General features: G+C 42.3%; 1 protein-coding gene across 1 annotated transcript; it reads right to left on the reverse strand.

The window, feature by feature from the left end:
• Positions 1 to 4,446: 4,446 nt before the first annotated feature.
• Positions 4,447 to 23,585, reverse strand: LOC116597097 (translation initiation factor IF-2-like). The gene is made up of 4 exons (XM_032354343.1): positions 23,542 to 23,585; positions 22,383 to 22,536; positions 22,017 to 22,300; positions 4,447 to 5,008 (listed from the first exon to the last, which is right to left on the reverse strand). The coding sequence occupies exons 1-4, from the start codon at positions 23,583 to 23,585 to the stop codon at positions 4,972 to 4,974; spliced, it is 519 nt and encodes a 172-aa protein (XP_032210234.1). The 3' UTR covers positions 4,447 to 4,971.
• Between the last annotated feature and the right edge of the window lie 48,504 nt (positions 23,586 to 72,089).

Below are 72,089 nucleotides of genomic sequence, written 5' to 3' on the forward strand. Positions count from 1 at the left end.
CTCTAGAAAGTTGAGAGAGCTCTGCTCTTCTGTACTGTTTGAATTTTCTACCATGAGCATGAAACTTAATTTCTCATTTGAAAAAATGAGAAAGGAAAGCAAGAGGGAAGTAGAATGGGTTATCTGAACATACAGACCAATGGTTCTCAAGCTCAGCTGCACACTGGTTCACCTGTAATTACTAAGGTCCCACCCCCAGAAGTTCAAATTTAATTGGTCTGGGCTATGGCCTGGGCACAGGGAATCTGCAGGCTATTCTAACAGGCAGGCAGGGCTGAGAGCCACGCCCTCAGTGCTAGTCTGTTAGGATAAAATTTAAAGCCCAGGAGGAAGATCTTCGCTTTTTCTATGCCATGGACCACACTGGCAAACGTGTGCAGCCCCTGGACATCTTCAAATAATTTTCAAATGCATACAATAAAACTCAAAGAATTCCAAAGTAAACAAAGTATACTTAGATTTATGGGGTGCCTGGGTGACTCAGTGGGTTAAGCCTCTGCCTTCGGCTCAGGTACTGATCTCAGGGTCCTGGGATCAAGCCCAGCATAGGGCTCTCTGCTCAGCAGGGAGCCTGCTTCCCCTTCTCTCCCTGTCTGCCTCTCTGTCTACTTATGATCTGTCAAATAAATAAATAAAATCTTTAAAAAAAATTATACTTAGATTTATGTATCACAATATTTTTTTAACAATTTATTTATTTGGTGGGGGGAGGGGTGGAGGGAGAGAATCTTTCATGCAGACTCCCTGCCACCACCTCCTTAAGAGAGCCTGGAGCCTGACTGTGGGGCTCCATCCCACAACCCTAGCCAAAACCAGGTCAGGTGCTCAACAGACAGAGTCACCCAGGCGCCCCCACAGGATTTTTTAATTGTGATTCAAGAATGGGTGCTCTTTATCAAGACACCAAGTGACAAGATCTAAAAGTAGCTCTTTGATCTACCATCATTTTTAAGTAGTGATGAGTGTAAATACTATTGGGGGATATGTGCAACCACGTGGACTTACTGGAGACAAAGTCGGGCTACTTCTAATACTACTTTGGTCTGTTGCCTATGTGCACCATGGAAGGAAATGCTGAATCCCAGTTAGCCTCATTGTGCATAAAGATGGAATGCTTTTCCCACTCAAGCTCACAGATTTCTGGAAAAAGAGGGAGGAGGGGACATGTTATTAGCACACAGAGTTCCAGGAGCCGTTCGTCTCAACAGCAGCTCTATTACCAGGTGAAAAATCTCAAACAGGAGAGAAGGAGAAAAAAAACAAATGGTTATTTCTGGTAGAGGCTCTTCCTTTTGGGGGTGGGGAGTAACTCTGTCAGGCTCCTTCAGCCATGAAAATTGTACATTTCCTAAAAGCTAACTACACTATATATTTTAATTATAGCAATTTTTTTCAAGTACCACTTCCTGTGAAAGGATCTCTGTTTTTTCCACTAAAAAGATTCAACTGTTTTTTCTTCCTCAAGACATCCATCATATGAATGCCAATATCTTGGGATTTAAAAAGGAGGTTTCTTCAAACTTTCTAAGTGTTTAATCAATTGTTTCCTTTTCATACAGTGCGACACGGCCTGCATAGAACCAGAATGCTTTTTTTCTTTAACCTGAATTTAAAATACTATTTAAAATACCACGTACTGAGTGACCATTATACTTCAGGTACAGTGCTAAGCTCTCTTCAGGTACAGAGTTAGTTCTCATGCTGACAACCATGCTGTACTCCTACCTCATCTCACTAATACAGAAATGTGATTAGGTGCCTGGGTGGTTCAGTGGGTTAAAGCCTCTGCCTTTGGCTCAGGTCATGATCCCAGGGTTCTGGGATTGAGCCCCGCATCAGGCTCTCTGCTCAGCAGGGAGCCTGCCTCCCTTCCTCTCTCTCTGCCTGCTGTGCTCTCTGTCAAATAAATAAATAAAACCTTTAAATAAAAAAGAAAGAAAGAAAGAAAGAAAGAAAGAAAGAAAGAAAGAAAGAAAGAAAGAAAGAAAGAAAGAAAGAAAAGAAAGAAAAAAAAAAAGAAAGAAAGAAATGTGATTAGGAATTCCAAAACAGAGCCTGATGTTATCACTCTCTGGGGGGGGCTGGGGAACAGGGGGTAAACAAAGCCCCAAAGACATTAACATCTGTGTTGAAATTCCAGTTATACATGAAAAGGTAGTTATTTTTAACTAAACAATATACTATTTTCCTGGTGTGGGGAGGGACCGTCACACCCACTTATCCTAGCAAGGGTAGTTCACAGGCCTATTTTTCTTCACATGTTTCTAAGGACTCCAGAATGATTTTTAGATTGTTTCCACTCTTCTTCCATTCATGAAGTATTAACAATACTCTGAATAAATGCAGGAGAGAAGCACAATGGGAACCAGTAAGCGGGCACGTGGCTGGCCAGCACCCAGAGGCGAGAGAGAGCCAGCTGTGGGGGCAGGCACCCAGCACTCCCAGAGCCTGGCTACACAGTGTTGCTAACAGGCTGGGGAGGGTCTACGGGACACCAACAAGGTCACTGTCTTCAAAGAGGAAGGTTTCTATTCCAAAATGACAAGAGGGCTTTTGAAATGACCCTATGCAAATGTTTTGATTCAAAATGTTCTCAAAACTCATTTCCTTTAACATCTGAAATGGGGTTGGGGGTAGGGGGTTAGCATTATTTTGTTTTCTGCCCTCCTATGAAATCAGTTCCTCACGAAGGCATTTAATGAGGTGGGGGCAGGTTCATAATTAATGAGTCGTTTAGACATTAACCAAGCACCCTAATAGAAATTAGGATGCTGCCCTAAGCTCTCCTTAAAAGAGAATAAAGAGTTTGGGGCAAGGAACATAGCAGAGATCACAAAGAAAACTAGGGCTGACCAACATCATGGACACCTTTAAACCAGCCCAAGAGGAAGTCTCAGCCATGTGCCCGCTTTGTTCTTTCTTATCTTTCTCTTCCATCAGGCTGGAAATCCATAAGAGGCTTGTCCAGGAGGAAACTGGAGGTGGGGGAGGGGGGTCAGGGAGGAGAAAAAAACTGGCATTTATTGAATCCTAGCAAGTTTAAGGGACTTTCACATGTATCATTAACTCCTTTCATTTTCCCCAAAACCTATCAGCTAAATAATCACCTCTCCAATTTCAAAACAGAGGTCAGAGAGGTTAAGCAACGTGCTAGGAAGTGCACAGCTCAGAACAGCATAGTCAGAATTGGAAGCCACATCACCTTGATAAAAGACCAAACTTTTACCCTGGCCCCCTCACTCCTCTGAACTTGTTGAGTTAACTGCAGCTCAAACTTCAAGGTTAAGTAAAATGGTATCCCAGGTTCCTAAAAACAAACAAACAAACAAAAAACTTCCCTAAGTCATAATCTCATGGGGAAAGGGGAGAACCTTAGTGAATATCCAGGAAGTCAGAAGAGAAGGGGAAAAAAAGTCCAATTTTCAAAAACAAAAAAACAAAATACAGGGTTCAGGGGTGGAAATGAATTCTAGAAACTAATCAAGTTAGCGGGTATTCAAGTTCTACGAGGAATATTCAGCGGCCCCTGCCTTGCCCTCTGTGTTCCGGGAACAGCTGACCACTGAGGCAACGCTCGGTTTGCCCCACATAACCTCTCTCCTTGGCACACCTTCCCCCCGATTCTCCCGAATTCTGTACATCTTCCCAGGCCCGGTTTAGGTATCACCTGCCAGGAGTTTTCCCTGATGCCCCAGGTTAGTCTAGGCACCCTTCCTGCCTGACAGGGACTGCCATTAGGTGTTTATGGATCTGCCTTCCTCTTTAGACTATAAGCTCCCTGAAGACCCTATTTATCTCATCCACCCGTATACCCATCTATCCACCTATACATTCCACAAAAATGCCCCAGAGCCTACACTGGGCCAGGCAAGAGGAAGACAAGTGAACAGGGCAAACATGGTTGCCGCCTTCAAGCAGCTGACAGTCGGCAATGGAGGTAACAAGAAGGTGTGACAGCCGCCCTATACACACACACACACACACACACACACACACCCCTCACAAGCATGGCACGGTGTGGGCTCTAGAGCCAGGCTCCCTGGGTTCCAATTCTAGTTACACTACTTGTTAGCTGTACAACCTGGGGCAAATGACTTCACTTCTCTGTTCCTCAGTCTCTTCATCTCCAAAACTCGGACAATCTCGTACCTACGTCACAGGGTCGTTGGGAGGATTAAAAGAGCTACAGATATAAATCAATGGGAAGTATCCATAATTTCCTGGCACACAATAAAAACACTTGTAGTAAGAGGTAGCCTTTCCTAGGGTGCCTGGGGGGCTTAGTTGTTAAGGGTCTACCTTCGGCTCCGGTCATGATCCTGGGGGCCTGTGATACAGTCCCACATCTGGCTCCCTGCTCAGCAGGGAGACTGCTTCTCCCTCTCCCTTTGCCTGCCACTCCCCCTGCTTGTGCTCTCTCTCTGTGGAAGAAATAAATAAAATTGAAAAAAAAAAAAAAGAGAGAGACTTAGCTGTTTCTACTAATACTGGAACAACAGAGTATTTATGACAGGTCCCTGCCCTAGATGAATGGTCAGGTGTTGTGTTCACCTCTGGACACCTACGCCTGACATATAATTCCTCAGGAGACTTGCCCACTTTGGCAGAAGAGGCAGGGGCTCATGAAGCTAGTTAGTGGCAGGGAAAGCATAAGTCCCCAGACCTCTGACTTCCCAGCTGATATTTCCTGCCCCCTTCCAAGAAGACCCTTGTTACCCAGGCCAGCCCAGCTGCTCCGCATCTGCCACGGTCTGTCCTTTTCGGCAGCAGAAAGGCTGCCGCTTGCTACCTAGGCCCCTGCAATTATCCCCCTGCTTCCCCTTCTCATGTTTCTCTTCAAATCCTGTTTTCTTTTTCTGTCTTATAGCCTACGGTACCTACAGTCTGGACGCTTGGAAGACAACCAGAGATCGCTGCATTCTTCAGGGAGCAGCTTAACCAAATCACAGGAGCGGGTGCAAATCCCTGAGCTCACCCCCAGTCCCCCTCTTGGTCCCAGTAGTCACTCCTGATGGGGGAAAGCTTCGTCACCAGAAAATGTCATTTTGCTCCCTCAGAGACTGTTTACTTGGGGTGCTCCAAGGTTCAGAAGGCAGGGCCCCAGGCACCAAGGTGTAGAAGGAAGGCCACGTAACAGCTCTTAACTGAAAGCCCGATCCCAAATTTCCAACCAAACAACGTAACTCTCACCCATCCACCTGCTTAGTCTGGGTTGCCAGCAGTGCCTCTGAATGGTATGTCATTCTTTGGCGCTGCTGACTTGATAATGAATGGCAATTCAGCAGGACTTCTGAGAGGCTGCGGTGTGGACGGGACTGCTGTTAGGAAACTTTGGCTTTTACACCTCCATGGGCCTCGAAGGCAGCAAAGAACATGGCACAGGGAACAAATAAATCCTGGAGAGCTGTGTGATGTTCTTTATTACTTTCCATGGTTGGGCCGTAATACCGGTTATAAGTACCTTGGGCTTCATTTATCTTCATGTCTGCACTTCTGCTGAGTGTGTTCACACGTGTGTGTCTGAGGCCCTCGGAGGCATGGAGGCTCCTTGTCACAAGCCAGAGTGTCCAACACTGGTCGGGCTGTCTATTCGGGTGTTGGGATTTCATTTTAACGTCTCATGGTAATGATTATACTGCACAAATGGGCCTCGATAATAATAGTCGTGGACAGAGTGCTAACAACAGGAGTAGTAAATTTCATCTACACACCTTACTATTGAGAATCTACTCGATCACCCTGTATCATAACAGCTACTGGCTAGGAAGACGTTTGCCCTGGATATGAGATTTTATGAGTCTCACTTTATCTTTCTTGTAAATGCTAAAGCAGACCCATTCTTTTCAACGAAAAATGGAAAACCACATCTTAGGAAGAGAAAAACCATCTGCCTTCCCCGAAAAAAAACCCTTTCTATATTTTTATATAAAAGAACATCCCTACTAGACATTTCTCTTGCCAAAGGGAACGTTTACCTAGCCTCAGAGGCATTTCTCTTTGGCTCTATATGTAGTGCAGAACGCATCTTCACAAGGTTATTCACTGGGTGCCTTTACCAATTCATCTGGAGATGAGACAGCCTGATCTAACACATCTAACAAAGAACAGATAGGCTTTGGAAACAGAGACCCAAATTAAAGCCCCAATGTGCACCTTATTAGCAAGGGGACATTACGTACCATCGGAGCCTCTTCTCCCAGCATAATCATTACTAACATTCCCTTTTACTCTCAAAAGTGTTCAGGTTTGGGTGGTAAAATTATATGGGCTCCTTATGATTCTGTGAGTCGCTGCACACATGACATTTAACTTCTCCAGACCTCAGTTTCACATGTGTTCAGTGAAGACAAGTGAGTCTAATTTACAGGGTTGTCATCAGCATGAAATCAGACAATGTGCTCCAGGCCTGGTTCCCAAAAGTGCCCTGTACTCCCCTGAACACGAGCTACGTGCTCAAGAGGTCCACTTCCAGGAAAAAGTGTTACTCTGTACGTGAGGTCCTCAGCTTTGGATTGTCAGTTTGAGGACCTGTATTTTCCACTTTTCATGGTGATGGGGTCTCTGGAATGGTAACGGGATCTCTCTGTGTCTAGCAGCTGCACCATTAACTTCGTTGTCCACCTGACTGGGAGATGAATCACTCACAGATATTTAAACTTTTATCCTTCAGATCTTCTGCACGCTGTTTGCTCTTTCCACAGATCAACATTCATTCCACACCAAACCTCTATGAAAAACAGACCCAGTAAATGCAGCTCAGAATGGGGAAGAGAGGTAAGGGAGCCTTCAAACTGAGCAAAACCACCACCCCTCAGCCAATGAAGTCGGTGAATTTCCTGCTTTCTCAAGTCTTTCCCTAAAAAACACCTGGTCTTATGGATCCAATGACAGGACAGTTTCCTTGGTAAAAGGATCTGAGGTATCTCACTTCAAAAATCAGGCCAAATGATGGATCAAGAGGATATAATACAAAGTGAACTCAGTCAGAGAAAGACAAATACCACGTGACTTCATTGAATTTAAGAAACAAACGAAGAAAAAAAAGAGACAAACCAAAGATCAGACTCTATAGAGAGCAAACTGAGGGTCACCAGAGGGGAGGTGGGTGGGGAAGGGGTAAAATATGTGATGGGGATTAAGAGTACGCTTAATAGTGGTGAGCACTGTGCAATGTACACAATTGTTGATTCACTTTATTGTATACCTGACACTAATAGTAAACACTGCATGTTAATTATATTGTAATTAAAATAAAAAATAACAATAAACAGGCTATGTATTTTTTTTTTAAGATTTTATTTATTTATTTGACAGAAAGAGAGAGAGAGATCACAAGCAGGCAGAGAGAAGGGGAAGCAGGCTCACTGCTGAGCAGAGAGCCCAATGCGGGGCTTGATCCCAGGACCCTGAGATCATGACCTGAGCTGAAGGCAGAGGCTTAACCCACTGAGCCACCCAGGCGCCCCTAAACAGGCTATGTATTAAAAACTTACTCAAAACTTAAAAAAAATTAGGGCAAGTGGCGCCCACAATCTTGCACATAAATCTGTACGGACAATCGGTAGCACAGGATCAACAGAATTTTGCAAGAGAGATGCTGTCACTTCATTAATTAGCTTGTTAAGTACACATATGTTCTCTTTACTCTGACATGAGCAGTAACAATATCATGTAATGGGGTTGCTCCTAATTCCCTAAGGGAGTAGCTTTTACTCCATGAAAAATTTGATCAGTAACTAAGCCCACAGAGAAACGAAGGTTAAAAATTTCAAACTACTCAATTCCAATCTTTAGCATATTTTTTGAAACAAAGAAAAAATACGATTCCCATGATTATTTAATATGGTTGTCCAAGATATTAGTGTTGAATGCATGAAGAACTCTCCCTATGCTCAACTTCTAAAAAATTAGAAAGGAAATGTTCAGCATTTTCATGCTCTAAATATAGATTTAGAAGCTGTGAGAGGGAAAAGATGCACATGGCAGCACAATGACTCCGTGTCTGGAGGACAGCAAGGGCATTGGGCTCGTCTGTGGCAAAGTCATTTCCTATTAAGAGAAGTTTCCAGAAACAGAGAAATGTTGAGGTTCTTCCCAGAAATCCAGTGATAGCTGCAGCACGGCACCCTCTAGGCTGGACTCCCTGGTGGCAAGGTGGCAAGTGGACACTGATGGTGCTGTCCACGTCCACCCAAACCCTATCTTCTAGGAAATGGCCCTCCCCCATATGTGAGATGGTAATGAAGAACACCCTGGCAGCCATTTATGCAATATTTTTTAAGCAATGCGGTCTTTATTAGAGTTGGTTGTGATTATGTAACTCTGAAGCATACAAAGAGGAAAAGAGAAGTTGGGATGTATATAGGGAATTGTCTTGCAAAATGTCCGTAGTTTTCTCCACTTGAAAAACTGAACTAGAAATCACACTTCTGCTTAGGATTCAGATAATCAGTATGTTTTGGCTTTAAATGCATCATGTACCTTGTACTGATCAATACAGCCTTGCCGGAGGAATGTTCTGACAAACTTGCCTCCTCATGTCTGATAAAAGAATGAGCCAAAGCTTGAATCAAGCTGAAACCCTTGACCAGCTCTTGTCTAAGAAGAAAATAAGCCAAATGGGGATAAACCCACACCCCTCCCACATTCATACCTGGCAGTCTTGGGGAAAGGCCATGTTAGGGGAAGGTCAACTCCCAACAAACCGAAGAGACAGGGCAGGGTGGGTGGGCACCTCGCCATTCTACACTGTGATTTCTGTACCACCACCCCCTGCCCCCGGCAGTCTGGGGACATCCATAGATCCCTTCTCAGGATTTTTTTGAAGACATAAAATCAAATACACAGGATTACAGAGGAAATTGATGATATTTAAATACGGTTACCAAAATATTTTTTAAAATTGTGATATAATAACACATATGCTTATTTATTAACACATTAAAAAACACTATCTAGCTGTAGGTGTAATAACCACCATAATTTTAAAGTACTGACATTTCAAGATATTGGTCAGACATCTATAACACAAGATGAAAATATTGGATATCTACTGGTGACAAAGTCACAGACAATAATAATCATACTGTGATTTATGGCCAATATTCAAAAGCTAAGGATTGCTCAAATTTGGGTTAGAGGTTAGTGAAAACCAAGGTGTAGTAGTATTTTCCCGAACAAGCTCACAGCCTGAGCTAAAAGCCTGACAGATGGGTCTGAAGTAGTTCATGTGAAACTCAGGTGATAAGCTGATTTGATTCCCTACACCTATGGTTCTTCCATAGGAGAGAATGACGAGGAGACCCATAACCCAGCCCTGGTCCAGCAGGAGCCAGAAACCACAAACACTGGAGGGTGGGTGGTGAGCACCATGGAGAGTCTACCATCCACACAGACCGAGCAGTATGGGGCCAACACATCTCTTCCTTGTTTCATAGTCGGCCACAGAAAATGTATGAGGTACAGTTTTTTTATTTCCTAAATGATCAGTGTTAAGAATATTTAATTTAGCTGAATCATTAGACTGGAAGAAAAAAATGACTTTACAAATCACTTCTCCCAGTGCAGTGTTCTAACTTCTACCAGCCCTGAAGCTCCCAGCTTAAAGCAAACTTCTAATACCCCTTCACTATCTCAAATCAACTTCTTAGATAACCCTCCTAAACATAATTTCAAACATATATACTTGTTGCCTTAAGAGTAAATGAAAAGGAAATAACTGAAAACAAACCTAATAGGTATTTCGATATGCAATTAGTTGGGTGAGATGGATCTAGAAGGCATAAAGGGGGTATTAGTTGCTTGTGTTTTAATGTAAAATCAAAAAATTGGTCAGCTACAAATGAGGACTGAAATGGGTGACATGGTGATGCCAGGGTTGGTGTGATTTTTCAAAATGGCAAACATTTCTTGGTGCATTTCCCAATGAAACAAAGCACAGTCTTCCTTTGTCAGCTGAGAAAGACAATGCTTACCTAAAATATGCAAAATGTTCTTTGTTTATGTGTAAGATACGGCCTCTAGGTTCAGGTAGTAAACAGGTTTTGTTGTCCATGATTGTCTCATAGTGCAATATGGAATACATTTCGGAGTGTAAGACTGTTGCAGGGGCTCCTGGGTGGCTCATTTGGTTAAGTATCTGCCTTCAGCTTGGATCATGATCCCAGGGTCCTGGGATCGAGTCCCATATCGAGCTCCGTGCTAAGCCGTGAGTCTGCTTTTCCCTCTCCCTCTGCCCCTCCCCCCATTTATGCATGCGCACACTCTCTCTAGCTCTCTCTCAAGTACATAAATAAAATCTTAAAAAAAAAAAGACTGCTCTACCCATCACAGTTAGCAACCCTGGTCCCCACTAATAAATGCTAGTAGCACTCCCCAACCAACAACCAAAACTTCCCCCACAAATTTCTACAAAGCCCTTATACAAAGCCCTGGAGCTAGCCCAAATCCCATTGCAATGCCTAGCTCTGCCCACCCCTGGGTGATGTCAAGCTGGGCCACTGAGGAGATACTCCCCAGGAAACTGCAATTTGTGTTACAAGAAATATTATTCATGCTGGATGATTTCCCCAGTAGCTAGTGTCACCCACATTCTGCCTTTGGGACAGAAAGAAGCCGAAGGCAGGGGAGAATTAACCAACCAGGCAGATGGACTCAAAGAGGAAGCAAAGGAGATTCCTGGGGTGCCTGCGGCCTCCTGCCCTAACATGAATTCTGCACTTTGTTGAAGCAAGCTCTATCAGGTCCCTGTTGCTAGCACTCAGAAGAGTCCAACCACCTGCCTGAACTAAGGGAGGCAGTTAAGATAAAAAATACTCAGGGGGCAGCTGGGTGGCCCAGTCAAGTGAGCATCTAACTTGGGCTCAGGTCATGGTCTCAAGGTCCTGTATCAGGCCAAAATAGGGCTCTACACTCAATGGGGAGTCTGCTTCTCCCTCTTCCTCTGCCCCTCCTACTGCTTAAATGCTCTCTCTGCAGCTCTCTCGCTCTCTCGCTCTCTGATAAATAAAAACAAATACTCAGAAGAATCTATTTTAATGTCAAAGAAGCCACCTTATTTAGGGGACATTTCTCAATCCTACCTAAACTCTTCATGCTGTAGCTGAAGCTCATTTATTTTGATTTCTTTCTCATTGCTGATAAATAAATGAGCCAGCGACCATTCTTCACCTGGTATTTCTGACTCTAGAAAGATACATCCAGATCCTTCTAAAGGCTTTTCTGCCTCGGCTTCTTTTCATCAATCTCATTAGCCATATGACATAAATAACATTGTTGTCCCTCCTTGACAGGCTTGGAAAATTTAGGTGTCAGAAAAATTTGGTCTTTAAGGGACCAAACTGGGTCTCAATGAAAAAAGATTTTTTTCCAAAGTCTTTCCAACCCCCAGAGTCCATGATTTAATGTATTTAAATTTTATTATGCTCAGGAATAATATCACCCTAATTCAGAAATGTGGCAATAAGGACCAACTGTCAGAAAGGTGTGGTAAAAAGAAGCTACCTCTGTTTCTCTCCCACTTTCACTAATGGACTCCATTATATCACAAAAAAAGGCACTTCTGCAATCTAATGAATAAATAACTAGCACTTGAATGGAATCTGTGTCCATTTTAATTCCAGTTAGTTTCCACAAGAAAGCCTCATTTAAATTTGAAAGGGGGGCGGATAATATTACTTCAAAATGATATATTTTAGGAATGCTCCCAAAGTGTCTTATATAAGTCAGTCAGGTATAATGTTAAATCACAAAAACATTAATTGTTGAATCTAAGTAAATAGACGAGAGAGTCCAAGTATGACACAGGTAAAGGGGTAGTTCACATGTGACAGATCTGTTTAGTGTAATTTCCAGAAGAATATCAGGAGAGCTAAAGGTCACTTGAACAGTGTCTTCTAAAACGGAGGGTCGCAGCTAACTGATAGGTTATGAAATCAGTTCAGTGCAAGGGTCAGAAAACTTTTCTTCAAGAGCCAGGTGGTAAATACTCTAGGCTTTACAGGCCAGATGATCTCTGCCACAACTACTCAACTCTGCCATCTGAGCTTGAAAGCACCCACAAACAATACATGATCAACAGGAGTAGCCAGGTTCTAATAAACTTCATAAAATCAGCAGCAGGCCATGGTGCTGACCCCTGACCAGCATTTTTTAAGGCTATGAAACAGAACAGGAAGCATCTGAGGGCTTCAGAGGCAGAGGGGTAGATAATGTGTCTTGAAACTCTTCTTGCTGTTATATACATGTAAATATGACTTAGGAGTTAATATGAATTTCTAACTGTACACTGGGAGTCAAAGCCAGCATGCTAGAAATAACAAATAGTTTGAGGAGGAAAAGCAAGTCTGCTTTGGACTTCAACTGATAAGAATTTAAAAGACAACTATGTTAAAAAAAGGGGGGGGATAGAAAAAAGGGTAGATACAATGAGCAAGTTCTTGAGCCCAAACTATAGCCTTAAAAGAATATTTTAAAATGTATTAAATTTGTACAAAGAATATTAACTAGTTACAAGCAGTCCAAAATGATCTTCGAAAGGAAATACTTCTCACTAAAAATACTAAAAATACTTCTCACGTTATTCAAACACCTGATGTGAGGTGTGTATCAGTAAGCAGTTGCCATATAACAAACTTCTCCGGAATTCAGTGGCTTAAAACAACCGCCATCGATTGTTTCTACAACTCTACAGGTTAGTTGGCTGGTTCTGGTGACCTAGGACAGTCTTAACTAATCTTGGCAAGACATGCTGTGGAGACTTTGAGCACCCAACAGTTCAGTTGTGGGCTGGCTGGTCTAGGGAGCCTCGGCTGATACCACTGGGCCCATCCCCATGTGTCTCTCAGAACTCTCCATTAGGCTAGCCTGGGCATGTTCTCACAGCGGTGGCAAGCCCAGCTATGTAAAAGGCACTCAGAAGCACATAGGCTCTTTTAAACTCTGTCTACAGGACGTTTGCTAACGTCCCACTAGCCAAAGCATCACGTGACCAATCCCAGTGGTGGGGAAGGGATGGAAGGGGGACTACAAAGCTAGAAGGTAAGAAGTGTAGATACAGGGAGGCCATTAATTGGGGCCATTAGTGCAATCAATCTACCACAGGCAGTATTTACTGTCATCACCTTGGCAGAAGCAGAGATTCAACATTATTTTACATTTCCCCATTACCATTTCTCATTTTGTTTTTTCATTATCACATCAGAGGCAGAAAGGTAGAGTGAAAGGAACCCAGGCTTCGGAATCAGTGAGATCCACTTTCGCATCCTGGCTCCCACACTTCTGGCTTCGTGACCCTGAGCAAGTTCCCTCTGCCCCTCGGCTTCCTCACTGCAGAAGGACTGCTGATACCACACAAGCCTCAACATGTAGATGTGCACAGCTCCATGTATGACCACAGCAGAACTCAAATCCTAAATACTGGGTTTTGCAAACAGTCCATTTTAATACAGTCAAAAAAGATGAGGGAAATAAGCAAATTTCTATGGCACTAAAGTTCCTTCCCAGAAAGGAGGAGTTCTACATAGAGTAAAAAAACATTTCTTGACAGAGTTTTGAGCACTGTGGGAGGCAGAAAAACGGCTCCAGCAATGTTCATGTCCTAATCCCTGGAACCCGTGAATGTTACCTTACAGGACACATAGGATTACATTAAGGATCTCGAGATGAGGAGATTATCCTGGATTATCCAGGCGGGCCCAATCTGATCACATAGATCCTAACATTAGAGAACCTTTCCTAGCTGTGGTCAAGGAACCAGGCTGACAGCAAAGGGGCAAGAACTCAGCTGAGCATTACTGGTTTGGACAGTGGAGGAAGGGGGCAAAAGCCTATGAATGTGAGCTGCCTCTAGAAGCTGAAAGAGGCCAGGAAGTAGATTCTTCCCTAGAGCTTCCAGAAGGAGCAGACACTTGATCTTACCCAAAGAGGCCTGTGGTAGATCTCTGATCCACGGAATTATAAAACAATAAATTTGTATTTCCTTAAGCCACTAAATTTGCAGATATTTGTTACAGCAGTAACAGAAGGACTGCATAATCTTGTAATCTTTATACCAAAGGCTGACAATAACAGAACCGAAGTCTCTCTTGAAGCCACTGGAGTAGGAGGAAGAAACTGGAACTTGGAGAGCACTAACTAGGCATAGCATCAAATATGGAAAACTGCATCTGATTCTGGTTATAGGGGCAATTACAGAAAAGGCATTATGATAGAATGAGCAACTTAATGTCACCGAAAATACTTTATAGTATTTTCTTTATAGCAGTCTCTAGGAAAGTGCAATAAAATCACTACCCATATAGTCTTCAAAGGCATCCTAACTATAGCTCTGACCAGCATGTGCTAGGGAAAAGCCATATCAACAAAATCTTTCCACATAAACTTTTTAGAGACTTCTTTTAACTGATGGCTGCTCCAGATCTGCAGTTCCAATCTGATCACTCCTGCTTTCTTTTGTAGATGATATGACAATAAGGTAATACGCCCTAGCAATGTGGAGACATGGACACACATAAACACCCTATTTCACACACAATCCCAATTAGTTGGGCCCATATGCCCACGAAGTATGCTTACAGTAAGGAAGAAAAAAAAATGTCAGAAAGTCCACTGATTGATTTAAACAACGGAACGTAAACAAGCACGACCAAACAGGCCCTCCAAACTAGGAAAACACCTAAGCATATGAAGGACAGATTAAAGAAAGAGTTAGGTAAGGAGGCTAAGCACAGCCAAGAAGGCACACTAGAAGAATCCCACTGATGTAGAAGAAGCTAAGAGATGCCTCATTTGACACATGAGGAACCGAACTCATGGAACACCAAACTGACCCGCATGAAGACAACCAGCTAGCTGCAGAAGCTGGTCTGCCATGGCGCCAGTTTACCCATGATGCCCGCTGCCTCGCTGGTCATGTGACTCGTCATGCGCACATGCTCTGTGCCAGGCAATGGAGCTTCCAGTCGCGCTTTCTAGAGCTCTGTACTCCTTTCTGAGAGGGATCAGATGTACTGTTTTTTTTTTAACCAACCTAGGGAAAAAATAAACAACTTTCCCTTTTTGAGACTTATTGGACAGGGAAAAAAAAAAGCAAATAAAGAATAGTGAATCTATAGAAAATGGTAACATTCACCCAAGAAAATTAAATCTGTACATCCCAAATGATGGATGTTGAAAAATCATCCCATAATGTCACATAATGAGGCCCTTCCCCTCCCCATCCCTTCTTAGTGCTCTACTAACCCTGGTGGCTCTGAAAAATGAGAAGAGTGGGGAAGAAGGAAGTCCTATGGAAGGACAGAAGTACAAAGAAATGCACCGAAGGGACACAGAAACATCATTCTTTGCATGAGGCAGAGATAGTGCTCTCCTAAACACCATGCATGAGAGAAAGAGTCGGTCATTTAGAAAACTCATTGGCATGAGCACTAGTAAATAAAAAAATCGGAACTGAAAATAACAGATGGTTAAGGAAAAAAAAAAAAACAGCAGCTGCAAGGAGATTGATATCAAACTCCCTGTTCTTTGAACGTAGTTGTTTCTCAGGGAAGCCCTAATGAAGGTATGTGCACAGAATTTGGCCCAGCTTGCGGCTGGGTAAATCGTTAGCCACTTTCCCCCACAGCACTATGCCACACAGAACCACAGAACTCCGGGAGCCCAGTCATTTTCTGCTCTTTGATTCTCAATTCCCCAAAGGAAAAAACAGCTTCACTAGGCAAAAGGGGTTATTTCTAGGTTGAGAAGTAGGGACCAAGGCCTCTTATTTCTAAATATACAAAAATAAACATCCCTAAAGAATAGTGATAATAAAGGGTTGGTGCTTCTTTGGTAAGCACTCAATGGTGTACTGAAGGGAGTCGACCAGCAAAGGCAAAAACAACTTGAGTTTTCCCTCAATCTTTTTTTATCCAGTAAGGGAATTTTCTTTCTTTATTCCACACCTCCTTTGCCATATGTAGAGGATTATACGTCAGGACTGAACAGAACTTTGGCGCTCATTCAATCTCCTCTTGCTTTTCAACATAAGAACTGAGACCCAAAGTGGTCACGTGGGCTGAATTAATGTGTTCTTCATTTGCATACTGCTTCCCAACTGAGCTGAACTCTTCCTGGTGGGCCCTGACCAGGACTAGACTTCTAACTCCATGAGCAGCTATGGACTATTTGTTAACTAGAAGTGTTCAGAATCAGGAACAGGCAGGAGCCCTGGTAGACCCCATGTAATGGTCATATGGAAGGAGTAAAATGAAAGGAGATGGTGTTTGCTGTCACACCCAACTGGAAGACTCCATGAAGTATGGTGATCCCACTGGACAGAGGAGTATTTTCCAGGATTCCACAGACACTGTGGGAGTGTCCTCACTGACCCTTTATTGGAACTGTTAAGAAACAGCTCTGAGGCCACTGCCAGGTCACTTCTTCCCTACCCCATGCTCCTGTAGAGTGGAAATCAATGCTGAGTGGGGTCAGGAGCCCTAAGAGACACACACACACACACAGGTAGAAAACTTAAGAGTGAAATGTAAAATCCATCCCAGACTATATTCTTAAGATGTCAAACTTACTAACATGAAGAAGAAGACACCTCACTTAAAGACATCATTTAAGTTGCTCAGATTGTCCCATGTGTGGATGGTGAAAAGATGCAGACACACCATCTGCTCCCCACCAGATCTAAGGTGAAGTTGGTTGTGAGCTCAGAGGCACAGGGGGTTCTTGGAGGGGGAGGGACAGATGCCAAATGACTAGCACATTTGCTTCCTGAATCATTTCCACAAACAAAGGGGGCACACAACTGTTATCAGTTGTTATCAATTGTTCGTGTGAGACCAAGGGTCAGAACTGAAACCCAGCTTTGTCACTGCTGTCCACTGGCTGATGAGACTTCAAGTAAGCCCTTCTTGCTCTCTGCAAGAAGGAATCCAGAAGGATCTCCCTGAACTGCTTTCCAACTCCTGAGTGTCTAAGGCTCCTCTTGGCTTTGGTTGGAAAGAAAGTGCTGGCTGCTTCAGGATGAGCTTGCTAGCCTTAATTAAGCACAGCTCAGCTAATATGGACTCTGGACCTAGACTACCTGCATTCAAATCCTCACCTGGTCACTTGCTAGCTGTGTGTGATCACAGTCAGGTTTCACAACCTCACAGACATCCCATATATAAACTGGGAATGACAAGAGTCTCCCTTACCACTGTAGGGAGTAGTAACAGAAATAGGAAAGAAGCATATGCAATCAGATCAATTACAGAGGGTAAATTTTTCATCCCATCTCTATTGTTCTGCCCACCTTCTGACATTTCTCCTTAAGGACACATAATATCTGTGATGATCATCAACACAACACACTCTCACGAGTGGACTGACACACAAGAGATCCAACACTATTACAGTGGAAGACTGTTCCATGGAGGATACTTACAAAAAGCATCTTACCAGCGTGACGGGACTTAGAAGCCGTCTGTGCTCAGAGCTACAACACTAAGGAGTACAGCTGAGACAGGAGTGGGTGGGCGGCACACATTCCCTCCAGGGCCAGCCGCAAAAATCTGGGTGGGATGCAGAAGTGAGGCTGATGGAGAGAAGTGAGTTGGGGTAAATGGGAAGGGGACACAAACCATGAGAGACTGTGGACTCTGAGAAACAAACTGAGGGTTTTAGAGGGGAGGGGTGTGGGGGGATGGGTGAGCCTGGTGGTGGGTATTAAGGAGGGCTCCTATTGTGTGGAGCACTGGGTGTGGTGCATGAACAATAAATGTTGGAACACTGGGAAAAAAATTAAATTAAATTGAATTAAAAAAGAAAAAGAAAAAGAAAAAAAAGCAAGGCTGTTAATCTATTTTAGGGGTAACCTTGAAGGGCCAACTTTTTTTTTTTTTTTTTAAGTAAATCAAATGCAAACACCAGTATTTAACTCTTACAAGTAATAAAGTACTTGGATACACCTCACTCCTAGGGGCATGGGCAACAGGGTGGCGAAATACTCCTTAGCCATCTTTGATAACCATCCCAGGTGGGGCCAAGGTCCAGCAGCCCTCAACACAAGCACTGCAGGAGAGGAGGTAGCAGGGACAGTTTACAAGGAAAACTCCTCCAAACCCGGCCATGGCAGCTTATCCCCCCCTTGCCTGTCCAGATTTTTCAGGCTGGACAAAGGGCCTTGATGGAAAGGCTCCTGTTCGCTTTCCAGAAGGTTATGTATTTGGATAAGAGAGCTCTGGGATTTTGAAAAAATAAAGTGATCCTTCCAACCCCTCTCACGAACACATACAGCTTTCCAGATGTGACAAAGTTGGGAAAACATGAATTTAATTGTAGCAGTGAAAAAACAAATAAATAAAACAGCCCAAGGAAGCAAACAGAGCACAAGTCCCCTTGCTTCCAGCTGAGAGAACATAGTTAAAGTACTAAGGCTCCTGGGACCCACCTTGGCGACCTTCCAAGAACTGGTAGTTTGCATTAACACATAGAAAGAGAAGGTCAGATAAATTAAAAGTTCAAAAGGTAATTTTGAAGAAGGACATCTTTATCCTCAGCCCCAGCACAGGGCATGGCCCATGGCAGCTGTGGGACAAACTTACTCCATGAACCCACCTGAGGCTGGCAGAGAGGTCACACGGGGCTCCGATTTGTGATGTTGAAAGCAGATGCCATATAGGATAGGGACCGAGGCCAAGACTAGAAACTTCGAGAAGGGCTGGGGGGATCTCTACTCAATTTCCAGCATATTAAAAAGTACAACCATCTTCTGGTTATTAAGAGTGACTCTACACTTCAAAGTACTTATGAACTTTAAAGGCAGCCTAGTAAAACTTGCACTGACAAGCATACTTATTTGTGACACAAACCTCTCAACTGTCACCCACACAGCATCCACCCCAAATATAAAATTATTTTCTCTCTCTCTCTCTCTCTGTCTTTTTTTAAGTACCTGGATTCTGGAACACATACACCTTCTGCCAGCCAAAACTCTGTTAACTCTTCACCCAACACAAGGACCCTTTCTCAGATTTTGCCATACACAACAACAAACCCCCAGAGACAAAGCTCCTAACAGTGTATGCTTTCCTGAGATTTCCTACAATAAGATCAACACAGGAAGCCCTTCACCTCACCAGCAGCCCACCCTTCTAAAGCCAGGAGGCCAAGACATGCAAAGAGCTTTACCTCTCTTGGGAAGGAGCAGGGCAACCACCTGCCTGAATGACCACGGAGTGAGAAAGGACATGAACTTCCCAACACAAGTCTTATGATGACTGCTCCGTGCAGTTTTCTGGACTTCTTTGCAGGGCACCCTGGCCACTGTCTGTCCCCTGCCAAATCAGTCTGAGGGTGACACTGCAGTGACTTGATCTGGAAAGGTGGTGTTAAATGACTGACATCTACAAGGGATCCTGAGGAGTCACACTTCTCATGGGAGGAGCCAAAGCCCCCCCCCCCCCACAACCCCACTAGAATCACAGGGGGACTCTGGCATTTCAATGCGTTTGAAGGCCAGCTGGGCAGAAGGCTGCTTTAGTTATTTTTAAACTGAGAAAACTGAATGGAAAGGGAGAAAATCTGAATTCCTATGATCTCCTGAGAGGTCCCTTCTAGCTCCAAGATGCTACTAAAGAACACTGCATATGCACATACTTCTTTATAAAAACGTATATATACATACATATGTGTGAATATATATATGTACTGTATTCACACTTCAAACACAAAGCACTTGAAATGTGCGCTGCTGAGATCAAAAGCCCATGCGCTGCTTGGCAGAGGGGCTGGGGTGCACAGATGCCATTGGCAGATTTGGGCAGGGCCCCCAGCCCTCCTGCCATCCCCCTCCACCTAAACACCAACCCAACCAGCAGCTGCATGTGTGGAGGCAAGCCCCACAAGGCTCTAAACCAGGACAGCAGACTCCTTTCTCCTAGTGACTCCAGGCCTAGATGTCCCAAACCCAGGCAAGCTGAACAAAGGTGGAGACCAAAGGAAAAGTCTAACCCTTAAGTCCTGGCACCCAGCTCTGCCAGAGTCAGGTATCAGGCACAGGAGGTCCTTTCTCCTTTTGTCCCAGCTCCTAAAGGGGGCAAAACAGTCACATTCTCCCTCCTCCCCGATCACTCTGTTTTTCAGGGCCTCTCCACTTCTCTCTGACTACCCAGATGGCAAGCTGGTAACTGGAGAAAACTAAACGGCCTCCAGAAAATGGAGCTGCGCTCCAATCCTAGCAGTGCCAAACTTAAGGGTGCTTATCTCAGCCTTGAACAATAACAACAAAAAGAATTTGTAGGAAAGAAGGAAGTGGGTGGTGATGGTGAAAATCCATTTATCAAGACAGATCCGTGATGGGTTTGGCTATCATGAAAAACTGTTTTTTTTATTTCTTGTATTAAAAACAAGGCAGTTCTGACCCTTCATCAAGGCTCAAGATAGCCATGATAGAGTTGATAACATGGTGGTGGTTGCGGGCAGGGCGGGGGGTACTCTCCGAGTAAAATCCAACCAAGTTCCTCGGGTCCTGACAATGAACACAGACGGGACACCAGCTTCCCACTTCTGTGTCTTTACAATGAGATCCCGCAGCTAATACTCAAATCTGAGTGTTTCCAGGTGCCCTGTGGCCATCCCACCCGAACCCCACACACACCGCGGCTTTCTCCTCCCCAACTTCACAGCTCTGTAAGTGCCCAACCTTCTCTAACTGGGCCGCCAGAGCCGGGAGCGAACAACAGTGTCTGCCCCGCGCCGGGCTTGGCAATCGGAACCGGGAGCACTGGGCCCTAGACCTCGAGCCCGGTATCTCCGAAAACCTTAAGCATCGCCTACTTCCCCAGAGCACCCCGCTGGCGCTCCGAACGAGGCTGGACAATGCAAGCGCCACCTCTTCCCTCTTCCGCGCGGTAGCTACGAAACCACGGCTTTGTGTGTGACAGCAAGTGTGCGCGAACGTCCCCAGCTCACACACCCCCTTTCACCCAGTCTGCTCCCGGCACGGGGTCGGTGCGCTCTGAGAGTGCATAGGGAGTGAGTCCACCATGCAAGCGGCCGCACCGCCAGGCCTCTGGCCTCCCGGCCTCGGACCTGGCCTCGGGGAGCGGGGGATGACATCCACACCCCCGTTCCCAGCCGCGGGGGCGGTCGGCGCCAGCAGCGCTGGGATCTGAGCAAAAGCGAGGCAGGGGCCAGGGGCACGAAACGGCGACAGGCGGGCGCCGCGCCCCCCACCCGCGCGCTCGGTCGCCCCCAACTTAGCACGCGGTGGACCGGGAGGGGGGCCCAGAGGGGGCCGGGAGGGGGCCGGGCGGCTCGCGACTCGGCAGGAAGTTCCCAGGGCTGCACTGAGCATGCTCTCGGGGAGTGTGTGCGCGCGGGTGTGGGCTATGCGCTCCCCGCAGCCTCTTCGGCCGGGCTGACTCGCGGAGCGCCCTGACCGGGTCGCGGGCCGGCGACCGGCCCCAAAGGGTGGGGGGTTCCCCCGAGCTTCCCGGTTTCCCAGCCCGAGCGTCGCTCCGCCGCATCCCTCCTCTTCTGGGCCCCGGGCCAGCCTCCCTTCTTCTTCCTCCCCACTGGCCGTTGGCTGAGCCCGCCCTGCGCGCCCCGGTTCCCGGGACCCCAGCCCGGCCCACACCCGCAGCGTGACCCCACCAGGCTCCTCCGCGGTCCGAGCGCCCATCTGCCATCCCCGGCAGCTCGCCTACAGTCCGCGCCACCAAAGCCTCCTCTGGACAGTCCCTTGAAAAGCCCACAAGCCTCTTCCCCAAGGGCGCGGGGGGCCTGCTGTCTCCCCTGGAGAGGGCTGCCCCAGGCAGGTGGGCGCCTCAAGGCGCGTCCTCCGCTGCACTCCCGGGTCCCGCAGAGCGGTCGCAGCCAGGGCACCTACGCAGGCGGCAGGCAGAACCCCCGGCCGCGCCGCCCTCGGTGCAGGCTCTCCCCGCCCGCGCCCAGCTCCCCGCGCCCTCCGCGGTCCCCTCTGCGTGCATCTCCCCGCGGGGATGGCGAGCCCGACGCGATCGCCCCGACCCAGTGGCTCTCACCTCCGTGTTGAACAGCAGCAATAGCAGCAGGGAGCGCCCACCAGCCGCTGTCCCCGCGGGGCCCACGACGCGGCGGGGCACGGGGTCGCGGCGCCCGGAGCCTGTGGCGCGGCTACCTGGGCTGGATCGCGCCCGGGGCCGCCGCGGCTGCCGCGGGAGCCGCAGGGCCGCCGCCGAGCGGGCCGCGGCAGGGACGGTCTGCAAACTCCCAGCCCTGGCGGGGCCGCGCGCGGCGCGTCCACACACAGCCCGGACGCGGTAGCGACGCTCTTCGCGGGCTCAGCCTAGCGGGGCGGGGGTCTGTCCGCAATTTCCCCTAACACCCCCAGCCCAGCGTCTCTAACTTCTCGCCGCTTCTGGGCTCGCGGCTCTTGAAGGCAGGGATTCTGGCCAGGAACGTTCGGCAAACTCCCCGCCCTCCCAGGCCGAGCGCTCAGCCAATTCGGAACGCCCCAGCTTCTCAGGGGCCGTCTGCAAACTCTCAACTCTGTCGGAGAGGACTTCTAGCAACCTTTCAATTCTGCAGCCCAAAGGGAGAAAGGAGCAAGGGAGACAGGTTAATCGCAGCCATAAATAATATTCTAGTAAGGTCGGGGATAGTGTGCCAATGCTCATATGACAAAGCATCCTCCAGAGTGGTGCAGTCCAAGGGCCTCGAAGCACCAGGGGACTTCTAGCAGCGAAGCCCAGGCAGGGAAGACTGGGGGCTCACCCATTTACAGGAGCATACAACTTTAATAAGTGCCCTGAGTTTCAGTTTCCTTCTTCATGAAATGTGTTCTAGGTAGCCAAGTCTACTACTTGGTTTTTGTGACCTTGGACAAGTCACTTAACCATTTGAATTCAGCCACTTTATCTGTGAGCATAATACTGCTTCAAGGAGCCTATTTTGAATATGAAAGAAAGCAAATGTAAAGTACTTAGGTATAATTGGCATATGGTAGGCGCTCAATAAATAAATTCCATTTCTCTTTCTTTTTCTTCTTCCCACCCTTGGATTCATGCACACGCTGGATGAGCTAGCTGAACACTGTACTATTGTAAATTTACAACAAAATAAATCATATCTCATGCCCTGAAGATACCACAAACATTGGTTGACAGGACGTATTAAATCCAATCGAGCCCCCGGAGATATGGTCGCACATCTACATCGGAACATTATATGTCATTGTAAAGCAGGATCTAGAATGGAGGGAGAATGACCTGGTGGATCACCTCAGAAATCAAGATGACAAGGTTCATAATCCCAGCATGTTTCAGGCCATGTAACAAATCACTACATCAGATTACTGTATGAGAATTATGCCCCTATTTCACTCCTCCCTGGGGTCTTCTGTCTGGAATTTAGATCACCCCACTCTGTTGCGCACACTCCTCAACAGAGGCATTTAAAAACTGAAGATCATGGAATTTTTAGACCCTGGAAATGATTTAGCCCAAATTTCTCATTTTGTAAATAAGTACTCAGGGCTACCCAAGGGTTAGGAAGGTCTGCTGACTCCAGGATCTGGGTAGAACACACCTCAGGGCCTGTCCTGCACTGGGCTTCTCTGGCTCAAGGCCCATTAGGCTAGTCCTGCCTTTAACTTCAAGCTCAGGGAAATGGCTCTAACATTTTTTGACCTAAGGAGTCCCAGGTTTTCAGCCGCTTGGATCCTCGCTGTCAGAAATTATCCAGGTGCTATTTAAGAATGCGGAGGAAATCTGCAAGCGCAGGACTATTCCTCTTAATAAGACCTTTTAGTGAAATCCCAGGAATGTGGGGAGGCGCGCATTTTCCTCAGTCCCTTGTTAGAAAATAAGGTCTCACAGCTCTACGTGTATGGGGAGGGAAATAGAAGAATAGTGACATCTGGTGGCCAAGACTTTCTGTGCTTTGGATAGAGATGGTACAGATTCTAATCCTAATAGATTTGCTTTAAAGCCAAGTTTCAGCAGGTGGTTAATAACTGTGCCACCTGGTTACCTAGAGAGTTCTAAAAGACATCAATCATTTAAACATCATGGACCCACTGCTATAGAGCATTATTACATATGGTTATTATTTCAAGATCTTGTTAAAAAATTTATGTGTATAGAGAAAGGGTGAAGGTGTAATATTCATAGGTACACACATTATATGTATTTATATGATAAAAATACATTTACATTATATATTTTATTTACTTGTATAGGTAATATGCTTAAAATGGCTTTGAAGGAAATTAATATTATCTCCATCGTTTTTCTTACGAAGTTAAGATTATAATTTACATTAATAATTACTAAAGGACATTGCTTTTAGACATAAAGATGTTTACTAGGATGGGGCTGTATATTTCATCTTGTCCTCTCAAGAGAGAATTCATTAAAAACTTAGAGAGGAAGAAAATAACACAGTGGGATTTTAATAGTGAAAGTCCTGGTTGCTGATGGTCAAGATCATGTTTACCTGATGAATAATGATTGATTTTTAGCACTTCTACCACTTGTGAACAAAGGATATTAGGTTAAAAAAAAGGAAGATATTTAGGATTACTTCACAATAATGCAATAGTGTCTGTTGGTATTGCTAAGTCTGCTCTACTTCTTTCCGTATATTTGTCCCGTGTAACATACTTTTGATGATTGCCCAATTATAAATGTAGAAAACACAACTCTGTCCACACAAACAAGTCCATTGCTTCTCAGCATCTCTTACTAAGCTCTATGTGAATTTTACTGATCCTCATAACAACTCATAGAACAGATTTACTATACTCATTTTATAGAAGCAACATCTAAGACTTGGGAAAGTTGTGTAATATGCCCACCTACAGGCACTGTAGATTAGGGTCAGAGTCAGGAACGAATCCAGTTTTCCCAACTTCAGAGCCCACAAATCTTTCCATTATACTCTTTTGCCTTCCCCAGGAAACCAGGAAGAAATGAAGATCAGGGCAGAAATCACTCTGAAGAGTACTCTAAAAATTAAAAGGGATATTTAAGGTACTAAAGACACACCACATTTCTTAACCTATTCAAGTTGTATGAAAATTATAAGTAACAAAGTAACAATTGTGTGTAAACCTAACTAAGCTGGGGGCCATGTGATTCAGTCTTGAAGCAGGTCTCTATGAAATAAAAAATTATATATATATATATATATATATATATATATATATATTTCCCCCCCCTGCTCAGGACCTGAACTATCTTTAACAGCTTGGGAATTATGTCTTATGTAATCCCATAGAAGGTAAAGCCTCCAATGGTAAAGGTAATTGATCAAGTTTTTAGGATGGTACCGCTAGCAGTGGTATGAGTTACTGATGCCAAGACTAGAAGTTGGCATGCCTAGGGGCACCTGGGGATCTCAGTCAGTTGCGGTTGAGCGTCTGCCTTCAGCTTAGGTCATGATCTCAGGGTCCTGAGCTCCCAAGAAGAGCTCCCTGCTGAGCAGAGAGTCTTATTCTCCCTCTGCCTTTCCCCCTCCCCCCACATTCCCTCCACCCTTCCCCCACCCTTCCCCATGCATACCCAACTCATGCAGACATGCATACTTCTCTCTCAAGCTAATAAAAAAATAAAATCTTTAGAAGCTGACATGTCTGGTATATGGTGATAGAGGTAACAGTGTCTTCACCTAACCAGTTTTATGAGTTAATTGAGGATTTGTTTCTAAATGCAGGTACCCCTGAGCCTGACTCTAAGCTTTCCTTGAGATAAATTCCTTTTCTCCTTAAATCAAGTAGAGTAACTTTCTGTTGCTTATAGTTAAGTAGCCTGATTGACACAGACATTAGAACCAAGAACCCACAGACACCAACCCTCAGGAAAACAGAAGGATGAGTTGTCTAGTTTGAGTGGGCCTGAGGGCTGAAAATCCAACTGGTTTAAAGGGTTTTCATGCAGGCAGCTTATAGCATAGAGTAGTGAGATGGTTTAATTCAATTATCACTGTGCTCACCTAGGATGAAGTACCCATTGAAATCAATGTTGGGGAAATTAAGTAGCAGCTGAGGAATATAAGGAATATAAGTAAGGTGGTTGTTTCTGTTGTTTTATGGAGTTGGACAGCTTAAAGAAAGAGAACAATGGGCTCTAACTCCTAATTACTCAGCTCAAGTTCCTAAATTCTCAGCTCAAAGGACATATATACTAAGGATTTTTCTGTGATTTTTAAGACAGTCAAGAATACCAGCAGGAAGAATACCAACAAAATTTCTTTTTTCTAACAGTCAAGATAGGTGAAAACAAAAAACAAAATTTGATTTTGTAGGTCACTGAATTATAAAATCACTTAGATGCACAGCCTAAGCATCCTTATTTGAAAGCAAGGACATTGATTAGAACAGAGTAGGACCCTGAGGACTAGATGGAGAGACAGGAGAAAATCCAGATGACTGAATATACCCCACGGTCCTCGAGCTCTGTTCTGGTTTCCCTTACCAAATGGAGGCCATGATGAGGTTCCTAGCACATCTCAAGAGACCAACTGAAAGGATAAACCCCCCAAAAGGCTGAACCATCACACAAAGTTTTGACATTTGACTGTTTTGGAAAAGCAAAAATCTGGGGAATACGTGTGGTGAGATATTCTGAGAATTCTAGAGTAAAGAAAGAAGAACACAGCTTTAGACTGAGCTGAATGTACTGAGAGGGAAGCAGTGCTCAGTGGGTTCACATTAGGGGTTGTGGGTAGTTTTAAATATACACTCAGTTGATACTAAAGTCCAGACTCAAGGGGCCCAGCATAAATAATACTGCTAGCGGGCACTCATGTAGCTCTTACCAGGGGCCAAGTACTGTTTCACATACTATCATATATCAAGTTACTTAATTCTAAGACTAAGCCTGAGGTAAGTGTTATCAACTCCACCTATAAAAGCAGAAACTGAGGCATTTGGAGGTGCGACAATTTCCCATGTGCAGCTTGTAAGTGGTAAAGCTGAGATTCAAAGCAGTTAGCCTGCTTCTAGAGTCTGGGCTTTTCAGATCTATGCTGAAGTTCTTCTTAAGAAGGGAAGATGCCAGAAATACCTTGATATTACATAGAGACAGCACTCCAAGAACTTAGGGAATGATAGAAAAGATTTATCAGGTATGACCTACTTATCCATTCTAATAAGTTCTCCAAGACAGCCCAGAAGACACATACTTACCTCAGCACTGAGAAGCCCACTGGTGAGGGGAATGCCCGGATTTTTGAAAAGCAGTGCTGTGGCTTTTCTCTGGAGGTCAGTCCTCATGACAGAGAGCTGTAGCCGTCACTTAGTTCTCAAATCTGCTGACCATCAACCAGGAGCCCCTTGAATGAGAGAGAGACTAGACAGTTGCAGCAAAACCCAATGGTCGGCCATCCAAAAGCCATCCCCCATCCCATTTTCTTTGCTACACACCACATCAGTCTTGCATTCTCCTGTTTACAAGGCTGGGTGTTCGGGCAATCAGTGACCCAGTTCTGGCCAATGAGATATAAGGAAAAGTGTGCTGAAGGATGCTGAAAAAGATGACTTGTTTCCTTGTAATAGAGATGTAGGAAGAGATGGGTCTTCACCTTGGCCACCCTTGCACTTTTTGGCTTTGAATGAGGTCATAATGGCTGGAGCTGCAGCAGCCATCGTTTAAACATAGAGTATAAACCTAAGTGTAAAAGCCACTCAGATGATCAGTACATAAATATGAAAAGAGCCTAGGTCCTTGAAGGACCATGCCCACAACCATGTGCTTCCAGGCTTCCTGTTACATGATGGAAACAAATCCCTACTTGTTAAGATATTGTTGGTCCCCTTTCCTAACACTTACAATCTAACGTATTCCTCAATGATAAAGGAACTCTTCAAAGAAGGGTCCAAAATAACATTTCAGATATGTACTATGTATCTTCCTTCCAACAGCCGGAAGAAATCCGAAAATTGTATATATCGGTATTCTGTCTTTTCTGAAAACTTCAAAAGGGATCCATTTATATCATTTACAGAAATACATTAAGAAAAAAATCCCCTATCTCATTCTATCTACTTTGATCACAGCATAGAGTTCTCTGGGACATCTTGCCCCATAGGCCTCCAATTCTTTTCCTCTCTCTTTTCTTCTTGCTCCTTTCCCACTGTTTCTATCTTTATAATGTAGACTTCCTGGCTTCTAATCAGCAACAGTGAAGAGCGAGGAGGGGGCACTTGTAATTGCAAAATTCCCTTTGGTGACTCCCAAAGCTCCTCCCTGAATAATTTTTGTTCCATCACATATATATTTTTACTTTAATTTTTTAATTGTGTTTACAGTTGCTTATATGTTTCTGTGTTTCAGATTCCTGTTACTCATTGACATTCATTTTTAATGGAAAGATGGCTTCTCTTGGAAGGTAAGTTGGTTTCAATATAAGGCCAAGTCCCATTTGAGAATGTCAAATGTTCACAAAGTGAATATCTTTAAAATAATAGTATACATTTAAAAAATAATTCTAATGCTTAAGATGGCATTGTATGTAAAAGCAGGGAAACTAGGTTTACTCCTACATAAGATTGTATTAATGGTCCTATGTTGATCCTATATATTCCAATTACAGCTGCAACAAATTACCACATAGTGGCTTAAAATAATACAAATGTATTATCTTATAGTTCAGGAGATCAGAAGTCCACAATGAGTATTAAGAGGCTCCTTCTGGATGGTCTGAGGGAGAATCTGTGCCTTGCTTCTTCTAGGTTCTAGAGGCTCTGGCAATGCTTGGACCCTCATTACATCACTCCAATTATTGCTTCTGTTATCCTATCATCTTTCCCTGGCTTTGACCTTCTTGCATCTTTCTTATAGGGACCCTTGCAATTATATTTAGGGGCCATCTAGAAAATACAGGATAATATCTTCATCTAAAGATCCTAACAATGACAGGTACAAATTCCCTTTTCCCTTATAGAGGGTCATTCACAGGTTCCAGAAATTAAGAGAGGAACATCTTTGGAGGATCCTTATTCAGCTTAGTGCTGTCTACCTTCTGGGCCCCAAAGATTCACATCCATCCTGCATCAAAATACATTCACCACATTCCAATGTCCTCCAAATTCTTAACCTATCACAGCATCAAATCAAAGTTCAAAATTTTTTGAATATTATCAGATCAAAAATCCCAAATCACTTCATCTAAATAAAGCACGAGTGAGGCTCTGGTTATGATCTATTCTGGGGTAAAGTTCCTCTCCATCTATAGGTCAGTGAAGCCAGTGAACAACTTATTGGCTCCTCAAGTACAATCTAAAACAGGCTCAGGACAACACTTACAGACATCCCATTCAAAAAGGAACAAAATAGAAGAAGGGAAGAAGTCACCTCTGCCAAGCAATTTTGAAATCTGCCTGTGAAAACCATTTTCAAGGTCTGTGATTAAACTTCTGTGGCTTTTGGCTCCAATCCCTGAAGCCAAGAGTTTATCCTGAGTCACTCTTTTTTTTCATGAAGAGTAGAATGTTTTTACCCAAGTAGATTTATCCTCCTGTTTCCTGCCTTTGGAATCTGGGGAGTCCAGCAGTCTCTTTTTACTTTGTCCCCCCACTGTGTCCCTTTTGGTGCAAGATAGCAACATTTCTTATATCACATCATCAAGAACCTTGTCAGTCTCCTATGTATGTTACAGAGATCCTCTCCATTAGATGAAAGACTCCTCTATAGATTCTTCCTGGAGAGGCCCATGAGATGGCTAGGGAAATCCATGAGTCACAAGATTAATCTCTTCAAAGAACCCTCTGTGTGATAGAATACAGTGACATTTTATTTCTTCCCAGGCACTAGCAAAAGATTGTCCAGCCACACACTCAGCTACCTTCTCAGGCTTTCTTTCCTGATGGTAAATCTCCTAATTTTGGTCTTTTATGAAGCTTGAAAATAGGCTGAGAATTTCCAAAATCACTAATTCCTGGTTTCATTTTCTTAATATTTCTTTTCTCAATGTATCTCTTTCTTCTTGTATTTTACTACAAACAATAAGATTCAGTCAGATTACATCTTCAACATTTTACTTAGAAATACCCTAGTTAAATGTCCAAGTTCATTACTAACAAATTCTTTCCACATAAATATAGGACACAATTTAGCTAACCGTTTGGCCACTATCTGACAAGAATCTCCTTATTTCTCATTTGCCACAATATATTGCTCATTTCCTCCTAAGCCCTCCCTATCAGAGTCTTTAATATCCATATTTCTACTAAAAGTCTGTTCAAGGGTTTTTCAAACTTCCAAAGTTCAGACCGTGCTCCCAAGGCCAAAAGCACATCCACATTTTTAGGTATTTGCCATAGCAGCACCTCCCAGTCAGATACCAAAATCCCTATTGGTTTTCATTTGCCACTATAAAAAATTATCACAAACTTAGTGGCTTAAAATAACATAAATTTATTCTCTTACAGTTTGGAGGTCACAAGTCTAAAATTGAGGTGCTGGCAGGGCAGCATTCCTTCTGGAGCCTTTGGAGGACATTCTGTTTCCTTACTTTTCCCAGCTTCTGGAGGCTGTCTTCAGTCCTTGGCTCATGGCCCCCTATCATATCAACTTTTCTCCTTTTACTTACCATATCCTTCTCCTAATTCTAATCCTCTGTCTTTCTCTTAGAAGGACCCCTTGGTTATATTGGACCTACTCCAAAGTCTAAGATCATCTCTTCATCTTAAAACCCTTACTTCAATTACATGCAAAAAGTCCCTTTTGCATTATAAGGTAATAATCACAGGTTCCAGAGATTAGGATGTGACATCTTTGGCATGCATTATTCAGCTTACCAATGGCCTCAATTCTTCATGTCTCCTTGGAACCATGACCCTTAGCACGTCATTTTGCAGCACCCTCTCTCTGTGGGTGGAGTGTCCTCCTTACCCTTGAACTCTGAGGTTGGCCCTGTGACTTGATTTGGCTAATAGACAAGAGGCAAATGTGATTCCTTCAAAGGGTTCCAAATTTCCTCCTGTCTTTTGAGCCATCGCCATTCCCATGAGAAGGAGTGCTTCTATCAATCCAGTTCAGTGACCCCACAAGATGGGTGAGGGAGAGGTGGAGAAAAGCCACCCCACCGACACCTAGCTTAGAGTGGAGCCCCCAGCTGCTCCACAGACAAAACCCAGGTAGGAGCAGATTGTCCCCACAGCTGACCAAATGAATGCTTATTCTTGAATGCCACTGAGTTTTAGGGTGGTTTATTAAGCAGCAATATAATTCTTTTATTCGCACAACACCTTTAAGGCCTACTGAAAAACAAACAATGGCCACAATTGTTCAGAATACCTAGAGTCATGTGAATTTTAACACAAGCGTACACACTCTTCATTTTATAGTGTATCAAACTTATTTTTTAGGGCTTTGTTAAAACTGCATCCAAAGAAACAGTCTGGGCTGGAGCAAAGTGGGACCAGAGAAAAATTGGAGAAGGCAATGATTTACAATAGAGGGATCATTTTCTTGGAACATCCTCAACAGAAGTTTAAATAATGAGGGAGCCCTTCATCCTTCCTGAGAAAGGCTTCCAATGACCAGAATATTCTGTAAAGAACACCTTCAGATATTGCACACTGATGCTTTTCTTTGTTTTACCAATTTTGCAGATTCGAAAGGTTTTTCAAAATGGTTTTCTGCAACAGTTCCACTGTCCCTGCTGCCCGCATTGACGTTGTTGCTGTTGTAGGCTTGCGGCAGGTGTGTGCCAACAGTGGAATGTGTGCATCTCTTCCCAGCTTCGTGTTCAGTGGCTCGGTGACATCAGGTTGATAGCTAGTAATGAGCCATGGTGGGAGTTTTTATATCACGGAAATCTAGCTTCTGTTATGAATGTGTGCATTGGGTCATAATAGAAAGTGTATTTCTTACACTGGGTCATGGTCAAACACTGTGAAACCGTGGCTCTCAGAGTGATTGAGTAAACTTCAACTCCCTGTACGACTAACAGTCTATTTGTGTAAAACATTTCTGCCCCTGGAAGCAAGGCTTGACACAGCAGTAAAGCAAATGGTGATGCTACCCAAATTAATTTGGAAATAGGCATTTTTCTACGGACATTTCTGCTGTGGGCGTTCAGTTTCTGTTTCTCTTTGTCCTCCATGCAGCTGCAGGAGCTGGGGGGCAGGGTGTGTGTGTGTGCATGTGTGTGTGTCTATTTCACCCTAATGTTTCCGGCTACAATTTGCAATTTCTGTCAGTAATAGGCAAAGAAAGGAATGGGTATTTTGCTTGCATGACTTCAAAAGATAGTGGTGGTCCCTGCTGGCCTTCTCTCCATCCAGGCTCCTCGCCCCAGCACTGCCATTCTGGGGTGAAATGGGGGACAGTACTGGCTTTGAACCACGCTAGAGGCCCTCGTCTGCAGCCAGAAGGCACTTGCACAGTAATCTGAGAAACCTTATGCTCTGGAATAATTCACCAGTTCCCTTGGGGTTGGCAACTAGAAGCAAATCAAGTTGGCATTGCTAATGAAGTTTGGAACAATCTCTGTGTCAGACAAGAATCCTAAAATCTCCTTTGTGGGTCCATCCTTTGGAGAAGGCCGAGAGGCTGCTTTTCTTTGGATTGCCCTCTTTTGATGAAACCCGCTACATATTTGGATAAACATACTGAATGTCTTGCTTTTGCTTTATGACTTTCTTTGCATTGTAAACCTCAAATGTATTTAGGCCCTGGGGGCTTCTTCCTGCCCATTTCACTTGAATTCCCCACTTTCCCTGTAGCAGAAGTTTAAACGGGGCACTGAGTAGAAACTGATGGGAAGAGAACCTTCCTGGGTCCATAGAGTACAAACCCTCAGTCAAGCTTTGTTTCACAGAAAAAGGTGGCATGGCAGGAATTAACCCACAGCCCAACCTCCAAAACCTCCCTATTGGATTTGATCAGTTGACTCCAGGAGCTGTTGCCTAAAAAGCTATGATATCCAGTGCAGCCCTTAGCTACGGTTCTAGCCCTAAATCCACTGGGACTGGGGCCAATGAGCCATGGCTAGAGGGGAGAATCAGCATCAGGACAGTGCTCCAGAGAGCAATCCTGAGCCAAGGAAGGTAGATGAGTGACAGCAGCCATCAAAGTTCTGGTAGTTGGCATAGCTAATTCCATGTTGCTGACACAATTCCGGGTGCTTTATTTTTATTAAATCACAGAATTCTTTGGAAGCAGATGCTATGAGTATCATTTTACAATGGAAGAAAACCGAGGTTAAGTAACTCGCTCAAGATCACAGAGGCAGTAAGAGGCAAAATCTGGATCCAAACCCAGAGAGTTTGGCCCCAAGGCTCAGGCCCTTGGCCAGACAGCATCACAGTCCTAATTCCGGAGCCTAGGTTCTCCCAAAGGGCCCTCCTCACCCTGTCCTTGGCTGTCTTTCGCCTCTCCTTCCCCACCTGACTCTTGGGGCCCTGAAGCTGCAACAGTGTTTGTGGAGGCTTTCTGACGAAGGGCCTGGAGCATGAGCAGGATTGCCATGGACTCAGTCTGAAGTTCTGTTTCAGAAGATGAATCACCTTTAAACATTAGTGTAAAAAAAAAAAAGAAATCCGAGGATGCATCGTACAATGGATTGCAGTGATCACTGTGGTGAGAAGCCCCAGTCAAAGCCCCTTAAGTAACAAACCTAGTCATGGCTTACTCCAATGCGCTTGATAAGCCCTCACAACGTTAAACTTCACCTGAGCCCTAGGGACGCTCTGGTGGCTCAGTCAGCTAAGCATCTGCCTTTGGCTCAGGTCATGATCCCAGGGTCCTGGGGTGGAGCCCCAAGTCAGGCTCCCCAGTAAGCAAGGAGTCGGCTTCTCCCTCTGCTACTCCTGCTCCTGCTCTCTCTCTCTCTCTCTCTCTCAAATAAATAAAATCTTAAAAAACAAACAAACAACATCTTTACCTGAGCTCTCTTTGCTGGGAAAACTACAAAGGTTAAGAAAACTTCCTATTCTTTTGTTTTCTGAAATGTCCCACCCTTTTGTGTTTCAGAAAGCCCCTAAAGGCAGAGAACCCCTCCCTTCCCAATATGACTCTGATCATCATACACACCTCCACTCTCCCTCGCAATTCCTTTATTTACCTGGTTTTATAAACACCTCAGATCTTCTTCGTTTTCTTTGGGATTACTCATTAATAGATTTTCTCCTTATCGCAACATTGCCTCCATGGTCTGGTACTTTTTGTCTCTGACAGTATGGAGCCTTGACCCCGGTTGGGCTTCTCCTTCAGATTCTTGTTTATTACACTCAAGTAATCAGTCCCTTGTGTTGACATCCTGTGCTCCATTCCTGACTGGTGACTGGGGAACCCATTGGTACATGTGACTCCTGGTCCCGTGTTCCAGACTCTTGTCCATTGATAGTACTATATGAAGTTGATTTTGATTCTTTTGGAGTACAGTTTTCCCCCACCATTAGAAATAGAGTGCTCATATGAAAAGCTTTGTAGACAGAAATGGCATAAAACAAAGAACAGGGCCACTTTCCAAAAGTTTCAGTTATGTCACTTTGTTTTTATGAAAGACTTAACATTAGTACCTGTTTTTACTAATGGGAAGAAATCTGAAGAGGATTTTCACTTTTGTGGAAAAAGTCGGTACTGTTCATAAAAGTGATGTGGTATAACGCCAGCTTTCAGGAGGTGGGGGATACCTGGTCTCAGTGATTTCTAACGCCAGCTTCTCATGGTTTTATGATCTGACCTTTGTGATTTCTGCAAATGGATCGATGGTTTATAGATATCTTGTCTCTGATGGGTGAGAGATGACAGATAATCCATCTTGTTACTCTTTTCTGTTTGTCAGTTAGTCTGTTTCTAGATCAATCAACGAAGAATTTATATCCAATGAAAAGAGAACAGCTCTTTGATATGAAGCAGTGAATTTTGTATTTCTGTGTTTATGTGAAATTTTAAAATTGAATCTATAAACTGTCTATCTGTATCCATATGTATATGTGTCTGTGATTTTATAATATATTCCTATATTCAGATGGTATTACCAAATTAGATCATAAAATCTCTTAAAAGAGCTCTATTCCAATTGGCTTGGAGGTAAATAAACACTTTCATGAATTGAATATTCCGAAGTTTCCCATAGGATGCAGAGAGGCTGTATCTTTGGGTCTGTTAATAAATTTGTTTATTTTTTATCACTTTGAGAAACTATACCAAAAGAGACATATTTTTTAAAGAGAGAGAAAGAGAGAAGAGAGACAGAAATTTTTTCCTAAAATAAAATAATTAGTTCTTCAAGAATAAGAAATAGGAGAATTTAGGACAAACCTGAATGGATATAAAAATTATAGCAAGTTTGTAGATAGGCAGTTTTACTTGCCATGATCAAAGCAGGCTAAGATTTATGATTTATCTTCAAGATCTCTTTTTTAAAAAATGTTTTAGCATCAGGGCACCTGGGTGGCTCAGTTGGACAACCGTCTGCCTTCTGCTCAAGTCATGATCCCAGGGTCCTGGGATCAAGTTCTGCTCAGGCTCCCTGTTTAATGGGAAGTCAGCTTCTCCCTTCGACTCTTCCTCTGCTCCTGGTCTCTCTCCCACTTTCTCTCTCTCAAATAAATAAATAAATAAATAAAAATGTCTATCTATCTGTCTATATATATATATGCACGCACGCACACACACACACACACATATATATTTTAAAAAGCTTTAAGCATCAATTGTGCTGATGAAAACTAGAATTCATTTTTTTCTCAATTAAGATGACAAAATTTTCTGAGGTTATTGGTCTGCCTCTGTAAGAGTTTGTAGATTTACTAATAGCTTTTGTGTCATCTGTCCAGAGAACAAAGATTCTCTGTATTATAAGAATAATTTCCAATGCTTTATGTTGACTTTGTCATATCTGTGATTATTTAAGAGAACAGACATTCACTTTTGAAAGAGCTAAATTTAGTTTCTTTATCATCATGGTATCTCCTATGTTTACTTTTTTATTTTATTACTGTCATTTTGATTGCATTGGTAGCCACTTATTACTCTCAGTAACACAGGATCCTATCTTAACCACTGTTCAAATTCTCCTGAAAATTTTTGGTATTTTGCCTTTCCTAAATCGAATCCTAAATGGTCTCATTTACACTTAAGTCTGTCGTTAAGATTTCCCAGAGGATTCCCAGAAAATCATTAGTGATTTGTTCTTTTCCCTGGTAAAAAGAGAGGTGCTGGGAATAATTAGGTTTATTTGGTATGTTACCATTGATGAGTTGCATGAAAAACATTGCCAAATCAGTATAGATACCTAACTTTCCCTAGGTTAAATCCATATGGGTAAAATGTTACTAGTATAAATATTTAGAAATAGGGGCACCTGGGTGGCTTAGTGGGTTAAGCATCTGCCTTCCGCTCGGGTCATGATCTCAGGGTTCTGGGATTGAGCCCTGCGTCAGGCTCTCTGCTTGGCAGGGAGCCTGCTTCCCCCTCTCTCTGTGCCTGCCTCTTTACCTGCTTGGATCTCTTTCTCTCTTTCTGTCAAGTAAATGGATAGAATCTTAAAAAAAAATTAGAAATGAAATGCTCTATGGGAAGCTCCTAGAGAATTGTCAGTGACCTCACCGTCTGTGGGACACTTCTATTACTGAAAGTCTGTGTGTTACTTTGCATAATCTTAGACAAAAACAGTGTAGTACTTATTGGTCATAATTTATTTTTTAAATGTTAATTTGGTAACAACTTTACTTCTTTAATTTGAATCTAGTATCCAGGCCAGAGGTTTTCAAGTGAGGATTCACGTTACGGACCTATAGAGTTCTATTGATATACAGAGACTTAGGACCTATTTCAGACATACTGAATCTCTTTGCTTGATACTATCAATATATTCCTGGTACATTCTAATTCTGTGGTTAATGCACATTGTATATTATGTCTCAGGATTATTCCATGTTATATCTGAAGATATTTTTCTCTGTAAAGGTTATGTTCATCCGTTTTTAAAAGTTAGATGCACTATCTACTGTTCTTTGAAAATAGGATGAATCTTTATGTTTACAGTTACTTTATCTAAAACTTGTCTTGGATTGACTTTGTTTTGCACACCACAGTAACATCCCAATTTTTTTTTTAGCTACATTATTCTTGTAATGAACTTTCATCAGATCTTTCACTTCTGAGTGTTGTTTTTAAGTAAGCTCTATGCCTAACTCTGGGCTCAAACTCAGAGTCTGACTCTGAGGTCAAGAGTTGCCTGCTCTACCAACTAAACCAGCCACATGCCCCCAGATCTTTCACTTTTGAACATGATCAGTAATAAAGTAACTACAATCATTTTGAGTTTTTTGTCACCGACAGTAAATCTTGTATTACTCTAATTCTTCTGTGAGTGGTCTCACCGGTACCACTCAGGTCTATGCCTGAGCAGTTTTCTTCAATGGAGACTGTTTCAGAGCCCTGTGGAAAGGAACTTTGCCAGGTACTTTTGGGTACAAGCTTCTGAAAGCCTCACTTAAACAACTGTAGAGACAAATGAACTGAGTCAGAATTTCCAGGACATTAGTCAAAAAAGCAGATGGGTTCATGAGATTGCTATTCCAAGTTGCAGTGGAAAAAGAATTAATTATATAGGACTAAATGATGAAGGATAAATGCAATTTGTGTTAGGAATATTGTTCATATTTTAATATCCTATTTCTGGACATATAGAAACCCCTAAGTTGTCTTTTCTCTTAAGCTGACTATAACTCGCAATAATTAAATAGATTATGCTTTTATAAACAGAAATAACATGTTTATCTTTCTCTTCCTACCTGACCTCTCCAGTATTCGGGAACTATTAAATATTCTCTTTTCATGGCAATACACTGATTTGAATAGGCTCAATAATTATCAGTCTTTAATGTTAGCAAGACAATTGAAAACATTAGTTATGCAATAGTGGCCTTACTTGGAATGACATATTTGAGACTGACGCTCACTTAATCATATGACCAAAACTTTAAAGAAACAAAGGTTGACTTTAGGGAGCCAATGTTTACAAAGCCTCCTTGCAAAAACAGTCCTGTATCTGCCTTATACTAGAGTTTCTAGTGTGAGAGGTGAAAAGTCACATATATGGGAGGCTCAGGAAAAGTAGGACTTTTTTTGGAACCCTAAGAAGAGTGGATTTAACTGAAATCTATAGATACTGCAGGTGAGATCTGTGGTTAGGTTCTTGGCTTGACTTTCCAGCTTCCAAGGATTTTAAAGTCCATCTGAGATTCTTTTTAAAAGCTTCCAGACTTGTGGAACATAAGGAATAACATGGAGGACATTAGGAGAAGGAAGGGAAAAGTGAAGCGGGGGAAATAGGAGGGGGAGATGAACCATGAGAGACTGTGGTCTCTGAGAAACAAACTGAGGGTTTTAGAGGGGAGGGAGGTTAGGGGATGGGTCTGCCTGGTGGTGGGTATTAAAGAGGGCACGGATTGCATGGAGCACTGGGTGTTATACATAAACAATGAATCTTGAAACACTACATCAAAAACTAATGATATATTATATGGTGACTAACATAACATAATAATAATAATAATAAAAGCCGCCAGAAAAGCAAACCTATGTAGAGAAGACCTATGTAATGGTAAATTACCATTCTTGCTGCATCTGTGTAAATCATCTGGCCAAATCTGATGAGACTATCCTTTTTTTTTTTTTTTTAAGAATTTATTTATTTATTTGACAGAGAGAGATCACAAGAAGGCAGAGAGGCAGGCAGAGAGAGAGAGGAGGAAGCAGGCTCCCTGCTGAGCAGAGAGCCCGACGCGGGGCTCGATCCCAGGACCCTGGGATCATTACCTGAGCCGAAGGCAGTGGCTTAACCCACTGAGCCACACAGGCGCCCCCTGATGAGACTATCCTTATTTGGCAATCAAGAATAATTTTTCTTTGAGATTATTTTTGATCAAGAGGAGGGTGACTATAGAGATTTTGTGTCAGCAGTGCCCAGTGCACTTTCTTCCCAGTTACTAGATTCTGACCCTGTTTTTCATTGCCTTTGAGCTATTCTGAGCTTCTATGTCAAGTGCAGAAAACTGATTGATACACAAACTCTGTCATATGTGGTAGATATTTAGTTGATGTTCTCCTTTCCCCAACACTCGGAAAAACCACTCGTGGCATCTACCTGCAAATTGGATTGGATACTGTTGCTTTGCCCACATTGCCAATAATATCAAATTTTCCATTCTTTCAGTTTCCTTCAGTATCTAACTACAATACTCCACACTAAATTTTCCAATTTTTCTCCCTCTCCTCTGAGTGGTATCATGGAGAACTAAAACCTGACCACTCAGCTTCCTGTCTATTGGTGCTCTAAGTTGCTTTGCTCTGGCCCTTGGAAGAGGCCCTGAGAGTCAAAGTCCAATGACTTGACATAAACCCTGAAGGATTCATTGCTGCAGCATACCACCCGTGGGCCAGATTTTTTCCTGGACTCGCTGCTGTTGCGGCCCCTAAAGAAGCAAATCCGGTGAAAAGCTCCAGTCATGCATGTCCTTATATGAGAGGTAACCAATACCATGCACCTTACCAGAGCATTGACATTCTAGCTTTCAGAAATCCAATGAGTGGTGTTGCATAACTGAAAGACACTCCTCCACTGACCTGTGTTCCACCAGACTGGTTGCCCTCAAGGCTCAACTCCTGACTACTTGACACAAACTTCTATAGTAGTATTTTTCTTTTTCGTATAAGATGCCTGATATCCAGGACTTCAAAAAAACTGATTTTTGCCACCACCTTTCAACAACAGATGGCTCAACTGATTTTATAGGAATAATGCCAACAATAGTCCTTGAGAGACTGTTTCTTAGATTTTGCTTCGCCCTACTCAGGAGCTTTATGAATGTTTCTGACATGTTCAGGGATGAATAAAACTCATTCATCTTGAATGACAGGGGAATTGACAGTGTCGAACTTCCAAGATCTGAGCCCTAAGGTCCCCAAAACAGTGACCATTAGGAAATTCTCCCACACTTTCATGTTCAGGGAAGTAGACTGACCACAAAGAATCACCCTTTCCCATTTGATATAGATAATACCCACCACTCCACTCTTCTTCACGATTCTCTTACTTACTTGCCTCTATGAAACCCAGACCCCTTTCCTGTTTTTTGAGTCATTGCTCATTAATTAATGTTTTCTCTATTGCGATAGCCAGGATAATACTATCTCTTTAATAGTCTGGTGTATTTTGTCTTCCACACCCTATAAGATAGATTCTGGCTATGTCAATAGGCTTTGGCTTCTGGTTCAGTTAGGGCCTACAACTTGGCAAACAACTGGAGGGAGACGGGAGATGGTATTCGGGGAATTTTTTCTCCTGGTTGTGTCCTACACATCTTTCTTCTACACAACTCTCCCCTTCTAAGTTCCAAGACCTACACCTTCCCCTCATCCCTTCATCCTGACGGTGATGACAGCTCTTTTGCCCCTGGACTCCTGGACACTGCACTTCCCCTGTGGCTGTTCTATACCCCTGCCTTTCTCACTGATCCCTTTGTAAATAAACGCATAATGTGAGAGTGCTGTCTTCCTTTGGGAGTCTGATTGATATCAATTATTTTAGGACCTCAGGAGATATTTTGGTCTTTGGGAACCCATGCTCCAAGCACTCTTGAGAAGGACAATGGTTTCCCATTTTTTTCCCCAAATTGTTTTCAAAGAACAAGGTCCACCATGATCTGTCCCTTTCCTCACTTCTGCACTTCTTCTCCCTCATGCTTGGGTAAATTCATGATTGAGTCACTTGAAATTATTTGAAGTTTCTCAAACATGGAATATTATTTTACCCCATCATACTTTATCCCAGGCTGGGACATACAATCATCCACATCTGGTAAACTCTACCTGTATTTCGGGACCCAAGTCAAGTACTCTTCTCTAGAAATCTGCCCCACCTATGCCTCTTAGGTAGGGTTGCCCATTCCGTCCTCCACATTCCTTCTCTTTTACTCACCTCTAGTTCTGCACCTGCCACACTCTTCTGGAGAAGTTTATCTTCACATATGGCTCCCCACTACAAATCTTCTTTGATTTATGATGGGCTTGTGTCCTGATAAACCTACCCTAAACTGAAAACGTCATTAAGTTGAAGTACACTTAATACACCTCACCTACCAAACATCACAGCTTAGTTTAACCTATCTTAAGTGTACTCTGAACACTTATATTAGCCTACAATAAAACAATCTAACACAAAGCTATTTTATAATGAAGTCTTGTCTATTTTATGTAATTGATTGAACAGTGTATTGAAAGAGAAAAACAGAATGGTTGCATGGTACAGAGTGGTTTTAAGTGTATTGGTTGTTTGCCTTCTTAATTACATGGCTGACTGGGAGCTGTGGTATCACAATAGAGTATTATACTGTATACCACTAGCCACCATAAAATAAAAATTCAGAATTCGAAGCACAGTTTTTACTGAATTCTTTTCACTTTCACGCCATCCGAAAGTTAAAAAAAAATCGTACGTTGAACTACTGTAGGGATTGTCTGTTTATTCCTAGACCCTTGAAGGCAGGGACTGGGTCTTATTTAATTCATGCTAACATATGGCTTGCATATATTTAGCACTAGAGAAATATCAGGTGTTAACTTATAACTGACTGAATTAAATTGAGAGTCCACTTCCTCTTGGGACAGTGAAGCAACAGAGGCAGACTTGAAAGGGGAGGGGTGAGGTGTTGGATCTTGACTTCTGCCTAGAGAGAGCCTCACATTCCTTTTACAGACCTCAAAAGAACGGAGAGAAAAGAAAGAGCTTCAGGGTTAATATCTCAGCAAAAATTGGGTCATAATGAAGCTGAGGGTATTCAAATTGGTATTCTCTCTAGGGAGGCAAACTACATAAATTAATACACTGAACCATGGCCTGAAGAGACCTGAGGCTTTAATAAATAAAGAGCTGCACTGGGCCAAACAAGAATAAAACACTGCCAAATGCCCTGGCGTCTCAGTTACAATAACAATGTTTCCTGAGCCAGGGCCAGAGAGGAGCTCAGAGAGCATTAAAGAATTTTTGTGCTCCTCTTAAAATCCTCTTTGATTGAAAAGACAGCTCTGGCATCTCCCCAAAGCAAAGTAGACATCTCCAGTGTGCTCAAGGCTCCTGCTTGACTCTGGCTTGAAAGGAAAGGCTATTTCTGGATCCTTTCTCTCTGCACTGTTCTCTCCTTGGTGGCTTCTCCATTTACTTAGGACAAAAAACCAACTGGTGTTCAAGGCATAATTCTGTTGAATATGGCTGGGCTGGATGCCCCCTACTACACCATAGAATATTAGAATATTTGATCAAGAAGGTAACTTAGAAATAATGTCATTCGATCACTTATTTTACAGAGAAAAAATTCTAAGATCCAGAGTGGTAATCAAACTTGCTCAGGGTCAGAGAGTATGAAAAAAATTATTTTGGGATTCCAATCTGGAATCTAGGATCTCAGATTTCAAGCAATATCCCCTGTTCTTTGAAATACCTCTAACTTTGATCCATTCATCAATCAAAAGTTACCTTAAGCATTTGTTAAGAGTAAAATGCCTTTCATCCTGCTATTAAGAACAAAGCTTAATTTTTACAAACTCACAGTGTGGTAGAGACTTCTAGGTTTTACCCATATCTGGTTTTCCTTTTCTTTTGGTCACATGAAATGACTAGATATCTGCCCGCCACAGCTGGGAAAGACCATATGGCAAGTTCTAACCAATGGGCTTTGAGAAGAAAGAAGTAGCTTGTGTCACTTCTGGGCCGAGATAGGAGAAGCTGGGTGTAAGACCTCCAGCACTCTTCCTAGCTATTGTGACTGAGGAGGCTGCTGGTCAAGCCTTCTATGAGCCTGGATCTTGGATTATTATGAATCAGAGTTCTGCTGGCCCATGTGAGATGTATAACACGTATGAGGACCCTTTATTGGGTTAAATCACTGATATTTTGGTGCTGTTTGTTACTGCAGCATAAACTTAATCCACCTGGTTTAACATGGGATGAGAAATGTTGAACCTTAATTTATAGTAATGTTTAAATGACTATAGGAGTTCTTTCCCTAGGATCAAGTTGTGATATCAATTTATAGGGATGGATGAAACAAAGACATTTTCTTTTAGAATTTTATAATCAAATGTTGAAAAAAGAATTTATATAAATAATTAAGTGAGATGTTATTAAAACTGCCATTGAAGAGTACAGAAAATGTGTTTTGGGGGGGGAGATGATCTTCCATGGGTTGGAGAAATTACGGAAGACTCAATGTTCAATGAGCATTAGTTGAACTTCTCTTACATGCAGGCATTGAAAGAGGAAGTCTTCAGAGAAGTTAGGGTCATTCAAAATCTTACTGGAAAGGAGATTAAATCCACTTCATTTATGTTCTTCACAAACTTTGCTTTGAAATTTCTTGAGATTCTGGAATTTGATGTGGAAAATCACTTTGGAAGTAAACCAGATGCCTCAGCCTCTTTCTAAGAGTTTGGAAAGAATGGCTTTAGTATGGTTGTTCGAAAAAATCCTGGTTGAGGCAGGTCTTGGACTCTACATTGACTGTGTCCATTTGGGCAAGTCACTGAATATCTCTGTACATTACCTTCCATGTCTGTAAACAAGAAAGATGGTCTGAATCAATGTTTTCCACTATGTGTTTTGAAAGTGTGTACATGAAATACTTGTTTCCCAGGACACTTGATGAAAAAGGATTCTGAAGTCAAATAACTTCAGGAAATTCTGTCCCCTCAGTGGATCTGAGATCTCCTCCTGGAGATTCCTGGAGATGCCTATTAGCTTGGGAAAGTCTCTAAAAAGTCCTCCCACAAAGAAACTTGTTTTGATTGTTTAATCTAAATTAAATTAATTGTTTATAAAATTTATTTAACTATAGATACAATCTCTAACCCCAAACTATAAAGAAAAAACATTTGCTAGTATCACCTGGAACAATTAGTGTTTGTCATACTCCTTGGAAAATGATGATGACTGGCCAGAATGATTTTTGTAACATGAATATGTTCCCTTCATTTTTCTACCTTCTCATAGCCTCAGCAAATTATTTTTCACCTAACATCTTCTTCAACTTTTCTGTGAAGAGCAGTATATAAATCAACATAGATCAGACTAGTGCCCTTTGTTCCAGATTCATTTGAAAAGAAAAAAAAGGTGGTTTAGAAAAATAAATCTCTTACATTTCATGATTGTTCTATACTTTTCATACATTCATTATTTCCTGCTGGCTTTACATTATAGTGACAGAGGAAAGTGAGAGACTCTATTATCCTTGTTCAAGGTATAAAGACTCAAACCAAAGACATGTTGTTATTCTCACAGTTTACCATCCAGTGAGGTGAAGAGACATGTAAATAATAATAATAATGGCCATCACTACAAAACTGTTCATTAATTGCTAAGCCCTGTTCTATGCTCCTTGTGTGTACCAGCAAACCTCTGAGGTAGATCGTGGGTTCAGTTCCAGAACACTACAATAAAGTGAATACTGCAGTAAAATGAGCCAAATGATATTTTTTGTTTTCTGATGCATATAAAAGCTGGTGTACACTATACTGTAATCTATTTAGTGTGCTACAGTATTATCTCCAAGAAAACAATGTACATACCTTAATTTTAAAAACTCTTTATTGCTTAAAAAAAAAATGTCCAACCAACAACATCCGAGCTTTTAGTGAGTTGTAATCTTTTTGCTGGTGGAGGGTCTTTGCCTGGATGTTGATGGCTGCTGCCTAATGAGTGTGGTGATGGATGCTAAATGTTGGGGGGGGGGGCTGTGACCATTTCTTAAAATAAGGCAACAATGAAGTTTGCTGCATGGACTGGCTCCTGATTTTGTGGACGATTTCTCTGTAGTATGCAGTGCTGTTCAATAGCATTTTACACCCGGAACTTCTTCCAGAATTGAAGTCAATTTTCTCAAATCCTGCTGATGCTTTATCAACTAAGTTTATGTACTATCCTAAATCTTTTGTTGTCATTTCAACAACCTTCACAGCATCTTCGCCAGGAGTACTTTCCGTCTTAAGAAACCACTGTCTCTGCTCATCCGTAAGAACTCCACATCCATTCAAGCTTTCTCATGAGATTGCAGCAATTCATCACATCTTCAGGCTTCACTTCTAATTCTAGTTCTCTTGCTTTTCCCCTGCCCCATTGCAGTTACTTCTTCTGCTGAAGTCTGGAATGCTCAAAGTCATCCAGGAGGGTTGGTCAACTTCTGAACTCCTCTGAATGCTGATAAATTAGCCTCTTTCCATGAGTCACAAACGTTCTTAATGGCATCTGGAATGGTGAATCTTCTCCACAGGTTTTCAATTTACTTTGACCAGATTCATCAGAGGAATTGCTCTCCATGGAAGTTATAGCCCTTATGAAATGCATTTCTTGAATAGTAAGACTTGAAAGTTGAAATGACGCTTTGATCCATGGGCTCCAGAAAATAACATTCATCTCATTGTCCATCTCCATCAGAGCTCTTGGGTGACCAGTCAATGATCAGTAATATTTTGAAAGGAATCTTTTTTTCTGAGTAGTAGTTCTCAACAGTGGGCTTAAAATATTCAGTAAACCATGTATCAAACAGATGTGCTGTTTTCCAGGCTTTGTTGTTCCATTTATAGAACACAAGCAGAGTAGATTCAGCATAATTCTTAAGCACCCTAGGATTTTCAGAATGGTAAATAAGCATCAGCTCTTCCTGCTTCACCTTGCACTTTTATGCTATGGAGATGACTTCTTTCCTTAAACCTTGTGAGAAAACCTCTGCTAGCTTCTAACTGTCACCTGTCTCAGACTTCACAGAATTGAAAAGAGTTAGGGCCTTGCTCAGGCTTAGGCTTTGGCTTAAGGAAATGTTGAGGCTCGTTTGCTTTTCTCTCCAAATCATTAAAACTTTCTCCACATTAGCAATAAGGTTGTTTAGCTTTCTCACCATTCAGGTATAAGCACTTTTAGTGGGATAGCACCTTTAATTTCCTTCAAGGACTTTTCCTTTGTATTCACAACCTGGCCAACTGTTTGACATAAGAAGCCTTCCTTTTGGGCTATCTCAGCTTTTGACATGACTTCCTCACTGAGCTTAATCATTTCTAGCTTTTGATTTAAAATGAGACATGTGACTCTTCCTTTCACTTGACCATTTAGAGGCCATTATAGGTAATGAATTAGCCTAATTTCAATATTGTTGTGTTTCAGGGAATAGAGAGGCCTAAGGAGAGGGAGATAGATGAGGGAACAGCTGGTTTATGAAGTAGTCAGAACACACACATTTATCATTGAGTTTGCTGTATTATATGGGTGTGGTTCACAGTGTCCCCCAAACAATTACATTAGTAACATCAAAGACCACTGATCATAGATAACCATAACAAATGTAATAATAATGGAAATGTTTGGAAGTTTGTGAGAATTAACAAAATGTGACATAGAGACATGAACTGAACAAATGTTATTGGAAAAATGGTACCAACAGACTTGCTTGACACAGGGTTGCTTCAAAAACCTTTCAATTTATAATATCTGTGAAGTACAATAAAGTAAATTGCAATTAAATGAGGTATGCCTGCATATTAACTCATTTGATACTCAACAACCTGATGAGGTAGGTACCATATCAACCCCATTTTTATAAACAAATACAAAAAATGAAATACAGTTAAGTAGACTATTATTCAAGATAGCACAGCCAGTAAGCATCAGAACTAGGATTCAAATCATGGCAATTCAGCTCAAATTCAGAGTGCTGAATACTGTCCTATCCTGCCCCTTCTGTGGGATAAATATCAGAATAGATGAGCACAGACAGAATACCTAACTCAGCCAGTGATTACTCTGAAACAGTTCCTTCAACAACAGTGCCACAGGGAAGTGGCACTTGAGTCTTAAAAGTTGGAAAAGATAGTTTTTTTTTCTTTAAAGATTTTATTTTTTATGTATTTGACAGAGAGAAATCACAAGTAGATGGAGAGGCAGACAGAGAGAGAGAGAGAGGAAAGCAGGCTCCCTGCTGAGCAGAGAGCCCGATGCGGGACTCGATCCCAGGACCCTGAGATCATGACCTGAGCCGAAGGCAGCGGCTTAACCCACTGAGCCACCCAGGTGCCCTGGAAAAGGTAGTTTTGATGAAGTTCAGGAATGTTCCCTCTATCCCTATACTTTGAAGTGTTTTAATCAGGAACGGATGCTGGATTTTGTCAAATGCTTTTTCTGCATCGATTGAGAGGACCATGTGGTTCTTTTCTCTTCTCATATTAATTTGTTCTATCACATTGATTGATTTGCAAATGTTGAACCATCCTTGCAGCCCAGGGATGAATCCCACCTGGTCATGGTGGATAATCTTTTTAATGTGCTGTTGGATCCTGTTTGCTAGGATCTTGTTGAGAATCTTAGCATCCATATTCATCAGTGATATTGGTCTGAAATTCTCCTTTTTGGTGGGGTCTTTGCCTGGTTTGGGGATCAGGGTAATGCTGGCTTCATAGAAAGAGTCTGGAAGTTTTCCTTCTGCTTCGATTTTTTGAAACAGGTTCAGGAGAATAGGTGTTATTTCTTCTTTGAAAGTTTGGTAGAATTCCCCAGGGAATCTGTCAGGTCCTGGGCTCTTGTTTTTTGGGAGGTTTTTGATCACTGCTTCAATCTCGTTACTAGATATCGGTCTATTCAGGTTGTCAGTTTCTTCCTGGTTCAATTTTGGGAGTTTATAGTTTTCCAGGAATGCATCCATTTCATCTAGGTTGCTTAGCTTATTGGCATGTAACTGTTGATAATAACTTCTGATGATTGTTTCTACTTCCTTGGTGTTAGTTGTGATCTCTCCCTTTTCATTCATAATTTTATGAATTTGGGCTTTCTGTCTTTTCTTTTGGATTAGTGTGGCCAATGGTTTATCTATCTTATTGATTCTTTCAAAAAACCAGCTTCTAGTTTCATTGATACGTTCTACTGTATCTCTGGTTTCTACCTCAATTGATCTCAGCTCTAATCTTGATGATTTCCCTTCTTATGTGTGGAGTTGGTTTGATTTGTTGTTGATTCTCCAGCCTTCCCATGGAGATCAGGAACACGACAAGGATGCCCACTCTCACTACTCTTGTTCAACATAGTATTAGAAGTCCTAGCAACAGCAATCAGACAACAAAGAGAAATAAAAGGGATCCAAATTGGCAATGAAGAAGTCAAACTCTCTCTCTTTGCATGATTCTATATATGGAAAACCCAAAGACTCCACCCCCAAACTACTAGAACTCATACAGCAATTCAGCAACGTGGCAGGATACAAAATCAATGTACAGAAATCAGTAGCTTTCTTATACACTAACAATGAAAATACAGAAAGGGAAATTAGAGAATCGATTCCATTTACTATAGCACCAAGAACCATAAAATACCTGGGAATAAACCTAACCAAAGAGGTAAAGGATCTGTACTCAGGGAACTACAGAACACTCATGAAAGAAATTGAAGAAGACACAAAAAGATGGAAGAACATTCCATGCTCTTGGATCTGAAGAATAAACATTGTTAAAATGTCTATACTGCCTAGAGCACGCTATACTTTTAATGCCATTCTGATCAAAATTCCACTGGTATTTTACAAAGAGCTGGAGCAAATAATCCAAAAATTTGTATGGAAGCAGAAGAGACCCCGAATCGCTAAGGAAATGCTGAAAAACAAAAATAAAACAGGGGGCATCATGCTACCTGATTTCAAGCTTTCCTACAAAGCTGTGATCACCAAGACAGCATGGTACTGGCATAAAAACAGACACATAGACCAGTGGAACAGAGTAGAGAGCCCAGATATGGACCCTCAGTTCTATGGTCAAATAATCTTCGACAAAACGGGAAAAAATATACAGTGGAAAAAAGATAGCCTCTTCAATAAATGGTGCTGGGAAAACTGGGCAGTTATATGTAGAAGAATGAAACTCGACCATTCTCTTACACCGTACACACAGATAAACTCAAAATGGATAAAAGACCTCAATGTGAGACAGGAATCCATCAGAATCCTAGAGGAGAACATAGGCAGTAATCTCTTCGATATCAGCCACAGCAACTTCCTTCAAGATATGTCTCCAAAGGCAAAGGAAACAAAAGTGAAAATAAACTTTTGGGACTTCATCAAAATCAAAAGCTTCTGCACAGCAAAGGAAAGAGTCAAGAAAACAAAGAGGCAACCCACGGAATGGGAGAAGATATTTGCAAATGACAGTACAGACAAAAGGTTGATATCCAGGATCTATAAAGAACTCCTCAAACTCAATACACACAAAACAGACAATCATATCAAAAAATGGGCAGAAGATATGAACAGACACTTCTCCAATAAAGACATATAAATGGCTATCAGACACATGAAAAAATGTTCATCATCACTAGCCCTCAGGGAGATTCAAATTAAAGCCACATTGAGATCAACTTACACCAGTTAAAATGGCCAAAATTAGCAAGACAGGAAACAACATGTGTTGGAGGGGATGTGGAGAAAGGGGAACCCTCTTACACTGTTGGTGGGAATGCAAGCTGGTGTAGCTTCTTTGGAGAACAGTGTGGAGATTCCTCAAGAAATTAAAAATAGAACTTCCCTATGACCCTGCAATTGCATTACTGGGTATTTACCCCAAAGATACAGATGTCGTGAAAAGAAGGGTCATCTGTACCCCTATGTTTATAGCAGCAATGGCCACGGTCGCCAAACTGTGGAAAGAACCAAGATGCCCTTCAACGGAAGAATGGATAAGGAAGATGTGGTCCATATACACTATGGAATATTATGCCTCCATCAGAAAGGACGAATACCCAACTTTTGGGTAACATGGGCAACATGGATGGGACTGGAAGAGATTATGCTGAGTGAAATAAGCAGAGAGAGTCAATTATCATATGGTTTCACTTATTTGTGGAGCATAACAAATAGCATGGAGGACATGGGGAGTTATAGAGGAGAAGGGAGTTCGGGGAAATTGGAAGGGGAGGTGAACCATGAGAGACTATGGACTCTGAAAAACAATCTGAGGGTTTTGAAGGGGCGGAGGGTAGGAGGTTGGGGTACCAGGTGGTGGGTATTATAGAGGGCACAGATTGCATGGAGCACTGGGTGTGGTGCAAAAATAATGAATACTGTTATGCTGAAAATAAATAAAAAATAAATTTAAAAAAAAGTTGGAAAAAAATTAGCCCAGCAGAGACTGCAAAAGAGTCTTATACTTTTTTTTTTATTTTTCATTTATTTATTTAAAAAAAAAGATTTTATTTATTTATTTGACAGACAGAGATCACAAGTAGGCACGGAGGCAGGCAGAGAGAGAGAAGGAAGAAGGATCTCTGTGGAGCAGAGAGCCCGATGCAGGGCTGGATCCCAGGACCCTGGGATCATGACCTGGATGAAGGCAGAGGCTTTAACCCACTGAGCCACCCAGGCACCCCCAAAAGAGTCTTTTTAGATAGAAGGAACAGATTACATGCCTGGAAATGAGGCAGCAGGCGGCACTGTTTGCACAATTGTATTTAGCTTTGCAGGGCAGAAGTATGGTGTGTGGGGAGGGGACAGTGGGGCAGAGGAGACTGGTGAGGCTGGCAGGAGTCAGCATGTTCCAAGGTTCTGACATCTCATAGAGGCACTGATGGGGAAGGAAGGCACTGACAGCATTTAACTAAGGATGCTACACACTCAGAGTTCATGTCAGTTTGGGAGGGATGACCTTATTGGTAAAAAATCCATTTAAGAAGCTACTGCAGTAAGTAATCCATATGGCAGGTGATGAAGTCTGAAATAAGGAGGGATCATGGCATGAGAAAGTAAAGACAAATAAGACATATATAGGACGTGGAATTAAAGACCATAGAGGCCTTTGGAATCAAAGGCTATGGAAGCCAACTGGGTAAGAAGAGAGGGGATGATCAGACACCAGTTGGCCCAGGACAGTGTCTTGAGGAGGGTTTCTCAAGGGTTCCTTTGTACAACTGATCATTTTGGCCAGATAATTCTTTATTTGGGGGAGGTACTGTGGTTGTCCCATACATTTTAGGATGTCTATCCTAGACTTTACCCATTAGATTCCCAGTATCACCCATCCTCCAAGGTCATGACAATCAGAATGTCTCAACATATTGCCAGACATATAGGGGTCAGGGTGCTGGGAGCAGGGGAGCAGACAAAATCATTCCTAGTAATGTTTCTCAATGTGTGGTCTGAAGACCATCTCCTTTGGCATTTCCAGGGAACTTGTTAGAAATGCATGTGCTAGAGCCCCAAACCAGGTTTACTAAGTCAGACACTCTCACGTGGATTTCAGTGATCTTTGTTTGAACAAGCCCTCCTAGGGAAGTTTCAAAACCAATAGTATCGGAGAAAAGGAAGACAAATGAGGCTGAGGTCAGATGAGGTCTGATGCTATGGACAGGGTCAGGTACCTCATCCCTGAAGGTGTAGTCTAGATGGAGATTAGGTTAAGTCCTAGCAATCCTGGTTACAGCAAGCTCAGACCACTCTTTTCTGAAGCCTGGCTGTAAGGGGTGGGAAAGAAAGCTAAAGGATCATGTAGGATCTGAGGAAGGGGATTTATTTTTTAGATAAGGCTTAAATATGTGTACAAGTTTAGGCAAAGAGCCAGGTGAGACAGAGCTTAAAAGCTGAAAAAGAGAGAAGTAGGTCTAGGAGAGATTACTTCAGGAAAGAAAGAAAAAAAGTGAAGGTTGTGAGTAAACAATCCAAAATATCAAAAAAGGCAATGATAGAGACCATGGTATGGTTGAGAGTGAAGTCTCAAGTGAAAGGTAGGGAAAAGTTCATTATTTGGGTCCAAAGTCAGCTTTGGGATTACATTTGGACCCCGGGGAAGGTCTCACTGAAGGTTCGGGCCTATTCCACATCCATGCAAAAGAACTACTGATTCAGGCCAAGGACAAAGAACAGAGTCCTCAATTATCTGGACATACCAATTAAAAGGGGCTTCCTTTATTTAATGAATTTCATTACTCAAATTAAGAACAAATTCTTTTTGTACCTGATTGGTCCATTTATCTTGCACACAGATTCTGCTTCAGTGGCCTGGAAACTCTAAGTTCATAAATTACCGTACAGTCCTGGATTCTTGGCACGAGTTTACCTTCAGAGGTAAACTGGTCTCTGCCCTCTCTTTGGTCAGATAAAGCATCTTGATATTCACCTTCACAAGTAATTCAACTGAGTACCCAAGAGACAAAGAGACTTGCTCAGAGGAACAGAGAGCCACCTTGTTAATATGTTAAGTGTTAAATGATATGCTTTCCAGGGGAAGGAAGACCAGAGGATCCCTGATCCACTGGATGATTCAGTGGAGGCTGAGAGTAATAGGAATGTCTGTGGAGGAGAGGGTAAGAGGCAACATCTAGCCGGCAGAATTTTCAACCCAGCTTCCAGTAACAGACTGATCCTTTATTCTCTGGTCAGCCAATGCTAGGTATACCAAGGTGAGCAAGATCTGTTCTTTACTCTCAAGAAGCTCACCGTGGAAAAGCAAATGTGTGAGCAAATGAAATACAATGTGATAGGCACTATGATCATTGCAAATACAGTTGATCTGAGAGTGTACAGTGAAGAGGGGAGAGAAGAGAGAGCCGTTCTCAACAGAGGAGAGCATGCGAGAAGTTCTTAGGGGCAAGGAAGCATGGTGAGTGCAGGGAAAAGCACCCAGTGCTCTCTGGCAAGGCATAGGATGTCAGAGATGGATGGAGTGAGGCTGGGCCACAGCAGAGTATCCCCATCTTTCTTAGCTCACTGCTATTTGGGTATGTTAGTTGTTTTTTCCCCCCGAGCCAGGAGGCCCAAAGAAACACCATGTATGAAGTAGTTGGGTCCAAACAGCTTAATAGGTATTTATGTCAAACTATTATTGCCATTTGAAAATAATACGTATAAATGAAATGAAAACCTAATATTATCATTCTATTTGCAAAAGATCACAATTCTTTATGAATATGACATATGTAGCTGTTGGACACTGTGCAATTTCTCAAACCTTGGAATCAGACTGGGGACTACCATTTTCATTTCTTGCTCCACACTGAATTTGGGGTGACATTTCCTTATTATCATCATGCACTCCAAAGCTGTAGCTTTGCAAAGACATGAGGCTATCAAAAAGAATATAGGTGGGTCTAATGCTAAATTGTGAAATATCACAGGACACTGACCCTCAACATTGAGCCTTGTTGCATTTCCATCCAAAGAGGTAAAATATCCTGAGTTCCCCACAGCTCACAGCTCTGAGACACCCTGGGCCCAAAATGAGAATCCTGGGGCCACAACACAGTTCATGGTTTCTAAAAGAGGTTTGGCAATGAAACCACGAAACTCAAAACCTGGAGTTAGTAACTGGGGCCACTGAGCATTTGCTTATAGTGTTAGTGAAAGACAGAAAATTCTTGAACATATGCAAAGCAGATGGAGAAATGAAACACTGGAAGGTAAAAATTATAGCAAAGGAGATATTATGGGCTTGAGAAATTATTTTTAATCCTTTACAAATGGTTTTCTTTCTTTCTTTTTTTTTTTTTTTTGTTATACAGTGATAACCCCCAGCCATAGTGTGAGGAAGGCCTATCGATGGTGAGACTTATGCTGGTGAGCCATTACGCTTGCCTTTTTGTTGTGGTGGTGATGTGCGTGAGTGGCATGCGTGACTTTTCTGGCTCAGCCAAGCATAAACAACTTTGAAGTAACTGCTGTGGGCTCTGGGGCTCTTACACTCCAATCCACAGCTTTGGGTAAATTGTTAGCAGAATTCTAGGATTTACAAAGGACTGTAGCAGCAACAAATGTCAAAGGAGACAGAGGAAATGAAAAAAAGGAAAAGTCAGCAGGCAGCAAAGACATAACTTACCTGCAATAGAAAGGCCCCCTCAGTGAAGGAGATAAAGGAGGGAATGACCGACCTTTATTCTTGGGAGATGAGATAAAGTAAAAGGAGCTGGTGCCATGAAAAGCAAGGGAAATGAGAGCCTGCAGAGAGAGGAACATTTTCTTGTCACTTGGACAGCGGTGACATTATTGAGTCTCTGCCCACATTGCCTCTGACAGGAATTGTCTCTCTGGGCCGCCTATGGGTAGGGACACTCCTACGAAGAACAGGCAGTTGGCTGCATAGAGTGATTAGAAGACACATCAACCTCCCAGCCCTGGACCCAAAATAACCTCCCAACAGGCTTGTCACTAAGCCTGAAATGCTCACTATTGTCACTGTGCATCTGAATTGGGGCACTGTATTGTGCCTCCAGGGTTCCTCTGTTAAGATAAAAAGGTGCTATTTTGAAAGGATAAAGCATTAACCCACCCATGTTTGTCCACATGGTTAGCCAATATAATCTAATGAATTATCTAATAAGTATTTTACTGTACCTAGGGTTATCTCTTCCTGTATAATAAATTGTCCCGAAACTTAGTGGCTTAAGTCCATAAAAATATATCGTCTCTCAGTTTCTGTGGGTCAGGAATTTGGGAGTGGCTTAGTTGGCAGTTCCAGCACAGGGTCTCTCAGGATGTGGTTAGGATGCTGGCGGGGGGTGTTGGTCTGCATGGGACTCCTTGAGTGCTTCCAAGATGGCTACGCATGTGTTTCTTGGCAGGCAGCCTCAGGTCCTTCCCGCACATGCCTCTCCGGGGAGCTCAGTACCCTTACAACATGGCTGTGGGCTTCTCTCAAGAGTGAGTGATTCCAGTGGGAGAAGCAGGGAGGGAGCTACAATGCCTTCCATGTCCCAGTCTTGGAAATTACACTTTTACTGCTGGCATACGTCATTCCTTGGGATGAAGTCACAAGTTCAGCCCTTACTCAAGCGGAAGGAATTAAACTCTATCTGTTGAATGGAAGAGTATCAAAGATTTGTAGACATATTTAAAACTCACCACATCTAATCACCCAATAACCACAGAAAGATGAGGAATGAGACAGGTTAAAGATATTTTTTTCTCAATGGTTTTGTTGTGGTATATTTGTCATGCCATGCAGTTGACCAGTTCAGCGGTCTTCAGTACAATCATGGTGCCATGCAGCCATCACCACTCTCTAATTCCAGAACATTTTCATCACCTCAAGAAGGAACCCTGTACCCATTAGCGGTCACTCCCTATTCCCCTACTTACCCATCCTTGGGCAACCACTAATTTACTTTTCACTTAGTTAAGTTTTTGAGGAAGAAAAGATCAGAATAGATTTCTATCCTGGTCTTCTGTCTTGCTAAGGCTGGTCAGTGGAGTGCAGACAGAGGCAGGAATCCACACAGGACAGCAAAAGAGCTAGTGTCAGGTTGACCCATATGCTGCAAGCAATACTCAGAGCTTATGTGGAACTTCTCACCACCAGGAGCCAAAACGCAAGCACTATATAGGAAACTGGCTCTGCCTGGTGGTTTAGAGGGGTCCCTGAGCAGCAGACCAGCAATTTGACAATCCCGCTGCCTTCTTGGGAGGAGACGTGGACCTGAATGGCGTGCTACAGGTAGAGAGATGCTGAATCGAGAATCAAATCACCTCTGCTGGGATCCCAGCTCTGCTCCTGACTAGCTTGTTTCTTTCATCAAGTTTCATTGTTTAAACCAAGCCTTCCTTGCAGAATGGTACAGATTCTCCTTTTGATTTCTCTCCCGCCTACCAGTTCCTAAGATCTACCTTAGAAGTACCATCCTTGCAATTTTGTTATAAGAATTAGACATATATGGACTATGCTTATTATGAGAACTTTGTGTATCATGTGTCTCCAATAAAGGATGGTTACTACTACCACTATTTATAAGGTTGCTAGGGAATAACTTGGATTTAGGCTGGGGGCCTCTCAGTAACCTCTGGAGCATTTTGGGATAGGAGTACAGGCGAGTCCTCTTTGGATTAACTTACTGTAGTTTAAGACACACTGGCCCTCTCTTGCCTCCCCTGGGGCTGCTCCAGTCTTTCTTTTGAATGGAGAGTGAATCTGAGAAGCTGTTTTGCTCTCACTGAGCTTTAGAAGTACAAGAGCTTAGAAATACAACTATATATGTGTATACCTTTATATAAAAGTTGGTTTCTTCCCTTTTAAATGCACACCATTTAACAAGCATAAATAGACATAAATGCACAGCTTTGCAGTGTTAGCAGAAAAAAAACCCCTATAATCCAAACAAATGAGCGGCTTGGCACAGCTGCAGAGATAGCACGGCAAGAAGAGGCATAGCTGATCAGCCTCTCTCTCTGGTCTGTTCCATATCTGTGATGGTCAAGGATATTGTTACTGGGGCCCACAGCCTCTGCTGCCTTGCTTGGTGCCATCAGCCTCAGTTATGCCTCGTGGAGAGAAAGTACCATAAAGAGAAGCTTCACTTTGAGAAAAGAGAGAACAGCCTGTCCCTCTGTGAACCTTTCTTTCCAAGGCTGGCATTCCCCTGGCACTAAGTGGGCACAGAGAATTTACTCAAAACCTCAACACCCTTCCTTTCTGACATGGTTGAGGGACCAGCTCTGTAGGGAAATCTATAGGGAACAGACCCCCTCATCTCACATGGACCCCCCCATCCAACCACTCCCTCTCATGTCCCCTTGTTTATTTCCTTCATAGCCCTACACCTCAAAATTTTTTATTTGCTTATTTGTTCAATCTTTCCGTACCAAGATAGCATAAGGTATACTGGCATGGGGGAGTTTGCCATCTTTTTATCCAGCATCTCAATTTCTGGAACTCTGCGTCATGTACAGCATTTGGCAAATGTTGCTGAGAGAACGAATAGAGCCATTTAGCACTATCTCATTGGTTTCTTCCAAAACTTGAGAGAACCACTTTTATTGGCTTTATTTCACAGATGGGGAAACTGAGGGTCCCCATTCATGAATGAATGACTTGTCTGAAGCCACACAGCTGGTAAGAGAGGGAGCCAAAGTTTGAATTAGCTTCTGACTTCAGATCCCTTGTTCTTTTCTCAAATCCTGCTACTATCCTGTGTACCCCATGATTATGTTCTTGCTTCTAGAAAGTCACCCCCTCCCCAGCTGTTTAAGGTTGATGACCTTCTTGCATCATGTTTTCTTCCTCAACAGATAGTTGATGATCTTTCTCACTACGTCTCATTAGAAAGTCACCAAAGGAAAAGGTGTCCTGCTTGTCATAAGCTTAGATGTATGATCCTTTCCATAAATATATATAGAATATATAAAATATATGAATATATATAAATAAATTATATATAAATATATATGCATAAATAAATTTATATATAATAAATACATAAATATATAAAATACATTTATATATATATATATATTTAACTGCCATTAAGAACTGATTGGAACTGATACGGAGTCATTTCCAAAATAAAGTGAAAAAAGTAAGATGCAGAACTCTGTGTGTGGAAAGCTACCATTTTGGTAAAAAGGAAGGGAAGACTGTTCAATCCCACAGTTACAATCCTTGGTATTTACCCAAATGAGTTGAAACTCAATGTACACATAAGAACCTGGACATAGATGTTGATAGCAGCTTTATACACAATTGCCAAAGCTTTGAAGAAACCAAGATGTCCTTCAGTAAGTGAATGGATAAAGAGACTGTGGCCCATCCAGACACTGGCATATTATTTGGTGCTAAAAAGAAGTGAGCTATCAAGCCATGAAAAGACATGGAAGAACCTAAGATGCATATTACCAAGAGAAAGAAGCCAATCTGAAAAGTCAACATACTGTGAGATTCCAACTACATGACATTCTGGAAAAGGCCCAACTATGGAGATAGTAAAAAAAAAATAATAAATAAATAAATAAATCTGTGGTTCCCATGGGGTTAGTGGGGAATCGGGGGAGCACAGGGAATTTTTTAGGTCAGTGAAGCTCTTCAGTTTGATACAATAAAGATGGATCTATGACAGGCATTTGTCAAAAACCATAGAATGTGCAACACCAAGAGGGAACCCTAATATAAACTGTGGGCTTTTAGTGATAATGATATGTCAATGTAGGTTTATTAATTATAATGAATGTACTACCCTGGCAGGGAATGTTGATAACAGGGGAGGCTCTGCATGTGTGGGGGTGGGGGATATATGGGAAATTTCTGTACCTACCTATCAGTTTTGCTCTGAACCTAAAAATGCTGTAAGCATCTACTTATAAAATAAGTCACAGAGATGAAAATTGCAGCATAGGTAATGTAGTCAATAATATTATAATAACGTTCTATGGTAACAGTGACTACACTTATTGAGGGGAACATTGAGTAAGGTATAAAATTGTTGAAACACTGTTGTAAACCTGAAACAAATATAACAAATATTAAAAAAAAATTGTTGATTGTATTTCAATTTTTTTAAAAAGGGAAAAAACCCATTTAAAAATTTTTAAAAATTAAAAATAAGATTAAAAAAGGGAAGGGGGAATTCTTATACATGTTTATTTATGCATTCATTTAATTTTTCTGGCAGGATATGTAAGAAATTAATTATATTAGTGATTTCGAGTAAAGTAATTAAGTTGCTGGAGTCATGCATGGGTCAAGGGAAAACATTTCATTGCAAACCCTTTTGTTCCTTTTAAACTATATAGTATGTGACTATGTTATATACTCAAAAATAAAATATCTCACCTATAGACACCATGATCACACAGAGAATCTGCTTTAGCTAAAGTCTTATGATACAGGAGGGTTCTGAATACTCAGTTTGGGCTTCCCTTGCCTTTCCCACAAAATAATGGCAGGGCAACAGGATCCCGGCTGGGGACTAGGGGCAGATCCCATGTCAGCTCTCCCCAGTAGACAAGCCCAGATAAGATACCTGTCTCTGCAGGATGTGTGGTTCCTGGGAGACCCACAGACTATGTGCTCTGACTCCCCTCTTGCCCTCCAGTCCTCCAGCCCCCTAACTGGGAATGAAGACCCCTTATCCTGCCATCTTGCTGAGGCAATATCTTCTTTGTAAAAAAAGTTGGGAGATAGATAAGGGGGTTATGGTGTGGTTTAGTGGTGGGCAGGAAGGTGGACACTGGATGGGGGTGATGGGGTAGGTTAGCAGGTGTGGACAGGTGGAGAGTGGTAAGGGGTGGTCCTGTGGGCAGGGGAGGCTTGCTCACAGGTGGTTGGGTGGGTAGGGGAGTATGGACTAGAGATGTGGAGCTATTAGTAGAGATGGGGTTGGAGCATGTGCTTAGGGCAGCACTTGCTTTCTCTGAGCACATTCTCTAAACCTTCTTTCAATATTTTTTCCCGCCAGGTAATTTGTTGATATGCTGATTGTTACTACTATGTTGAAAAAAATCGTAACAGGAACATTTGACCCCAGACAAAGTTGGCAAAGGGAGTTGTTACTCTTTTTTATATTTTATTTTATTTTTTTTTAAAGATTTTATTTAGTTATTTGACAGAGAGATCACAAGTAGGCAGAGAGACAGGCAGAGAGAGGCGGGGAAGCAGGCTCCCCACGGAGCAGAGAGCCCAGGACCCTGGGATCATGACCTGAGCCGAAGGCAGAGGCTTAACCCACTGAGCCACCCAGGTGCCCCGCTACTCTTTTTTTAACCTGTTCACTTTCCCATCAACTATGAAGCCAGTGTCCTCAGTGTCCCTGGCCCTAAGGCTGGACCCTGCCCATTCCTCTGCTTGGCTCCCATACCCATATTTTTCCTCTTTGTGGACAAAGTGGTGAGAATTACCACACTCAGCTTACGATCCCCTTTCCCCCTCCTAGTCTCTACTTTTCTGGATGACTAGCAGCCCTTTGGTTCTGTCCTGGGTTAGAAAGACAAGCAGTTTGTACAAGACCAACAGCTGAAGGCAGATGACTTCCTGTTTACGGCAACTCCTTTTCCCAGGAGGTGAGAGCATGCTAGTGGCCTCGCCGCCACTGAGGACTCCAAACATCCCCCAGAGATTCCTTACCCAGCCAATGCCATAGCTACTCCAGTATCTGCTAAGCTCAGTGCTCTCTCGCAGGCACTGAGGGGACAGGGGTTTAGGATCAAAGGGAAAAGGAAGTTGTCTGAGGAAGTCTTCATTCAGATAAGGGAGGTACACATCATAATCTAAAAACCCCAAACATAATAACAGTGCACGAGCAGCAGAAGCACAAATGTGCAACTAATTACAGATATGGAAGCAGATGGCCTGATCCTCTTGAAATATGTGAGGAAAACCTACGCAGAGCAAGGTTAAGTAACCTCTGGCAGATGGCAGAAAGGCGGGCTTTAGCTCCTGTCTCAGCTGTCCTCCCCATTCTGGGAAGGCTAGAGAAGTTCTCCATCATTAGCATGCCAGAGCAACAGCTTTGAACAAAGGGAGAGGCCCCTGCCTTTTCGGCAACTTAAAACACTGAGAGGATAAAAGACGTTGAAGGGAGGAAATGCTTTCCTGTATTTCCTCTGCCCTTCCGATCTGGAAGCATTCCACCCTTGGGTGGTCTCCGGTTGTGTTTGTACCTCTAATCGTGCTTGGGAAATGGCTGTTTGGCATTTCTCCTTCATACTGATTAGTTCAGTTGGTAGAACTAGGACCTTCTAAACATGTCCCTGTCCTAAGGAACCTGTGAAGAACATAGGTTATCTGGCCATGGGGAATTAAAGGATCAGACAGACTTAAGCTTGTTAATCAGCTGACCTGAAGTAAAGGAGATTATCCTGGATTGTCCAGGGGGCCCAGTGTAATCATGGGGTCCTGTATGTAGAAGAGGGAGGTAGAAGAGTCAGCATCAGGGTTATGCAGAGTGAGAAGGACTCAACCTTCCATTGCTGGCTCTGAAGATGGAGGAAGGAGCCACCAGCCAAGGGTTGCCAGTGGCCTCTAGAAGCTAGAAAAGGCAAGGAGAAGGATTCTTTCCTAGAGTCTCCAGGTGAGATCCACTTCCGGCTTCTGATCTCCAGAACTATAAAATATTTGACTATTTTCAAAACTATAAAATATTTGACTATTTCAAACACTATTTGACTATGTGTGATAAGTTCTTAAAGCTGCAGCAGAAAATGAACAGAATTAAAAAATTGGATCCTGCTTAACTCAGGTCAAGACAAGGCCTGCCTCCAAAGTCTTCTTGGTAGGGGTCAGCTCCATCATCATCCATGAAAGAGGGTGAATCCCACCCACAGGCTTGAGCTGGGGCAGCAGGAAAGTTTCTAGAAGTCATAGAAGGGGATTCTGACCTTTTGCTCCCGATGTCTCCAGGTGAAATGAAATAAAATCGGTGACTGATATCTGTAAGAGGATATGACAGGCACATTTTCTTAGAGGTCCAGGCATTAAGAGTTGGTGTCGGTTATGGGAGAAAGGACATAAACTCAGGTGGCAGAAGCAGAGTGTGCTTTGGCCTAAAGTTTGACAAGGACCTAGGGAGGTGGAGCCTGGGGAAAGATGTCCCAAGAGGCAGGGGAGCTCTAGAGAAGGAGGTGTTAGAAAGAACAATCTTGTACTGAGGGATTCACTAGCACATAATAGAGAGTTTCACTTGAAGCTCAGAATTTCTTGGGAATTGCAAAACCAAACCTTGTGGGTTCATCCAAAAGGAGTAATGACCACTGAATGGTGTGACATCTATAACTTTTAAACATTCAGCAGAGACTCATTACTAATTCATTCCTAGAATCAGCTTTTTAGAATCCCCATCTTCAGTGCTCATGAGGTACAGAATTGAGCTTTACAAGCCATTTGTCTTTTGAAAGTAAAGGCAACATATCATGCATCGAAACCTCTTCTATTCCTCAACCTTCCCTCACTGACTATATCTTCTTTCTTCAGGAAAATAGTGGGGAGTGTGGAGAGGAGAGGAAGGGCCAATATTGGATGGAACCCAGCAAAGCATTTCTCTCACTCATCCTGCTCAGGAGAGGATCTCTGCCAACTTCTTTAGTTTCTCTCCTTTCTTCTTACACACCTACTGAATAACTCAGACCTCTGAGGATACCAGATTCTTTTTGGCTGTTCTTCTGCCTGGAATGCCCTCCCTGAATTCCTTTTCTCACCTATCTGGCAAACTCCCATTAATTTTCTAAGACTATTTGTGCATGATGTCTACCAGGAGACCTTTCCTGATGCTTAGGTTCCTCTTCCCATGCACTTTCATCCTAATGACTATTACCTGTTTCAAAAATAATTAGTACTCTCCATCTTCAGGGACTGGGTCATTTAATCTCTGTATCATCGTACACTAACAAAATGCCTAGCATGTAGTAAATTCTCAATAAATATCTACTGAGTGACCCTATGTGAGCTTCTACTACTGACTGAGCATATTTTACAATGAACATCAGATTTTGCTACGCTTCATATATATGCTGACTCATTTAGCCACTCTAACACCAATATAAAGTTATTTGTTCTTCCATTCTACAGATTGAGCAACTGGGCCTAGAAAAAAATGAATAATCTCCTGAAGTTTTCCTAGTCAATTGGTGGAAAAACCAACATTTAAATCTAGTGTCTATCAGATTCTGTAGGTCTTCTAAGGTACTTAAAATGGTGATAAGCTACTGCTTTAGTTTAAAATGGAAAAGACTAAACACCCAAGAAATGAATAATCCAACTTAAAAATGGGAAGAAGACACAAACAGATACTTCTCCAAAGAAGACTTACAAATGGCCAACAGACACATGAAAAAATGCTCAACATCACTAGTCATCACGGAAATGCAGATAAAACATAATGGGATACCACCTCACACCTGTTGGAATGGCTGAAACCAACAATACAAGAAACAAACAGAAGCTGGTGAGATGTGGAGAGAAAGGAACCCTCTTGCACCATTGGTGATAATCCAAACTGGTGCAGGCACTCTGAAGAAACAGATGGAGGTGCCTCAAAAAGTTAAAAATAGAACTACCCTACAATCAGCAATCACACTACTGGATGTTTACCCAAAGAATACAAAAACATTAATTCAAAAGGATACATGTGACCCTATGTTTATGGCAGGATTATTACAAAAGCCAAGATACAGAAGCAAGTGTCCATTGATTGATGAATGGATAAAGAAGACATAGTATATATATATATATATAGATAGATAGATAGATAGATAGATAGATTTGTATATATATAGATAGATAGATAGATAGATAGTTAAATCTATAGATAGATTTAACTATCTATCTATCTATATATACAAACCTTCAATGCTCTTGTTTCTTTATTGATTTTATGCTTGGATGATCTGTCTATTACTGAGAGTGGCATGTTAAGATCCCCTACTATTAATGTATTCATATCAATATGACTCTTTATCTTTTTTTAAGATTTTATTTATTCATTTGACAGACAGAGATCACAAGTGGGCAGAGAGGCATGCAGAGAGAGAGGAGGAAGCAGGCTCCCTGCTGAGCAGAGAGCCTGATGTGGGGCTCGAACCCAGGACCCTGGGATCATGACCTGAGCTGAAGGCAGAGGCTTTAACCCACTGAGCCACCCAGGTGCCCATGACTCTTTATCTCGATTAACAGTTGTCTTATGTAGTTGGCTGCTCCTGTGTTGGGGCATAAATATTTGCAATTGTTAGAACTTCTTGGTGGACAGACCGTTAAAGAATGATGTAGTGTCCTTCTTTATCTTTAACTATAGTCTTTAGCTTAAAATCTAATTTATCTGATGTGAGAATCACTACCCCAGCTTTCTTTTGAGGCCCATTGGCATGAAAGATGTTTCTCCATCCCTTCACTTTCAGTCTAGGTATATTCTTAGGTTCCAAATGGGTCTCTTGTAGACAACATGTGGATGGGTCCTGTCATTTTATCTAGCCCGCAACCCTGTGTGGTTTTATGTGAATGTTTAGGCAGTTCACATTGAGAGCAATTATTGAAAGATACGTTTTTATTGACATCATGTTGCCTGTGAAGTCCTTGTTTCTATAGACTGTCTCTGTAAATTTCTGTTCTATGTCACTCTTGGGTTCTTTCTTCTTTTATAGAACTCCCCTTAATATTTCTTGAAGTGCCGGCTTTGTGGCCACATTCTCTTTTAGACCTTGCAGGTCTTGGAAGATCTTTATCTCTCCATCCATTTTGCATGTCAGCCTTGCTGGATATAGTATTCTTGGCTGCATATTCTTCTCATTTAGTTCCCTGAGTATGTCTTGCCAGCCCTTTCTGTCTTGCCCTTTCTGTGGACAGGTCTGACAGTATTCTGGTGCACCTTCCTTTGTATGTAGGGGGAATCTCTTCCCCCTAACTGCCCTCAGGAACTCTTGTCTAAAATTATGATTCATCAGTCTCACAATCAAGTGTTTCTAGGTCTTTCTAGATTCATTGATCTTGGGGGGGTGATCTTTCTGCCTCTAGGACATGAATGCTGGTTCCATTCCCCAGATTGGGAACATTTTCATCCAGAATTTGCTCAGCTATATCTTCTAGTCTTCTTTCTTTCTCCTCCCCCTCAGCGATCCCAGTAATTCTGATGTTGGAATGTTTCATGGCATCATTTATTTTCCTAATTCTGTTTTCATGGTTTCTAAGCTGTTTCTTCCATGCCTCCTCCTGATCCATTTTCTCTATCAGTATGTCCTCTAGATCACTAATTCTATCTTCTGCCTCAGTTATCCTAGCTGTTAGAGTATTTAGACTAGATTGGATTTCACTGATAGCATTTTTAACTTCATCCTGGGTGGCTTTCACTTCTCCCCTTAAAGATTCCATGTTGTCACTAATGGTTTTTCCTCCAACCTAGCCATTGCCTGGATAATTGTTACCCTGAATTCCCTTTCTGACATACTGTTTATGTCCATATCCAATAGTTCTGCTGCATACACACACACACACACACACACACACACACACACACACACACACACAAACAGAGGAATATTATTCAGCCATAAAAAAAGAAATGAATAAAATGAAATCTTGCCATTTGGAAGAACATGTATGAATCTGGAAGGTATAATGCTAAGCAAAATAAGTTAGTCAGAGAAAGACAAATACCTGATGATTTCACTCATATGTGGAATTTAAGAAACAAAACAAATGAACAGAGGAAAAACATCTCTCTCTCTCTCTCTCTCTCTCTCTATATATATATATATATATATATTTATATATGTACAAACCAAGGAACAAACTCTTAACTATAGAGAAGAAACTTATGGCTACCAGAGGGGAGGAGTGGGGAATGGGTGAAATGGGGGATGGGGATTAAGGAGTGCACTTGTCATGATGAGCACCAGGATTTAAATAAAACCTTAAAAAAAAACAGCTAGAAAAATTAGAGAGATATATTACATTATTTTTCCCACTGTTCTTCAATCCACACCCCTCAACATGTGAGTATATGTCCTACCATGGGAAGTGGAGTTTATTTTTTACTCCATTGATAAAAATTGGGTTTAGCCATGTGATTTGCTTTGACCAAAGGAATGTTTGTGGAGGGAAAGTGAGCATAGACTTTATTTTATTTTTTTAATTTAAAATAAATATTTTATTTAAACTTAAAATACCAACTCACCCTTCCCCCCCAAAAAAACTCCCCAGCTCATCCATAGAGTGAGAACAGACTTTAAATCTATTGCTAGGCATGGGTTCATTCTTCCACCCCAGAAGACCATCAGAAACCACTGATTAGAGGAAGATGAGAGACAAATGAAGTAGCCCTAGTCCCCATTCACAGTTTGATGCCAACTTAGCTGAGGTCAGTCTAACAACCCACAGATACCTGAGCAAGAGTTAAATACTTCTGTTATATCACCGAGTTTGGGATTAGGCAGCATAATTTAGGCAATAGCTGATGAAGTAGTTAAGAATATAGCTTTTTAGACATAAAATAGAGTAATGTAATATTTCCTTTCAGTGAGAACTAAAAAAGGGCCTCTATCTTTTAGATACATAGAATAATTTATTGATGATAACTGTGTTGTCCTAGATTGGTTAATTGGGGAAACCTAGAAGTTTTTTTTCTAGGATAGATTAATGAAGAGTCATTTTTCTGGAATGATGCAGACTCAAACATGGTAAGAGAAAAAGCTACAGGTCTTTTTAAAAATCCCTTCAAACCCTGCAGATTTTGTTGGTCTGTAATGATTTAGAAAAGGAATTTAAAAGTTTTTGAAGGCACAAATGCATATCCTTTAAAAAAAAAAAAAACTTTTAAACTGGCAACCTTTTGATCAAGTGGCAAGATTGTACTACTTACTTTCTGGGAAGTTGGGAACAAGTGTACCACTCCATGGTTAAGTAGAAGTCTAAGTTAAAGGCCAAAGAAAAGAAAGGATTTGGATCTGGGAAAAATACGCATGCATAGACTATGAATGTTCACATCACTCACACATACCTCTATTTAATTCTATGCTTTCAAGCAGGCTTCTGCTGAATCCTTAGTTTGAAAAGCCCTTCTCTGGGCTTTCTGGGGAGGGACGTCAAGCTCAGAGTGGTGAGGTCCTCAGCAGCTTCCCCTTCTTGGAGCTCAGTCTTGGCCTTTCTCCTGAGCTGTGTCAGCCTCCTTCTTAGACACCAGGAGGGAGATTGAATGTTTGTGGTCAACCATGACAGACTACCGAAGCATCCACTCTATAAGTGCTTCAGCATCAGTGATTTTTATGATAATAAATTTCATGTTGATGAACTCATTGGGGGTGGAGATGAAGATCTTCCATGCTCAGGAGACTTTCTTTCTCTTCTGTGATTTTTCTTTAATTAATTGAACAAGTTTTCCCTTCCTCCAAGCCCCCAAGTGCAGCCAGTGAAAGAATTAAAGAGAATTGTTAAGATTTATAGCACCACAGTCTGACCTACTTTGGAGCAAGCACATTCCAGGGAGGAAAGGAGCCCAGATTTTAACTATCTGTTTTCATTGTGTCTAAATCCTTCTCTCTTTTGGTTAAAGAGGGCCAAAGACAAACCTTGTTTCATTGAGATTTAGAGAATTTTATTTTCTGTGGCGGATAGTTGACTAATAAGATTGTTTCTCATGTGGGTGAAGGCCAATACATAAACGAAGAGCCTTTATAGTTGGGTCAAGAGAACAGTTTTAATTTTAGCTTCATTAAAAACTCAGGGCAAAAATCTTAACACTTGCTAAAGCAGACCAAATTGAAATGATAAATGTTCGACTTTCTCTGACAATCTTGGAAACAGAAAAGAGGTTGGGTGAACAAGTGATGGGGATTAGGAGACGCACTTCTCATAATCAGCACTGGGTGATGTATGGAAGTGTTGAATCACTGTATCGCACACCTGAGACTAATAAAACACTGTATGTTAATTACACTGGGATCAAAACTAAACAAAACAGAAAGGTGAGGAAGGTAGAACTTGAGATGAATAAATGTTACTTGATAGTGTTGCTTGAAGTCTTCTAGGGCATTCGTTCTCTTAAAAAATAGCTATGCTGAAAAAATTCAGAGGTGGTATTAGAACAAAAAGTTTCAGATCCCAGTAATTAGCCAAATGTTTCAGAAGAACTTTAACTTTCATGACTTTTTAAGCTTAATGATCAACACAAAAACAAAACAAAGAGTCAAACTCAAACCTTTTCCAATCAGTAAATACTGACTCATGACCCTATATGTCCTCGGGGCCTCAGAGCTCCCTGGGGAGAGACGTTTGGGAATTGATCAAGGGTGGGGTGGGGGGGACACAGTTTTTTCTGGAGCTTCTTTCCCTGTTCCACAGTTTAGCAGGGTTTTGTTTTTTTGTTTTTTTGTTTTTAACATATATTTACAGCTGCCCTGTTGCTCTGGATCTAGCTCATTCATTCCACTCTTGCTCTGTTCCCTCTTTAGCCCCTCCAGGATGGTACAACACACTTAGTCTGTGTGTAACTAGTCTGTGTGTAACTACACATATGTGTGGAGTCACTACCAACACAGGCGGCACAGCTTAGTGGAAAGCCCTGGAAGTATCAGGAGACTGATGTAAAAATACTCATTGCTGCACCAGGGTAATGGTGAAAATATCCTAAATATTCACAACCTGATAATAGGCAAATGTGCTATTAAACAACCATAATATAGAATACTACAGGTGTGAAGACGCAGGTAAATTTTTACAAAAATGTTGAATGAAAAAAAAAAGTTGTGGAAGGGTCCCAAAGTAAGACAGGAAGTATATATAAACAAAAGCATGCAGGAAATCCCACCATCTGACATGTATGTGTGTAGCAAAGACATTCAAATTTCCGGGGGCATGAAGAATGACACTCAGGACGGTGGTCACCACTTGGGGGTTAGGTGGGGAGGAAGAGCAGGATGGGAGAAAAAGAACATGGGAGGTTTCCTTTATATTTTTATTTCTGAACTTGGGTGGTGGCCACAACTTACCTGCCTTATTTGCTATACTTTTTTGTATGCCTGAAAAAGTTTTCAGCATAATAAAAAAAATGAGAGAGGGCTATAGACTGAATGTGACCCCAAATCTATGTTACATATGTTAGAACCTACCCCCAATATGGTGGTATTAGGGGGTGATGACTTTGGCAGGTGATTAGGTCATGAGGGTGGGGCTCTCATGAATGGAGTTTATGCTTATGAAAGACACTCCGTAGAGCTCCCTGCCCCTTCCACCATGTGCTATGAACCAGGAAGTGGGCCTTCACCAGACACCAAATCTGTTAGCGTCTTGATCTTGGACTTCCATTTTCCAGAACAGTGAGATATAAAAGTTACTTATATGCCACCCAGACTCTGGCATTTTTATTACAACAGCTATACAGACCGAGACAGAAGGCCAGCATCAAGCTCGGCAAGGGCCTGACTCAGTGTTGCCCCACATGCGCTCACCCTGGGCTCTGTTGGTCTCATTTTCTGACCCACAAAATGAAGAGTTTTCCTCAACAATCCTTTAGGATCTTAGATGCCATCCTGCAGGAAGGAGACCAACGCCCCTGCCGGTCTGTCAGTATCCGTATCTCCCTAGGTCATGTCTGGACCACAAGGTGAGAAGAAAAATGAAAAACTAAGTGATTAAGTACAACCCCAAATTCCTGGTATGCCTGGGTATTTTTTAAAACTTGTACTGACCTGTTATCTCAGCACCTGATGAAGCCACCCCAGTGGGAGGGGACACTTTGTTCTCCAATTCTGCTAGAGAAAGAAGATTCTACAGTTTCTCTTGGTAGCCCATTCTTATATCTGACGAGCACTGCTAATGAGAGCTGAACATGAGGACATTTAGCTACGATCATCCCCTTTCCCTCTACCCCTTAGTGTTTTTATATTACTAAATAGAGAGACCTAGGTAAAAATCACATGACATTTTTAAATGTCACTAAAACAGTATTTTTTTTTGAGAAGACTAAATGGCTTGATAAATGCCTATGATACATAACATTAAATGACAAAGGAGGATATATGATCATATATAGTATGATCCCAATTCTGCTAAAAAAAAAATCATACACACACACGCAGGTACACCAAAGATTGGAGGGAAATGCGTCTAGGCAGTAAAATTATGGGTAATTTAAAATTTCTTCATGCTTAAATGGATTTTTCAATTTTTCTGCACAGAGCATATATTACTGTTAGAACCAGCCCCTCTCTGAGTATGCATTGCTATTTATTTTAAAATGTGGTTTGTTTTGGACGGGAAACAGGTTTCTACCACCATCCACCTGGCACTCACTCTTGCATCGTGGCGGGGCCTGGGGCCCGCTCTGAGTTAGTGAGCAGGGATGCTGTACAAACCCTCCCCAAGAGCCATTTATACTCTAAGCCAAGTTTTCGAAAACCTGGTCTCATGGAGTCTTTTGAAGTTCTATTTGCCACACTGCAAAGGAACACATGCATTGCCAGAGAGGATTCGAACGCTTCCAGAGAGTTATAAAGAGTGGAATGGCGTCAACTCTGATTGCCAGCATAAAGTCTCCATCTAGGGAATGATAAAACGCCCCGATGCATTTCCTCAGCCAGCTCAGCAGCCCAAAGCCTCATGGGAGACATCCCCTGAAACCACACAAATGTCTCTGTCTTCGTCAGCTTGGGCTGCCAAAACAAAATACCAGACTCTGTGGCTTCAGATTGATCTTTGCATAGTTCTGGAGGCTGGAAAGTCCAAGATCAAGGTGTCAGCAAGGTTTGACTTCTGGTGAGAGCTCTGTTCACAGTGAGGTAGGGGGCAGCTCTCTCTGTGTCCTCACTTGCCCTCCCCTGGCCTTTGCTCTGAGTGTGTGTGTGCAGAGTGTGTGGGGTATCTCTTCTTCTAAGGGAATTAACTCTATCATCCTGAGGACCTCGTCTGACCCTAATTACCTCCTCAAGGCCCGATTTCCAATAGTCACATTGGAGGTTAGGGTTTTAACATATGAATTTGGGTGAGGGGGACACAGTGCACTTCTTAGCAATGTCGTAAAAGTGACTTTGGAGAATCCAATTTGCCTTCTTTCTGTGGGGTCAGCCCACCAAGGCTCTCACCCCACCTGCCTCTGCTTAGACTGGTTCTTTGAAGAATAGTAATAGGAAGGGCACAGACCAAAGTAGAAGTATCTAGAAAATACACAGCTTTTGTGGGCAGTACACAGGGTAACTCCCGGTAAAGGACAGCATCTGTGAGAAAACTACCATCCAATCCTACAAGATTGGAAGTGAAGGGACAAACTCCATGTGTGCAGGGATGCCTGGTAATGGGACCCCAAAGATTTATCCTTGTCTCCAAAACTCTCTTCCTACTAATGACAACCATTAAGGGATTCCTCCTCCTTTTAAGAACACCCCGACACAGAAAGTTTCCATTGTTTTTCTCTTCTCAGTTCTCTGATGTGTACAAGCAACCAGATGAGGCCACTCACCCAGGGTTGACTTCTGTGCACACTGAGTCATCTAGGAATTTCCTCGGTTGACAACTTAGGGTATTTCCTCAGTGTTACCTCCTGCAATGCTATTCTTAAAAAAGGAAATGACTAGTCGACAGAGACTGGTTTTGCTTTAGAACTTAGTAAAGTGACTATGGAATGCACTTGGAGCTGGGACTGGTCCCCACAGATGCCCATCACTGCATTAGATTCATTCTGACTTATGGCTGCAACTGGAGAGAATTTACCATCCTCTTGTTAGAATGATGACCTGCTTTGTATGAACCAGCTCTCCAAAAAATACTTGTTGAAGGCATACATGAATAAATGACCAGTCAGGATGCCAAGCACAGCAAGCCCTTTCATCGTCATCATCAACAACCACCACATTAATAATGGTTCATATTTATGGAGTGTTAACCATGTGGCCAGGACTTTGGAGATGCCCAGAGGTATCTTGGAGCATTTGGGCAGAGACAGCTGGGAAGTATCAACTGCTTCATTCTGTCTTCCATATTGGCAGTTCCATGAAAGTTATCATTAGAAAGAGGGCTCCACTGCTAAAATTTGAGTAGCATCACTTTGCTCAACTTTCTCATTGAGAAAATCAGACACCAGAGTTAGGAAATGTTTAGCAAATGTCATACAGTAAGTGGCAGAGTGGAGATGAGAAACTACGTCTCTAAGACAATGTTCTTTCAACCACACTGCATCACCATCTGCCTGTGATAATGTCATCAAAGTCACAATAAAGTGATCTCTGGGTTATCAATCAGGTGACTATAATAATTAATGCTATATTGAGGCCCCAGGATGCGCTGGCTGCTCAGCTAAGTACTTCACATATTTATTTATTTCATCCTCACGAAAATCCCAAGAAAGAGATGCTGTTATTGGCATTATTTAACAGATTCAGAAACTGAGCCATTGAGAGATCACATAACTTGGTCAACGTCTCACAGGAAGTGTGGGAGGAAGCCTGGATTTGACTTCAAACAATATGGCTTCTCCCGACAGGCTTCTCCTAACTACATCCCAAGGCTGAAAAGAACTTACACTGAAGCAAAGGTGCACAGAATTTATCCTTAGCTTTTCCCTCTACTCACCCTATTTTAGTCACCCTATTTTCCAACTTTGAGAAATGAAAATTTTAGAATCCTCAATGGATTCGTTGAAATCTTTGCACAGAAGAATTAGCAATGAGAGAATTTTTTCCACTTTATGGATGAGGTGCCTGACAGAAGCTTATTAGACATAACTCACCATTTCTCATTCAGCAGATGCAGATAAGGTGGGAAATTGTGTGAGTCTGAATCTCCAAACTCCATTCGCTCAACAGCATGAGTGGTCTTAATGTATGTAGAATAAAATGGTTGTGTGTCTATGCGTGTATGGTGGGCGCAGGCCCAATGGGGTGTGGATGTCGACCAATGAGGGTAGGTAAGTGTGCAGGGGCTGTGTCCTCAGCA

This window comes from Mustela erminea, chromosome 8 (assembly GCF_009829155.1).
Source record: "Mustela erminea isolate mMusErm1 chromosome 8, mMusErm1.Pri, whole genome shotgun sequence".
NCBI lineage: Eukaryota > Metazoa > Chordata > Mammalia > Carnivora > Mustelidae > Mustela > Mustela erminea.

What these genes read in the sequence shown, in the direction of transcription:
- LOC116597097 (XM_032354343.1), bottom strand. Translation starts at nt 23,585, where the DNA reads ATGGGCCTTGAGCCAGAGAAGCCCAGTGCAGGACAGGCCCTGAG. An exon ending in AGTGCAGGACAGGCCCTGAG is followed by an intron (nt 22,537 to 23,541) that starts GTGTGTTCTACC and finishes TTTGGGCTGCAG; the next exon opens with AATTGAAAGGTTGCTAGAAG. An exon ending in AATCCCTGCCTTCAAGAGCC is followed by an intron (nt 22,301 to 22,382) that starts GCGAGCCCAGAA and finishes CCGCCCCGCTAG; the next exon opens with GCTGAGCCCGCGAAGAGCGT.